General features: G+C 40.8%; 2 protein-coding genes across 8 annotated transcripts; one reads left to right on the top strand and one right to left on the bottom strand.

Annotated features, from left to right (window-relative positions):
• Positions 1-16,568: 16,568 nt before the first annotated feature.
• On the bottom strand, positions 16,569-55,609 carry SLC22A10 (solute carrier family 22 member 10). 7 transcript variants are annotated; one of them, XM_059145024.1, is made up of 10 exons: positions 55,072-55,609; positions 53,760-53,863; positions 26,622-26,776; positions 26,351-26,519; positions 25,025-25,148; positions 23,206-23,321; positions 21,555-21,769; positions 20,026-20,134; positions 19,036-19,239; positions 16,571-17,706 (listed from the first exon to the last, which is right to left on the bottom strand). In XM_059145024.1, exons 1-10 carry the CDS (start codon positions 55,471-55,473, stop codon positions 17,646-17,648), a joined length of 1,659 nt encoding a protein of 552 aa, XP_059001007.1. In that variant the 5' UTR covers positions 55,474-55,609; the 3' UTR covers positions 16,571-17,645. The 7 variants fall into 7 exon arrangements, with proteins under 7 accessions (XP_059001028.1, XP_059001040.1, XP_059001007.1 ...); XM_059145034.1 differs by having other exon boundaries at positions 26,631-26,776; XM_059145050.1 differs by lacking the exon at positions 23,206-23,321 and having other exon boundaries at positions 21,555-21,639.
• On the top strand, positions 37,116-39,449 carry LOC131814329 (uncharacterized). The gene is made up of 2 exons (XM_059145091.1): positions 37,116-37,129; positions 37,500-39,449. Exon 2 carries the CDS (start codon positions 37,509-37,511, stop codon positions 38,460-38,462), a length of 954 nt encoding a protein of 317 aa, XP_059001074.1. The 5' UTR covers positions 37,116-37,129; positions 37,500-37,508; the 3' UTR covers positions 38,463-39,449.
• Positions 55,610-58,343: the final 2,734 nt, after the last annotated feature.

Here is a 58,343-nt window from a genome sequence, read left to right as displayed (position 1 = left end):
ACGCAATGGGCTATGGAGGAACTGAACAGAAAATACAGGAACAGTCATGCTTCTTGGTATTTACCCAAATAAAATGGAAACTTACGTCCACTCAAAATCCCGCACAGGGATGTGTGCATCCCTGCAGCAGCTATCTCCATCACTGCCAAAATCTGGCTGCAACTGTGATGTCCGTTCGGGGGGTGAAGGGGTAAATAAACTGTGGTCTACCCAGACAAGGGGTTATCACCCTAAAAAAGAAGAAAAGAAAAAAAATGAGCTATCAAGTCAGGAAAAGACATGGATGAGCCGCCAATGTAAATTATTAAATCAAAGAATCCAATCTGAAAAGGCTACATTCTGTTCCTCAAAGGCCATTACGCCATCTTGGAGAATTCGCCAGTGTCTTTTCTTTCTGCTCTTCGTGTGACATAACGCTAGCCTCTTGCCCCAGCCTCACGTTCGATGATTCTGTTTTGCTACCATTTTGATCAACCTTTGAGGCAATTGGTGGGTTTAACACTTCAGCAACTGTACCTTCCAAGTCATGCGTTCTCTTTACTGACATATCCTCTGAGGTCATTGTTCCCATGTCTGTCTTTCGTTCTCAAAGGTATTTTGTGAACATATTTAATAGCTGCTTTGGAGTATTTTTTTCTGCTAAGTCTAAAATCTGGGAAAACTCAGAAACCATAACGATTACTTCATTTTAGAACGTTTTCATCACCTCCCGAAAGAAACCGTTCTATTGACTTAACATGCAATCCTGGTTACCTGCCCCCGAACTCTGGCAACAATGATACAATTTCTACCTGGATGCGTGTGTCTCTTTTTGAAAGAAATCAATCTCCTTTGGGCCACTGATTTCGATGCAGTGTTTGTCCTTAATTTGGGAAGATGCTCAGCCATGGTTACTTTCAAGTTTCCGCTGGTCCTTTCCCTCCTTCTTCTCTCCTGATATTCCCATTACAAGATTATTACAGTTTGCTGCTGTCTCACAATTACCGATTCTGTTAAATTTTAAAATTCTATTTTCACTTTGCATTTAAGTTTGGAAGTTTTCCAAAAACTAGCTGTCAAGCTTACAGATACTTTTTTTTTATCCAATTAACTAACATATCACATATTATTACTTTCGGGGATAGAGGTCAGTGACTCATCAGTTGCATATAACCCCCAATGCTCATTCCATCACGTGCCCTCCTTAATGCCCATCCCCCAGTTACCCCCTCCCCCCACCTACTTCCCCTCCAGCAACCCCTAGTTTGTTTCCTGGAGTTAAGCGTCTCTTATGGTTTACCTTCCTCTCTGATTTCATCTTATTTTATTCTTCTCTTCGCCATGAGGCTGCTGTTGAGCCCATCAAAGGCATCCATCTTTTCCATTACAGAGTTTCTGATTTCCAGCATTTCCATTCCACTGCTTCTTAGAGTTTCTAGTTCTCTGCTGGTATTATCTAACTGTTCTAACATATTGCCCACTTTTTCCATTAGAGCCCTTAGCATGTTAATCTCAGTTATTTTATTTATTTTTTCAGTGTTCCAGAATTCATTGTTTATGCACCACACCCAGTGCTCCATGCAATACGTGCCCTCCTTAATACACACCACCAGGCTCACACATATCCCTACCCCTCTCCCCTCCAAAACCCTCAGTTTGTTTCTCAGAGTCCACAGTCTCTCATGCTTTGTCTCAGTCATTTTAAGTTCCTGGTCTGTTAATTCCAAAAATCTATGCCTTATCTGAGACCATCTGTTGTTCGCTTTGTGTCTGATGCATCGGGTGGTCAGATGGAGACAAACAGGCTTTTAGTGTGAGGTTTAAAGTCAATCTGGCTAGATGACAGGCTGTATTTAATTTAATTTAATGTCTTCTGTATCTGTATATGCCAGAGGCTTCAATCTCCTCTAGCGTACTTGGTTTTATTTAGCTTTGTTCTTCTCTCTTATTGCATTTGGTCTTCTTACATGGAATCTCCTAGAAATCCCTTATATAGAATCTGGGTCATGCAGCTCTTTCCCTGGTAATCCACTGTTTTTTTGTCCCAGAGCCCTGTCAATGTGATGGTTGAATACTGGGGAGGGAGAACATTATATAATATGAATATCTTTCTTTATTTATTTTTCTTTGGGAGATGAGGGTAAGAGTCCGTGTGCTGTGATGTTCAAATGAGAGGAGAGAGGTCAGCAGGAGAAGCAGACACCATGTCAAACAGGAAGCCCAATGTGGGACTCGATCCTGGGATTCCAAGATCATGACCTGAACCGAAGGCAGTCGCTTAACCAACTTTTTGTTCTTTTTAAAACAAGTTTGACTCTTCACAAACATCTGTAACTGAGGCACAGAATAAGCCATTGCAACCCCACATTGACCGATTATTGGATACAGGCAGTGCCCCCTGGGATGTAACATTGAACCATATACCTTCCTCTGGCCGAGAGCAATTCCAAGGGCTAAATCCTGCCATGAGCCACCATCTGTCAAAACTCCCAGTGGTTAGGTGTATCTAGGGGTGTACAGGAACTACTCACACAGTCCACCTCTCATGCTGGGTCAATGCATATGATTTATGTAATAAATTCAATCACCATGGAATAACTTCTTTCAGGGAAAACTTACAAGAGGAAATTAGTCTGTGAACTACAGATCCCATCATTGCAGCTAATCTAAGATCTACAAGTATTATTTATTCTCTCTCTCCCTCCCTCTCTGCTATAACATATTCTAGGTACCCCTCACAGTCCTGGTCTACGAGTCATACCAGGAGCAGTGGCCTACTCTTTGGGGGGTCAGACTTTCTACACACCATGCTCTTTCCAGGGGCTGGCAAATTCCCATGTCTCTTTACCATTGGAGTTGGACAGGGAGGTACCACAAGATGGTCCCCCCTCATCCTGCCAGTGGAACAACTCTGGAGGAAAAGAATATGTAGATATACTAGAAAGATCAGCTGTACCTCCTGCTGACATCGAGGGTTTATTAATCCAGTCCAATTGGTGACTCCTTTCCTTGAATTCTGGCCTCTCAGCCCAGGAAAAGGACATGACAGTGGGGTAGGCATAATTAAATATATGATGCTCTTCCTGTGTTTCCTGGTAGAGAGGTTCCCATTCTGGATACCAGGACTTCTATGCTCATATACATAGCCTGATTTGCAGGGACAAAGGGAACAAAATCCCCAAGTGGAGTACTAGGAGTTTGGTAAATGGGGCTATTTCAACTTGTACCATTTTGTTCTCAGAACTATTTATTCTACCAATGGGGAATGAAGAACTATAGAGTGGCCATTGATTAAGAGTATGTAATTTAATTTGGAAATAATTTCCAGTTTTTGCATACTATCGTCTCCTAGCTGGCTCCCCAGTGCCCTTTAAATTTAACAAAGCCATCCCATCACTCTATGATGCTGGCAGCTTCCATGTGGTAGAGTGTGAATTTCAACCAGGCGATCAGGGATGTGGTGGTCATGAACCCATTGACAGGCCTTTTTTTCACACCCCATGTCTTCTTCGGCTCGATGAAGTGTAATGAATATGTTTATGTTGGTGAATCAGTGCTCCTCTGTGCCTTTGAACAGTTATTCTAGCTGAGTCGTAAAGGCAAGAAAGAGAAATACTTAGTCTGGGTTGATTCCAGTTAAGACGAATCACTCCCCTTTGGTCTTGAGAGAGATCTAATATGACCAGTTCAGTGTCCATGTTCTAGTTGGTCGCCTGGAGAAATGACATGGTGTTGTTGATCCAACATTGACATATTAATCGACTCAACATTTTGACACTGAGCTGTGGCAGTAGCTAATTCAGACATGTGAGTGGGAGCCTGTCTTGTTGGCTTAATGTATAGCTTCTATCCCTACTGTTCCTTGTCCTGGGTATTGCTACAGATTTTGGTACTGTCATATGGAGTTTTACCTCTTGGTAACAAATACCTAAAAACATAGAAGTAAGTGGCCTTAAAATTTGGTAATGCGGAGAAGCTAGAAATGTTTTAAAGTGCATGATAGAAAATGTCTAGATTGCCCTGAAGAAACTGTTGTTAGAAATATGCATGTTAATGGTAATTCTTTTGAGTGATCAGGAAGAAAAAAAGAGAGCTTTAGAGAAAGTTTTTTGTTTTTTATTTTTTTATCTTAGAGAAGGCGTACACCATCTTGAGTAGAATATCTGTAGACACGTGACTATTAAAGATGGCTGTAGTGAGGTTTCAGATGGACAGAACATGTTACTGGAAATTGGAGGAGGGAAAAAAAACCCTTGTTTTTTCAAATAAATTTGGTTGCATTGTGTTCTAGTGTTTTGTGAAAAGTAGAATTAGTAAGTGATGAACTTGAATATTTAACTGAAGAGGTTTCTTTTTTTTTTTAAGATTTTATTTATGTATTTGACAGAGAAAGATCACAAGTAGGAAGTGAGGCAGGCAGAGAGAGAGGGGGAAGCAGGCTCCCCTCTGAGCAGAGAGCCCTATGCAGGGCTCAATCCCAGGGCCCTGGAATCATGATCTGAGCGAAGGGAGAGGCCCAACCCACTGAGCCACCCAGGCGCCCCAAATTGAGGAGATTTCTAAGCAAAGCATTGAAAGTATGACCTGGCTTCTCCTTGCTTCTCATAGTAAGATGGAAGAGGAGAGAGATACATAGAAGTAGTAAGCAAACCAGAACTTGAATATTTTGAAAATTCTTAGCGTAAACATATTGCAAAAAAATGAGAAAGAATGTTCTGGAGAAAACATCCGAAATGTGGCTGGGCCATCACTTGCTAAAGTGATTTCAGGTGATTTCATTATGCCAGCAGAAACACTGCCAGCCTGGACTGAAGACAAGTGAAAGAGGGAGAGAAAAAAAGGAAAGTGGTTACACTTTTGGGATTCTACAGGGTAGGTCAATGAAACTACCTGGTTGTGAACATGCATTATCCTTAAATGAAAGGGAAGAATGCCCTGAACTCAGTTCAGGGTGGTGGGTGTGTGGTGGTGGGTGGGTGTGTCTTCTGCTTGCTAATGCCCACAGAGGGTGAATTACCCCCGCAGGGAATAGACTTTGAGTGTATTTCACAACTCTAAGTAGAGCCAACTGTTAGGTAAATTAGCTATGATTTTTCTCAAGGCCTTGTTGCATTAGTTCATGGCTGGGACATGGGAGTAGCGACCGGCATCCAAGTGTGGGCCTGCTGTATAAAGGTACCAGGCAGGGCCCTTAGCGTTGGGGAAGGCATGGCTCCTCGCAAAGGCAAGTGAAGACTGGGTCTGTGGTCCCTCTATTGCTGTATACCTGGCTGCCGTCACACCTCACTCCCCACCCCAGCCCTATGGGGTATCATGGGCCCCACTTCTGAGGCATGGTGGTATAAGATCTAATGTCCCGAGCTGTGCATAGCTTGAACACCTGGTGCTGGTATCTAAAACACCTAAGGAAGTTATCATGCTCCCCACTAAATGTAAACCTCACATCCCTTTGTCATGGTTGTCACTGCAAAGGCTCCACATCAACAGAAGACACTAGATGAAGCCCAACTCCTTCTCCCTAAGATTGGTATGGTCCAATGGGTTTCTCATCTTTTTGAACATAGCAACCCAGATGATCTGGACTATATACCTAATTCTAAAGAGGCCCCAAATCGACCCCAAATCCAGAGAATTCTTCTAATAGGGACCCCTGTAAGCCCCTTCTTACAGTGACTCCCCCCAATTACAAGTCTGGACTTATTTACTTCATGAGGCCTCCTATGCTATTCAGGAGTCCTGGAGGGAACATACATGGTGTTCTGCCAGGAAGGAGACACACAGATTCCCAGAGTTTACAGGGCACACAGAGACAGCCCACAACCCCAATGCCAGCCCTTGGGTTCCAGGCCTTGCAACGCTCCTTGCAGAATACCCTTCCCACTTCCTGGTCCCAAAGCCCCATGCTAACCCTACTGGGAAGCAACGCTTAAGATGATTCTAAACAGGAGAGTGCCTTATATGAACAGCTCTGCCAGTTAGGGTTTCTAATGACCTTATATCTGGATGGCCCTGGTGCAAACTCCTCTCCCTAAAACAAGCAGTTACCTCGCTACAGAGCCCAGATTTGGTGGCCCAAGTTCTCAAGGTCCCCTCTGTCCCCCAAAACTTCCCTTCCCCAACTGCAGCTTAGCAGTGTCCCCTAGAGCATTACCCTGAGGGACTCAGTGGCTCCCTGGAACTTGTCCCACCTTCTAGGGACAAACATCCATTTACAGTCCTGGTGGTCCTGTTAGACATAGAAGCTCAGTCAGGATAACTCCAAATAACCCTTCTCAACTCCTCGAGGAAACTTCCCACAGTCTACAAGACGTGGCGGGTAAAACTGTAAAGGGAGTGAATATTAGTCTTGACGTGTCTAGTGGCACTGTATTTCTAGAACAGTTGCCGGTGGTGGTGGCCGCCTAGCTCTCTTTCTTCCTAGGAGAGGTATGAAGACCCTCACTCAGTGACATGTCTGGGAATAAATCCAAATTCCTGGTTTTCCTCTTGGAAGCTGCCCATGAGAACCCATCCAGTTGCCTCCTCTAGAGAAAATGTTAAATACACCAAAATGTTGGCTTAAACAAAGTACAGAAGGCCTTTGGACCTTCATTAGAGACCTGGGATCATCAGGCCTACCATCTCACCCTTTAAGAGTTCCAGACAATGTTAAAACCGACCACCAATGAATGGAGACTAACAATCGACTATACGAACTTAAATGCACAGGCTCCTGCCCTTGAGGCCCCATTCCCAGTATTGTAGACATAACAGATGGTATGCAAAGGCTCAGGACCTCTCTCTGCTTCCTGGCTGTTGCCAACATGTCTTATTGGGTTCCCCTGACCAAAGACTCTTGGCCTCAATTTGCATTCACTTTTGAGGCCGCCCAATATACATTTCCTCGGCTGCCCACAGGGATCTGAGTAGCCCCCCCCCCGACTTGCACATAGTTTCTGCAGACAAGATCCAAATCCACTCAAACTAACCCGCTGCCCCCTTCACCATCATATAGATGACATTCCATCATGGGGGCCTCTGAGGATGCCACACAGGGATACTTACTTCTGGTGACACAACATTTATAGCAGAGAGAATGCATCATTGCCCATTGTAAGAGCCAAGGCCTGGCCACTCCTGTCGGGTTTCTGGGCAGAGGGTGACCAGCTGAGAGCCACGGAGTCCCTCTTTCTGGAACACAACGATCCCAAACCATCAAGCCTCCTGCTTCAGCAGGCACAACACGTGTGAGGTCTCCTCACCCTTGGGGGCAACACATGTCATACATATCCATTCTACTGAGGCCCACTGATGCTGTTGCAAGCAAATCAGCCTCTTTCCATCAGGAAGAACCTTCCTCAGGTGACTTAGAGCAGGCCCTGCCTTTAGTCCATCTGAGCTCAGACTTTTGTGTAGAATTACTGTCAACACCTGATTATAACCGGTGGCATTCCTGGTCTAAACTTGGCTCCATCTGGTTGCCCATGGGTTTCGGACCAACCATCTGCCCTAGACAGCAGCCTTGTACACACAATGTGAACACCAAATCTTGGCAGACTACAGGGCCCTTTTAAAAAGGCAATAATGAGCTCACAGTGTCTACTGCTTCCCACAAAGTGTTATCCTGCTTTGGTCAGAGATTCAACCCAGCAGAGGCTTGACATCGCCCCGGAGGCCCCTCTCGGTCCTTCAGGAAGGGCTAAACCTCATGTTAAGGGCCTTTCCAAATTATAAGAGGATGTGGCTTCCCCCATGCTGAGCCCCTTGCACACTGGTACTGAGGTGCAGCTAGCAGCACCCCCAATGCCAGCCTCTCTGGTGGTCCAGGGAGCCCACTGGAGCCAACTGTCTAAAATGGAAAGGGAGGGGTGTCTGGATGGCTCAGTCGGTTAAGCATCTGCCTTCCACTCAGGTCATGATCTCAGGGTCTGGGGATCGAGCTCTCTATTCATCGGGGAGTCTGCTTCTCCCTGTCACTCCCCCTGAGTGCTTTCCCTCTATCTCTCAAGTAAATAAATGAAATCTTTAAAAAAAAAAAAATAAATGGAAAGGGAATTGTATTTCTCACTGATAACAGCAGCATCCTTGTATGCGAGGCAGCCTGCTGGGACACTGCAACGTATCATCCTGCTACTGGCCTGTCCCTGGTCAGGAGGGCTCTCCTGGCTCCGTCCCACAAGCAGAATCGGTAAGGATGTGCCTGGCCACACAAATGAGACTTCCAAGGACGCTCATTTTTACCGACTTCTGGGAAGTAGCCGAGGGGCTCATCGTCTGGCCTAGACAATGGCAAAAGGGTACTTTCATGATTCAGAGAAAGCCGACCTGGGGTGCCTCCACTTGGAGAGAAACAGCCAACTTACACATGCTGGTTATGGTCATTCGTGCCTGCACACACACGCACACACACATCGGCAGACACCAGAAACATTATAACTACACTGCAGATCCTTATCCAAAAGACATGTATGTCTCAAGACCCCACACGAATGACTTCCCAGAGTACCAGACGTTGCCCCAGACACGACTATTCCTTCCAAGATGCCGTACCCACTAGTGCTGAGTGGGCCCATATTACATCAGGCCGCTGGGGAGTGACAGCCCTCACTGACTGGGTGTACAGACACGGCCATGGGGAGCCCTCACCCAGGCTCTAGCCAAATTGGTGATAGATAACTACCTCCTTTGTTCCCAAACAAAACCCTGAAAGTCTCCCAGGGGGAGACTTGGGCCCCAGGGTGACAGACCCCTCTAGGGCTGACAAATGTGTTTCATCGGGCCACTGCTGCCCCCTGCTGGTGCTATTAGGTATGTATGCATCCACCATCCCCTGTAGCTTACCTGGACTCTGGCCGGTAGCTCTCTCCAGCCAGCTCTCTCCCATCACAGGATCTCCCTCTTAACCAGATGTATGTTCATCCCCTTCGACCCACCAGACATTATGGATTCAGATCGAGGTGCCCATTTCACCTCCCAAGTGTTCAATCATGAGCTGCAGAACATGGGATCTCATGGAATTTCTACCTAGATTATGCCCCCCCCCCCCATGGCCAGACCGAGAGAAACATAATGGTCTACTCAGAGACATGGTCCTCAAGCTTTTATTGTATTTTACTTTTTAAAAGATTTTGTTTATTTATTTGAGATAGAGAGAGAGAGCATGAGCACGGAGAGGGCAGAGGAAGAGGGAGAAGCAGACTCCCCACTGATCAGGGAGCCTGATGCAGGGCTCAATCCCAGGACCCTGAGATCAGGACCTGAGCCAGTCAGACACTTAATTGACTCAAGCATAGGTTAAGTCAGACACTTAACCTCAAGCTTTTAAACAATAAGTTGTTTCTCCAAATGGGCAGAAATTTTACCCCACTCTCTAATGCTAATTCCTGGCCCTAGAGTCTCCAAACACTCACCCCACAGTAACTACCAAGTCTCCTCGAAATAAGACCCACCCATGGGCCTTATTACCAAAACCCTACTGTTTTGGTCTGCACTGACCAATGTAGCCCTAGCTCAGGGAAACTCAAAGCACACCACCCACACCCCCTAATAAGGGCATGGGCCCCAAGTCTTGTTGCTCTTTCTGTCTGCACCTGCCTTGCTCTCCCCAAGTTGCCCTTCAAGGTATGACCTCAAGTCGTAAACTTCTCTATGTTAGTTTCTCCTGTGGTCTTTTACTGAACCACAGGGTACCACCCAGTGTCCTGTGCTCCACTCACCAAATGCTAATTTAACAAAATTGTAAGAGGGCTACAGGAAAATGCAGAGCATGTTAATGGGAATTGGGTGAAGAGGAGCCTTGTTACGTAGCATTAGACAAGACTTACAGAACTACAGAGGTGGAGTTAAGGAGCTATGCCTGATGGCCCCATCTGTGTCTGTGTCTCATGTACATGATAAGATTGGCTACTTTGAACGGTTGCTACCATAAAAAATGAGGACTTTGGGAATGCTGAAAGGAATAAAAATGTGGCTCAGAAAGAGAGGGCTGACAGAACCTTCTTTAAGTGACTGTCTGTGGCCGTATCCAGGAAGAAGCTCTAAAACTACAATTAAGACAGAGAATTTACCATAATTTCTAGCATCTCTTCATTGTTTTCTGATGTCACCATCCATTCCCCCAAATTGTTTTTCTTTTTATAAGAATCCTTTCAAGAATGACACCTGGGTGTCTCAGTTGGTGAAGTTGGTGTCTCAGTTGGTGAAGCGTCTGCTTTCGACTAAGGTCATGATCCCAGAGTCCTGGGATTGAGTCCCGAGTCGGGCTCCCTACTCAGTGGGGAGACTGCATCTCCCTCTGCTTCTGCTGTTCCCCATGCTTATGCTCTCTCTCTCAAATAAATAAATAAAATCTTAAAAAAAAAAAAAGAATGACTACAAAACACAAAGTAAATGAAATGTGTTCACTGGTAACCCTATTGCAAAAGGAGCATCGTGGGAAAACATGGCGGGGAGTCTACAGGATAATTCTACTGCTCCATATCAAACTGGAAGGAAACTGACCCAACTCTCTCTCCACAGCATTACTTTGTGTTATTTCAATCCTTGACGGTGTCTAAGGGCTTCTTTAATAGGCCAATCTGTAATCCATTCTGGAGAATGCTTTGTGTGAGAAGCATTTTGACGAGAAGAATATTGTGATGTGCTGTCGGGGAAAGTGTTCTGTATTTGTTAGGTCTGGTGGGTTTATGGTATTAAGTCTTCTATGTCCCTGCTGATAGTCAGCCTTAGTGTTCTCTCTGTTTCATAAAGTGGGTTATGGAAAGTTCCAATTATTATTGTTGCATTTTCCACATCTGCCTTCGCTTCTGTTGATTTTTGCTTCATGTGTTTTAGGGTTCATGCTGATTAATATTCATGCTTATTATATCTTTCTAATGAATTGACCTGTTTATCATCCTTAAATGTCCCTCTTTTTCCTTTGTTGTTGTCTTTTTCTTTTTTTAAGATTTTATTTATTTGACAGGGAGAGACACAGCGAGAGAGGGAACACAAAAAGGAGGAGCAGGAGAGGGAGGAGTAGACTCTCTGCTGAGCAAAGAGCCTGATGCGGCGGTGCTCGATCCTAGAACCCTAGGATCATGACCTGAGCCAAAGGCAGACACTTAACAACTGAGCCACAGAAGCGTCCTGCCTTAGTTGTTATCTTAAAGTCTATTTTTGTGATATTTGTACAAGCACACTAGCTGTCTTGTGGCTGCTGTTTGAATGGTATGTCTTTTTTATAACCTGTTACTTCCCATTAATCTGTATCATTGAATCAAAAGTATATTTTCTGAAGACAGCATGCAGCTGGGTATTGCTTTTATCCACTTTGATTGGATTGTAGATGTTATTGATATGGTTGGCATCACATCGATTGTTTTGCTTTTTTTTTTTTTTCCTTTATGCGTCCTAACTATTTTGTTCCTCTGGTCTTCTTTCAAAATCACCTTTTGTTTCAAGTGACTATTTCTAGGGTATCATTAAGTTCATTTAAGGATTTTTAACTGTTTTTTTTTTTCCTCAGCGGTCGCTCTAGAGCTGAGAGCACATGTCATAACTTATCAGAAACAATTTTATGTTTGGATTCCAATATGACATAGAAACTTCACTCTGTTGTAGCTCTATTTCTTCCCTTAACCATTTTTGTGCTATTATTATTAGGCACACTAATGTGGGGTTTTAAAAGATTTTATTTATTTATTTATTTATTTATTTGACAGACAGAGATCACAAGTAGGCAGAGAGGCAGGCGGGGGTGGGGTGGGGGGTAAGAGGCTCTCTGCTGAGCAGAGATTCTGATGCGGGGCTTGATCCCAGGACCCCGGGATCACTACCTGAGCCGAAGGCAAAGGCTTAACCCACTGAGTCACCCAGGTGCCCCACACTAATGTGTTTTTGTAAGATTTTATTTATGTATTTATGGGGGGGAAGGGGCAGTGGAGGGAGTAAGAGAATCTCAAGCAGGGTCCACGCCCAGCGCAGAGCCCCGAGCAGGGCTCGATCTCACAACCATGAGATTATGACCTGCACCAAAATCAAGAGTTGGACACCTGAGTGAGCCACCCATAGTAATATGTTAATAGGATATACTTTTCACAGTCTAAAATAGTCACCCCTTGCCTTCTTTCTTGTTTTTAAGATGCATTCGGTTAAAGAGAGCAGTCCATGCAGTCCGTCTTCCCCAGGATCAGAACCCTCTCCCTTTCTTAAGGAAAGCTCTGTACCAACACCGCCCAGCAAACAGGCAATATCTGTTTCATTTTGGTGGTGTACATATGAATGCCTCTTTAAAACTGTCTTCTGTGGAGAGCCATGAAATAGATGCAAGGAGTCACGTATGCGGAGGTGCCCGGGGATTGAGGAAGCGAGACTGATTGGCTGGCTGCAAGCATGGGTGAGCCCGTGCTCGCCGCGTGATCAGGGAGAGGGGCGTGGACTAGATCGGTGATTGGCCGAGGTAAAGGATATAAAGCGGAGAGACTGTCGGGACAGAGGGAGAACTAATAAAGAAGCTTGCCACCCATCACGTTTGCGGGTTGTTCTTGCCGGCGAGAGCGACAGTCTTCTGTCCATAAATAAGTTCCATAGTTAAGAATTTTTAAATAAAAGAATGGGACAGGAGGGAGAACACGAAGCAGAATGACTCATGAGAGTTTTGTAACAAAAGAAAGATGATGGGAGTCAAGTCGTTGAGCAGATATGAGGAAGCGAGACCCCTTGTGAACATGAAGGGGTTGGCTTTGGGCAGGAGAAGGCCATGCTGAGCAACAGGAGAAAGGCAGAGTTTGGGGGTAAAGGTCAGAGTAAGAAGTGAGGTTCTCCTCTGCCACTTTCCCCTCACTGACGTAAGTAGCTGGGTTCTCAGCGGCGAGTACACACACATGAGAGGCAGTGTTCTAAGTTGGAGGAGAGACGACTGGATATGGAACCTGGACCTCCTCTAAAGCCAGACTGTACACTTACCTAGAAAGATAGCAAGATGGCCAGTGAGTCAAAAGGATTCATTTGGCATTTCCACTTTCACATTTCCTGAGAAAGTGAGCAACCACATTCATTGACTTGAGTCCCAAGCACAGCATGGAGAAAAGTTACTTCACACAACATGGCCAAGTCAGTTTCAAAAGGGGGCACGCAGCAGTTTCAAAAGGCACAGACAGAATGGGATCGGCATCCTACTCGGTATCCTACGGTTCCTACCCCTGACTCTGTGGAGTTTCCAGTCCAACAGAGCAGAACCTCATGTGGGTGAGGCCAGTGTAGTCAGAATTTTTTCATGGTGGGAGGTGAAATTCGGGGAGCCTTTGGGTGATCCCTGTCCTTAGCTCTGGTGTCCCCAAAAGGATACCTCGGCAGGCACAACAGCTTGCTTGAAGGAAGGATCTAAGGAGAGGAGGGCCGGAGGCACGAGGGGTCAGAGTTGGGGATACTGTTGGGCTTCCACAAATTGAAGTGAGGAGACCTTGAGGAGCGAAGTGAGCAGTGCCTGCAAAGAAATAAGAAACTAGGATCCGGGGTGCCTGGGTGGTGTCTGCCTTCGGCTCAGGTCATGATCCCAGGGTAGGCAGAGAGTATCACAAGTAGGCAGAGAGGCAGGCAGAGAGAGAGGAGGAAGCAGGCTTACTGCCGAGCAGAGAGCCCAATGGGGCACTTGATCCCAGGACCCTGGGATCATGACCTGAGCCGAAGGCAGAGGCTTTAACCCACTGAGCCACCTAGGCACCCCTGAAGAGTATGGACATTTTAATATGTATTTTTCTAATCCATGAACATGAAATGTCTTTCCATTTCTTTGTGTCATCTTGAATTTCTTTCATCAGTGTTTTATAGTTTTCAGAGTACAGATCTGTTGCCTCTTTAGTTAGGTTTATTCCTCAATATTTTATTCTTGGTGCATTTGTAAATGTGATGGATTTCTTAATTTTACTCTCTGTTTCATTATTAGTGTATAGGAATTGAACAGATTTCTGTACATCGATTTCGTATCCTATGACTTTATTGAATTCATTTATCAGTTCTAGTAGTTTTTTTGGCAGTCTTTGGGGTTTTCTATATATCGTATCATACCATCCACAAATAGTGACATTTTGACTTCTTCCTGGCCAATTCAAATGTCTTTTATTTCTTTTTGTTGTCTAATTGATGTGGCTAGAACTTCTAGGACGATGTTGAATAAAAGTTGTAAGAGTGGACATCCTTGTCTTGTTCCTGACCTTAGGAGAAAAGTTCTCATTTTTTACCATTGAGTGTGATGTTGGCTGTATGTTTTTCATATAAGGCTTTTAGTAGGTTGAGGTATGTTCCCTCTAGACCTGCTTTGCAGAGGGGTTTTATATGAATGGATGTTGTACTTTGTCAAACACTTTTTCTGCATCTATTGAAATGTTCATATGGTTTCTATTCTTTCTCTTATTGATTTGCAAATATTGAATCACCCTTGAATCCTGGGAATAAACCCCACTTGATCGTGATGTATGATTTTTTTTTAATGCATTGTTGGATTTGATTTGATTTGCTACTATTTAATCTCTATATTCATCAGATTAAATCCCTGGCAGTCGTTTCTTCCTCTTCTTTCTTTTGGGGGTGAGTTCCTCCATCTTGTCATTCTGTCTGGGTCACTCTGTGTGTTAGGAAAGCCTATTGTATTCCCGCTCCTGAGAGTGATGGTTGCATTAAGAAGAGGTCAGATACATTCTTGGGCCTCGTGTTTCAGGAAGTGTTTCAGAGTATGCAATCTGAGGTTGCGTTTTGCCTGCTTCTTCCCTTGAGTCAGTCCCCTGCAGAGTTTCTCTTTGCCTGTAGGGGGAGTGTTTAAAACTTGTCCTCCGCATGGCAAATTCTAACTAGGTGTGTTTTGGTCGGCTTGTTAAAGGAAGCTAGATCCTATCTCCCCTAAATCTGAAGCTTGGCAGCAGCACTCTATGATCAGTAGACTTGGTGTGTGCATGTGCTGGTTTTTTAGGGGAGGGGGCTCCTGCGATGGTTCTCAGCCTGACTTGCCCTAGTAAAGATGGATCTGCGGGGCTCAGGGCTTGGTGTAAGAAGCTACGGTCTCCACTAGGGGCGCTGTGCTGCTCGCTGAAGTCTGTGTTGGTGGTGGGGTCGGGGGAGATTGGCCTCACCCTATTCTCATCCCAGGAGCAGGGAATTCCCATTTGCTGCTGTTCAGGAAGTCCTCACAGAAGAACCAACAGTCTCCCCTCTTGTGTCCCCAGCTTCCATCAGATCCCTGCCTCCATCGCGTCTGTCGGCCCACCAGGTGGCACAGTTCTCCTGCGCTTTATGTCAGGTGTCACGCTGGGTTTCAAAGCTCCCGAGTCTGGGGCCCCGGTGTGGTGCAGACTGGCACTGATCCTCTGGGAGAGGGCCACACTGTCGGCGGTGCCAGCTTGTCCCAGAAAAGTGGTCAAACAACAATGTGGGGCTAGGGGTTTATGGTAAAGGGCAGCCAAAAGCTGGTTTCTAGGTTAGCTGCCTTCAGCAGGTGCCTCTGCTGCTATTCTAATTACGGGGCCCCTCCAGGGCTCCTGTCTTTTTTTTTTTTTTTTTCCCCCTCTGAGACGCAGTGCTACCTCTCCCAAATGCACTCCAAGGAGGGAAACTGTTCCTACCCTGGGGCCCCGGGGGATCCTCAGAGAACGCTGTCCACTCCCTGGTCTCTACCGTCCTTCCTCCCTGGAGCACAGCTGCGCGGCCAGGCAGGACCCAAGCAACATCTTGAACTTCGGATTTTGAGTTCCTCTGCTTCTAAAGATTTGTGGTAGTCAGCCCCTCTCCTTTTCCCAGTCAGTGGTTTTGGGGAAGAGTTTTTCTTGTGCAATCCCCTGCGTGCTCTCTCTCTCTCTCTCTCCTCTCAAACTCCTCTCCATGATGAGGGCTCCCTCCCCTATGCAGAAAAGCACACTTCTTTTTTCCCCCAAATCAACTCTCAGCAGTTCCTACCGTCGGATGTGGCTGTTTTTCCCCCCTCTCGCTGGGCAGTTTGTTCTCTCAGTATTCACATCAGTTTCTCGGGGTGTTCAGAATGTGTTTGAGGGATGAGGCAAGCATAGGATCTCCATACTACTCTGCCATCTGAACTTGAAACCCAAACCTATATTCATCAGAGATATTGGCTTGTTTGTATTTCTTTCTCTCTCTTTTGTGGTGTCTTTATCTGATTTTGGTATCAAGGTGATACTGGGTTCATAGAATGAATTTGCAAGTTTTCTTCCCTCTTCTATTTTTTTGAAACAGTTTGAGAATGGTATTAAGTCTTCTTTAAATGTTTGGTACAATTTACCTGTGAAGCAATCTGGTCCTGGACTCGTGTTTTTTGAGGAGTTTTATGGTTACTGATTCAATTTCATTGCTGGTAATCTGTCTGTTCAAATTTTCTATTTCTTCCTGCTTCAGTTTGGGTACATAATATGCTTCTAGGAATTTATCCATTTCTTCTAGGTTGTTGAATTTGTTGGCATGTAGGTTTTCATAATATTCCGTTCCAATTATTTGTATTTCTCTCTTTTTCTGTCTGCTTTTCTGCCTACTTGTGATCTCTGTCTGTCAAATGAATAAATAAAATCTTTAAAAATAAATAAATAAATAAATGAATAAATATGTCATGTCCTATTTTACAACCTTTTATTTTATAAATCTCTTGACTGATTTTTAAAAAGTAAAAGAAGTAAAAGTCAAGAAGTCAAGATTTTTAAAAGTAAAAGAAGTAAAGTCAAGAAGTAAAAGCATTTTTGAAAACGTTTTTACTGCTTTTGTGTTTTTTACTTTTCATAATCTTGCTTATGGTCTTTCCTTTCCACTCAAAGAATCCCCTTTAATATTTCTTGCCAGGCTGGTTTAGTGGTCATGAGGTCCTTTAGTTTTTGTTTGCCTGGGACACTTTTTATCACTCTCTCTATTCTGATTGATAGCCTTGCTGGATACAGTAGTCTTGGCTGCATATTTTTCCCTTTCAGTGCTTTGAATATATCATGCCACTCTCTTCTGATCTGCAAAGTTTCTGATGAAAAATCTGCTGATAGTCTGATGGGATTTCCCTTCTAGATAACTATCTTTTTGTTTAGCTGCTTTAATTTTTTTTTCTTTATCACTACTTTTTGCCATTTCAATTACTATGTGTGTTGGTGTGGACCTCCTGGGTTGAATTTGGGGTTGGGGGGGTAGGACTTTCTGTGCCTCCTGGATCTGGATATCTGTTTCTTTCAGATTTGAGAAGTTTTTAGCGATTATTTTTTCCAATAAGTTTTCTGTCCCCTTTTCTTTTTTCCCCCATGTTTTTATTTAAATTCCAGTTAGTTAACATACAGTGTGATATTAATTTCTGATTTGGGGTGTACAATATAGTGATTCAACACTTACATACAACACACAGGGCTCATCACAGCAAGTGCTCTCCTTAATCCCCATCACCCATGTGATCCCTTTTCTCTCAGCCAGCTACATCTTAATTCCATGGTTTTCCTTTGTTTCTGAATATGTATTAGTAATTTACCAATAAATTTGAAACTTTCAACCACTTTCCAAAAATATTAGATTATTCACAGAATTACGTGTTCCCAAAAATTATTTAACTGCAAATTAATGTAAGTGAGATTTGTTTTCCAGTATATTTTTCTTGGAAGTTTGTAGATATAAAAGAACATTCTTGTGTTTTATTTTTATTTCATAGTATTTCTTTTCCTCACCAGTCAGCTCATGGAAACACCTTAAAATTTTGTCACTTTTACGAAGGAATTTATTTCATTTACCTTTCTTGAGAATTCTTTGCTAGAAAAGCAAAACAGAAACAATCAGTCAACCAATCAACCATTCAACAAGCAAAAACAAATATTAAAAAAAAAACAAAGATAAAAATAAGTTTGTGTGCTTTCCATGCACAAGTACAAACAAGTCCTCCAACTATCAGCTTTTTATAACCCAACAAAATTCATGGCATATTGATATTAATGTTGGAAAAGTCTCTGCTGCCTGTGCAGATCCAAGAAATTCCTGCAGTAAGACCCAAGAAGACAGTTTTAAAAGTTGCTACCCTCACTTGGTCTTTTCAGATTTCCCACCAGTCACCCCTTTGGAAAGTCAAGAAGTAGACTGACAATCTTAAGAGAATTCCCTCATTTGTCTGGATTGAATTGTGTTTCCCCATCCCCAAATTCATACATTGAAGTTTTAACTCTCAGTATCTCAGAATGTGAAATTATCACATTCAGATATAGTTGTTGAAGATATAATTAGTAAAGAGGAGGTCATACTGGAGTAGGTTGGGCCCCTGATCACTATGACTGGTATCACAAAAGGGAAAATTTCAACACAGAGACCTGCCTGGAAGAATGCCATGTGAATACTGGAGTTATGTTGCCACAAGCCAAAGATACCAGAAACTTGGAAGAGAGGCTTGGAACAGTCCCTAAGGACTTCAGAAGGAATGTGGCCCTGCTGACACTTGAGCTCAGACTCCCAGCCTCCAGAACTTTGAGGAAATAAATTTCTGCTATTAAGTCACTCAGTTTGTGGAACTTGAGTATGGAGACCCCAGGAAACGAATATACCCTTTATCTCATTTAAAATATTTTGCTGGTTTTTATTTTCTCTATCCTCAATCTTTCCATTACTCATGGCAGCAAAATTGTCTGAATACCAAGATGCCTAAACAAGATTTCTTTCCTCTATTATCTTTCCAAAAAAAGTTTTAACTCTATGTGATCTTCCTAACATGATTCCTTTATTGGCCATGATATTTCTTTCCCCTTCATATCCAAGTGTCCTGTGGATCTCAGAATCATGAGATACCATCATGAATGTGTGTCTCTTATGAAGCTAGGTAATATGTGCCATCACAACAGAGCTAATTTTCATCTCTTCACCACTGAAACTACTGATGAGATCTGGGCAGAGGGGATTTCTGCAATCTAGATTGGAACTCACAGGGGTTAGAAGTGACCCTGCCACTAATGAAAGGCAGTGGCCTGAGACGAAAGTATCCCAGGCAAAGCAGAACCTTCTCAGTGATCTGAAGGACTCATGTGGTGTTTTGCCTTCCTCACCCAAAGACCTAAGGCATACAGTTCCTCCCAGGAGGTGGCTAGAAGATTTACTCACTTATTTTTCACATCGTGGAGGGTGTCAAGCAGAGGCAGATTTCTTGTTTCCGGTAGGATGAGGACAGCAAGACCAGCAATAATGGGCGAGACTCCGTAGATGATCCAGGGCAAAATGGAAAGATACTCCATTAGCATCATCAAGAGGGGAGCCAGCGTTGCCCCACACCTACTAGCCACTGTTTCTAATCCGAAAGCTCGTGCCCTGCAGGTTAAACAACAATACATAATAATCTGATAAAAATCTGCACAAGCAACCTAAGATACCTTATTCTGACTTCATAAAAGATGGAAGATGCTAGAACACAATTGTTAAATATATGGGGTTTGGTGACAAACACTTGTTTTTTAGATTTGCTCTATGATTTCCCAGTTGTCTTTGTTAGGCTCAAATTCATAAATTGATTTTATAATTTTACACAAATATTATATATTGCACCTACCCTGATGAGTTGTCTGGAAGATTAATGAGATGATGCATTAAAGTACTGCTCACCACCAGCACTGGGTGTTACACACAAACAATGAATCAAGGAACACGACATCAAAAACTACTGTATGGTGACTAACATAATATAAATAAATAAATAAATAAAAAGGCACTACTCAGCACAAAGCATGACACAAAGTCAGTTCTCAATAAACTTTGGCTAAAATGTTATCATATTACTGTTAAAATTACAAATGATTGCTTTTATAATAAACAGGTCTTTTTTGAGAGAGAGAGAGTGTGTGGAAGGGGATGAGCAGAGGGAGGGAGGGAGAGATTCTCAAGCAGTCTCCATGCTTAGCACGGAGCCCTATGCAGGGCTCTATCTCAAGACATTGAGATCATGACCCAAGCCAAAATCAAGAGTTGGACACTTAACCAACTGAGCCACCCAGGTACCCCTATAATAAATAGGCCTTATTATGTTTATTCTTGCAATAAATGCCTATTAACTGAGAATGTCCTCTTTCATGCCCTGGCAGAATGTCCATAAACTCATACCTGAGGACTGTGGGGATGAGCTCCAACATGTGGACACCAAAACTAGTGACAGAAGCAGCAGCACAGCTGATTCCCACACTTGCCAAAGCCACACGCAGGGTCTGCATTTCTGGAGACAGAAAGGCCAGTGAGACTAAGAAATCTGGGCTGAAGGAATCAGCATCCACCAAATTTAGCTAGGGGGGAAAAAAAACTTTGTATGGTGTGGGTTTGTTTAAGCTATACTATAGACAATTTTATAGTGCCAGAAGAGCGGGGTGGTTGATAAACTGAGAAATGTAGAGTTGTCAATGTAGGTGCTAAAAAACACATGAAATTACCTGGGTTAGTTGCAGCAAATCTCTCTTCACACCTGAAAATCTTTAGATTTTCTAAAGAAGGAGATGAAGAGTTTAATCTGGCAGAGATTTGCTTTTAATAATTCTGCCCAGTATTACAGCCCTATTGCAGAAAGTGGGACAGTCCTGTGGACAATTACTGGGTCTAAGATTTAGCTCTAAACTTGATAATTTTACAGTTGTCTAAACTTTAAAATAAAAGTGCAGAATTTAAAGTGACAAGTCATCCCGGTTTTCCTGGGAATTAGGGGGTTTTAGCAATAGGGATTTTCATTGATAAAACCAGGAAGATCCCAGGTTCTTATGAAACCAAGAATGGAAATTTCTATTTGGGAAAAAAATGTCAGAATTTGGGAACCAATAAAGAGAAGTTTCAAATAATATGAAAAGAAATCTAATTATAGCTTTACACTATTAGAAAAGACTCTATTGTAAGGGAGTAAGCCTGTACCACTAATGATATTCTGAGGAGTAGAGTCCACAATCTGTAATGCTGTAGGGTACATTCCTGCACTGGGATATAGCTGAACCATAATGCCCAGTAACAATCTCCTGGTCATTACATCCCATCATTCTATTAGCATACAAAGTCATCTAACTGGAATGGACTAGACTTCTAATCTGCTTAATTCCCTGTTCCTATTGTACACTCCTTCACTACTTGGAAAAAAGGGGAAATTTTTCATTTCCTGGAAGTCAAGAAGACTCCTATAAGCAAGGGCTATTGTCGTGGTGACCTAAGACCATACACACACATGTGGATACAGAGCAATCAGGAAACTGACTCATCTTCAAAGCTGGTGACAAGAGCCCAACCAGAACAAGTGACCACATTGTGTCCTCACCTGAGATATAATTGCAAAACCTAGGCCCTTCATGCTTGTTATTAAAAATGTGAAAGGCCAAAAGGCAAGTGATCAATTGCTATCCTGAAGAAACTGTCAGGAATAAAAACACCAGTTTCTAGATACTTCCAGGATGTGACAAAAAGAAATATATATCTGAGCTGCCCATTATGGACCTTTGACTCTTTTCCCAACAAATTCTTAGCAGGATTTGCCTTAAACCCTCAGGTCAGTTTGGGGGAATACTTAGCTCTTTACTCCTTGCTTCAGACAAGTGTGACCAGTACAATCCCTAGAGGATGGGGGAAAAGACATCTCTTTCCCCTACAGTCCAGCCTTCTCTCACCTTGGGGCACAAACGTGTTGACCAAAACAGAAAGTCCCACCAGGAACATGAAAAGTGTCTGGGTTGTTCGACGGCCCATATGATTCTGTACTAAAAGAGGAAGACATCGGATAATGGCAGTGAGGACCCCAAAGATCGCCTGGAACAGGAAAATATTGCTCCCAAGGTGCTGTAGATTGATCATGATGCCATAAAAGGGTATTGTGATTGCAAATCTGTAATGAACAAAGGAGGAAAGACACATGCCGTAAGATTTAAAGCCTACGGTGTTGCAGTTGATGTCTACTTTAACCCAGACAGCTAGTGATTGGTGTTAAAGAGTAAAGACCTAGTCTGATTTGTATAATACATTATTTTAAGGATAATTTTAAAGTTACCATAAATAATTGTCTGGCAATATATATAGACAATACTCCTTCTGTTGTTATTTCGTCTTTGTAAGCAAAGAGTTGGCAATGACTGGGAAACTTAACCTGTCCCAATCACCAAACTGGATGATACAAAGATTAAAATCTAGGGAGAAGAATTTCTTTTTTGGGGCACCGGGGTGGCTCAGTGGGTTAAAGCCTCTGCCTTCGGCTCTGGTCATGATCCCAAGGTTCTGGGCTCAAGCCCCACATCGGGCTGTCTGCTCAGCAGGGAGCCTGCTTCCTCCTCTCTCTCTCTGCCTGCCTCTCAGCCTACTTGTGATCTCTATCTGTCAAATAAATAAATAAAATCTTTAAAAAAAAAAAAAGAATTTCTTTTTTGAGTGTCGTCAGGATGCTGTGAGTCTTTCTTCTCCTTCAACCCCAATACTGTGAAGAACTCAACTAGTTCTTGCTCAAATTGGTCAACTAGTGACGGAAGCTGCGAAGAGATTACCTGTGTCCCCCCTTTATCTGAGGGGCACCTGAGGTCTGCCACAGTTTTAGGGAATTTAAGGCTTATATATGATTTTCTAGGGCTAAGAGAAAATGCCAGAATTTAAGAAAACATGCACCAGCTGTACCATAGGAAATATAATCACAGGTTCCCACCAGGGATCTACAAATTATCATGTGAAAGTCAAGACTAAACAACACACCTCTATGGTAATGGGGAGCAGGACTGTTGGTAAGTTTTATGTGGCATGCAAGCAAACAGTGAGGAGGGAATGAGAGCTGACCCAGTGTCATGGTGGTTCTCACTGTAGGGGATCTATGAGGGGACTCTCTGGGGAATTAGAATTTCTATCTTGATCTAGGTGCTGCTTATATTTTTCCCCGTTGGTATGTTTATCAAGCTGTATATCTTCACAATCTCTTCATGTTACTGCTAGTAAGATTTTATTACACTGAATGTCAACTAACTAGAATTTAAATAAAAATTTGGGAAAATTGTAAGAAAAAGTGAAGGAAACTAAATGTCAAAATCTGTATTGTGGTGGAAGCCCCAGCATCGATCTCCCAGGATGAGAATGGAGCAATATGATGCAATTAATTCCTCATCATATGGTGAGTTTCCTTATAACCTTTTGCCCGTCTCCCAGCGCAGCAGTATCCAGTCTGTTTTCCTCACCTTGTGTCTTCAAATCAGCACACCCTGCACCCACAACACTGCTAGAATCTTTGAAATAAACAGATTCGTGTCTCCCCCTTTTTAAGGTTGTCATGCACTCTGTGAAACCCACCTCACAAATAGTAGGATACAGGTTCTCTTACACAGGATGGGGGTGTGGAACAAATCCCAAATGGTAACTTTGGTTTGTGCTGCCTCCAGCTCGTCCTGCATGCTGGATCTCAAACCCTTTAATAGCAACAAACATGTTTCATTTGCCAACATGGTGTCAGGCATTGTGGTGAGCACCGGTACCCAACAGGACAGGAGAGATACACTCCCTTTCTTTCCAGCATAACTTATTGTACATGCAATCACAGGTGTGAACGGGCTATGAAAGATGTAGAGCATTAAAGAAAACTCAAGGATATTAAACACCAAAATGATATTAATTTCACAGGCAGAATTTAGTGATTCATCAGTTGCATAGAACACCCAATGCTCATCACATCAATTGCCTTCCTTAATGCGTTTCATCCAGTTACCCCTACCCCGCACTCACCTCCCTCCAGCAGCCCTCAGTTTGTTTCCTAGGGTTCAGAGTCTCTTACGGTTTGCCTCCCTCTCAGTCCTCATCTCATTTTAGTTTCCCTTCTCTTCCCCTCTGTTCATCTGTTTTGTTTCTTAAATTCCACATATGAGTGAAATCATATGGTCTTTGTCTTTCTCTGATGGACTTATTTCATTTAGCATAATACCTTCTAGGTCCATCCACATCCTTGTAAATAGCAAATTTCAATAAAAACAAATACATAGATCAATGAAACAGAAGAGAGAGCCCAGAAATGGAACCTTAACTCTGAGGTCAAACAACCTTTAACAAAACAGGAAAGAATATCCAATGGAAAAAAGACAGTCTCTTCAATAAATGGTGCTGGGAACATTAAACTGCCACGTGCAGAAGAATGAAACTGGACCATTCTCTTACATCCTACACAAAAATAAACTTAAAATGGATGAAAGACCTAAATGTGAGACAGGAATCCATCAAAATCCTAGAGGAGAACACAGGCAGCAATCTCTTTGACCTTGGCAGCAAAAATGATATTAAAGGAGGGCATTTGTTGTGTTGAGCACGGGTGTCACATGAATCAGTAAATTGCACTCCTGAAACCAAAGTTACACTATATTTTAACTAACCAGAATTTAAATAAAAATTTGAAAAAAGAAAGTAAATGAGGCCACGGAGAGGTGCAGGTCATCCACAGGAGTTATAGGTTATAGATTTAGATCAAGAAGTGAACTAAAGGGGGGTGCCTCGGTGGCTCAGTGGGTTAAACCTCTGCCTTCGGCTCAGGTCCAGATCCCAGGGTCCTGGGATGGAGCCCCGCATCGGGCTCTCTGCTCAGCAGGGAGCCTGCTTCCCTTCCTCTCTCTCTGCCTGTCTCTCTACCTACTTGTGATCTCTGCCTGTCAAATAAATAAATAAAATCTTAAAAAAAAAAAAAAGAAGAAGAAGAAGAGGTGAACTAAAGGAAGAGATGGGTTGCACAGTGATCAAAGCAGCTTCTGTGTAAGGTGGCCATGAAAGACTAGGGAACCGAGCTTGCCTTCTTGGCTGCCCCTTTTAGGAAAACAGTTTGTCTATCTCAATAAGAAGAAGGTGGAGGGGCACCTGGGTGGCTCAGTGGGTTAAGCTTCTGCCTTCAGCTCGGGTCATGATCTCAGGGTCCTGGAATGGAGCCCCGCATCAGGCTCTCTGCTCAGCGGGGAGCCTGCTTCCCTTCCTCTCTCTCTGCCTGCCTCTCTGCCTACTTGTGATCTCTGTCAAATAAATAAATAAAATCTTTAAAAAGAAGAAGAAGAAGAAGAAGGGGCTGGGGGAGGGGGAGGGGGAGGAGTCTGCTTAGTCTTCCTCCTAACCCGGTAACCACCTTCCGTTTCCTACTCACCTCCATTGTCAGGGCATCTCCAGCATTCTGCATTCCATTTGTGTATGCAACTTTTCTTAGTGCCTCCAAGCCCTCCTCTGGTTTATTGTTGATAATAAGCCACCGAGCAGATTCCACCAGCCACCTGAAGGAAGAAGAGCACACAAATGCAGTCAAGTCTCTCTTGCTTACTTGTCATATGATTATTGACTATGGATGCTTTTAGCCTTCCATCTAATATCCACCACTTCTTGGGTTAGGAATAGAAACTCAAGTTTCAATTCACAAATACTAGGAAAATGTAAGAAAGACCAGTCCATTGCAGTACATCTTTATGGCCAGAAACATAGACTCTGGAGGCAACTCGCCTGTCTACTTACTCAGCAGATTTTCAAAGAAGCATAGGAAGCTTAAGCTTGAGAGTTCCTCATGCATAATTTGGTTCTACCAAATTTGTGCTCATAATATACAGTCTTTAAAAAAAAATAAGTCCCTAAATAATGTAAATGTAAAACCCAACAAAGAAGTACTCCTCCCACTACCAGCTATGTTGATAACTTATTATGTAAGTCAGTCACTTATTTACATCTGCCTCAGTTTTCTCATCAATAAAATGGGGGCAGTAGTACCATCTTCCTTATAGGATAATTATGAGGATATAATGGTATAACGGATAAGTCTGGCATGGATTACACTCTCCTCTGTCTCTGAACTCCTCTCATTGTATGAAATCTATAGTGTGTCTCCATGACGAACTAAACCTGACTCTCCTTTAGATGGTTTTAAGTACAGGAATGAGGTTACCCATAAATAAGTGTTTGTTAAAATTATTTAAGGGAGAAGGGAGTTAACATTTGATGTCAATCATTCAATCTGCATGCCAAACTTTAGTATTGAAGAAACCATGCTGCTCTTTTTTGAATAAATTTGCTGCCTCTTCCTTTTATTCAACTTCACCTACAAAAATGAAAATCTGAAAACTACCATAACTTGATTCACTCCAAAGCCAAAAAAAAAAAAAAAAAGAATTAAAAGAATTTATTTCTGAAATATTTGAGTCTATAGTTTATATTAAGGAAAATAATACTGGAATAACTCTATGACCACTACACTGGGTAGGACTGAAAGCAAAACAAAACCAAAAATACCTAGGACTCCCAGACAGAAAGGTCCTTATTACTTCCTGTTCTGCTTATGAAACTGCACAGACTGAACAGATGAAAGGCATGGGTTTTAGGTTCAGACAATAAGAAAGGGTCTGGGAAATAAGAAAATCAATATATTGCAATTCAGTCCTCATTTTTGTCCCAGGTTCCCATAAGGCAAAACGAGAAAGAAGGATCATACCTGGAGGAGAAAAAGAAGACAAGGAAAGGTACAGACACCACCAGCTGCAGAGTGCGCCACTCTCGAAAGACAAATGCCAGTCCTCCCAAGAGTATGTGTCCCACACTGAAGGCACAGGATATCACTGTTATTACCATTACTCTAGATGGAGGCCTTATCCACTCTGTGACTGAAAGAAAACCCAGTTGGGATATTAATATCAGATAAAGGTGAAAGTTCAAGGTCAAATTCAAGGCTTGGATAATGGAGAAGAACAAAATTGTTGACTTACTGAGCATACCATCATTTGCCAGGATGATGATGGAAGAACAACCAGACAAGAAGCGGAGTAAGCAGTAAATGTGAAAGTTGGAAACAAAAGCTGCACTGGTCCCAACGATGGTAAGCTGTAGGAGACACCACCTGAGAATCAACTTTCTCCCAAACCTAAGAAACAGAGTCAGATTAGATTATGGGAGCAATGAGAATTTGTGCAGAAAAACACACACACACACAAAAAAAAAAAAATTAAGAAAACCAAAAGCATACTCTGAAATTTAGAGAATATTTTAATGAGTGATTCTTTGTACCTGAGAGTTTGACAAATGAAGAGCTAAAACAACAGAAATCTCAAAAATAATAACTGTGTTCATAATGTAGACAAACAGTAACAAAACTTTATTATCCAATCACCAGGAGGCCTTTCATACCAAGTGATAACATATAAAAAAGAAAAAATACTGGAAATTGTAGTATACTATGAGCATCCATTGTACTATCATATGTATTTAGCATAGTAGGGAGTCTGTAAATCGTCTAGAACGCAGGAGAGCTGTGTACTTGGGTCTCTAGGACCATACAGGTTAAGGTTAAACTGATACGGAACTGATGGTTACATCAGTGGAACAATCAAAGTTGCTTAACGGTTGTGTAAGAGGGACTCTGTTAAAGCTGGATATATAGGCCTCAAGCAACATGCCTTATCTAGAACAGAATGTAAGAGTGCCACAGCTCAAAGAAAGAAAATTAGAGAAATTTCTCAGAGGAAAGAATTACATGAGATGTAGACTGAGGGGAGAAACGTGAAAGACAAAGAAAAGGAAACTCTGTGGATCACTAGGCATCAGGAAAATGGAGTCATAGTTGGAACAAGTGGGACTAAATAAAATCTGCTCGTCTACATGCTCAGTAAGAAAAATACATGGACAAAGTTTAAGATTGGGAAATCCTCTGCAATATTTGAAAAAGAATTCCAAAAATATTCAAGTAATTCCCCCCAAAAGGCAAAAGGTGTGAAACATAGGAATGAAAACAACAAATGATCCCACATCACAATCATTATCGTCACCCAAGAAATAAGACAGAAAACAAAAAATAAATAAATAAAATGGTAGACTGAAACAAAACCATAACAACAATCACAACCAAATGTATTGCTAATAGCCCAGTCTATCAAATAATAGACATTACCAGAATAGGTTAAATATATATATATATATATATATATATATATATATATATACACACACACACTGTCAATAATCGTACTTAAAATACTGTAGGGTGAAAGTACGTGATAGAAAAAGATATACAATTCATATAGCAAAAGGAAGAACACTGCAGTCTTTATATTAATATCAAATAAAATGAATTTCAAAACAGAATACATTTGCAGAAATAATGCTGAAAATGTCAAGTGTATATACACTCAAAAAATTACAAAACACATGAATTAAAATTGACAAAATCTGAAATATAATTCACAATGATAGTTGGAGACAGTTTTCAATATATGTATTGTGGGAAGATATATATAATACAAAAGTTGCCATTTTAATCTTTTGCAGATGTACAATTCAGTGGTTAATTACAGTCATCATATTTCACGATCATGACTATTGCCATTTTCATCACCCTAGACAAAAAACTTTATAAACATTAAGCAACAACTCCTCATTCTTCCCTTCCCTCTCTTCCTTCTAGTAATCTCTAATCTACCTTCTGTCTCCACTAATTTGCCTAGTCTAGATATTTTTATGAAATGTAGGCAATGCTTACATTTGTCCTTCTGTGCCTGTCTTAGTTCAGTTAGCATGACTGTTTTGAGGTTTGTTTGTGTTGTACCATATGCCATTCTTTTTTCTGGATGAATAATATTACATATATATATATATATATATATATATATACACACACACATATATATGTGTATGTATATATATATACATGTATATGTGTGTATACACACACACACATTTATATATATACATATATATATAATATTTGTTTATCCATTAATCTGTTGATGGATACTTGAATTGTTTCACCTTTGGCTATAGAAGTAATGCTGTCGTGAACATCAGTGTACAACTACCTGTTGAAGTCCCTGTTTTCAATTTTTTATAGTATACACCTAGGAAGGGAATTGCTGGTTCATATGGCAATTCTGCTTAGATTTTTGAACTGTCTTCCACAATGGCTTCACTACTTTCTGTTCTCAACATCAGTGCCCAAGGGTTTCAATTTCTCCACATATCTATTCAAGATCTTTGCTGATTTTTATTATTTATCATCTTGTTGTTGAGTTGTAGGTGTTCTTTATGTATTCTGGATATTAAGCCCCTTTCAGATATATGATTTGCAAATATTTTCACTGATTTGTAGGTTGTCTTCTAACTCTCTTGATAATGACAATGTTAATTTTTATGAAATCCAATCTACTTATTTTTCTTTTGTTGTTTGTGCTCTTGTTTACAAGGTTGTAAACATTTATTTCTATGCTTTAAGAATTTTATAGATCATTGATTCATTTAGAGCTAATTTTTGCATAGAACATCAGGTAGGGGTAAACCTCATTCTATTTTTTTACTAACATATAATGTATTATTTGTTTTGGAGGTAGCGGTCTGTGATTCATCAGTCTTACACAACTCACAGCGCTCACCATAGCACACACCCTCTCCAGTGTCCATCACCCAGCTACCCCATCCCTCCCTTATCCACTCCAGCAACCCTCAGTTTGTTTCCTGAGATTAAGAGTCTCTTATGTTTTGTCTCCCTCTCTGGTTTCATCTTGTTTCACTTTTCCTTCCCTTCCCCTAATAGCCTCTGTCTTGTTTCTCAAATTCCTCAAATCAGTGAGACCATATGATTTGTCTTTCTCTGATTGACTTATTTTGCTTAGCATAATACGCTCTAGTTCCATCCACGGCATTGCAAATGGCAAGATTTCATGGGTTTTGATGGCTGCATTATATTCCATTATATATATATACCACATCTTCTTCATCCATTCATCTGTTGATGGACAGCTGAGCCCTTTCCATAGTTTGGCTACCGGGAACATTCCTGCTATAAACATTGAGGTGCATATGTCCCTTTGGATCACTACATTTATATCTTTGTGGTAAATACCTACTAGTGCAATAGCTGGGTCATAGGGTAGCTCTATTTTCAACTTTTTAAGGAACTCCATACTGTTTTCCAGAGTGATCGGACCAACTTGCATTCCCACCAACAGTGTAGGAGGGCTCCCCTTTCTCCACATCCTCACCAACATCTATTGTTTCCCGACTTTTTAATTTTAGCCATTTTGACTGGTGTGAGTTGGTATCCCTCTGTAAACTTCATTCTATTTTATGTGAAAATTCAGTTCAATGCCATTTGCTGAAGAACATGTTCTTTTCTACACTGAATGGCCTTGACACCCTTGTTCAAAAGTCAGTTGGCTATAAATGTATGAGTTTACTTCTGGACTCTCAGCTCTACTACAGTGATTTATATGTCTATCCATATGCCAAAACCATAGTAATCATTTACTGTAACTCGGTAGTAATTCTGAAGCCAGGAAACACAAGTCCTCTGAATTTATTCTTCTTTTTCAACACCATTTGACTATTTGGATCCCCATGCAATTTCATCTGAATCTGAAGTTCAGCTTTTTCATTTTTGCAAAAAACAATACTGGATTTTGATAGGGATTTCATAAAAACTATAGATTGCATTAAGTACTACTGACTTATTCCTAATATTACATCTTCCTACCTCATTAACATGGGATGTTTCCATTTATTTAGTTCTCTAATTTCTTCTTTTTTCTTTTTCTTTTCTTTTTAGAGGGAGAATCTTAAGCATGCTCCACCCTGCTGAAGCACAGACCCCAATGCAGGGCTCAACCTCACTACCCTGAGATCATGACCTTAGCCAAAATCGAGTCAGATGCTTAACTGACTGAGCCACCCAGGTGACCTGACCTATCTTCATTTTTAAAAAATTATTTTCCCCTTTTGCTGTTCAGCTTGGGAGCTTCCCATTACCCTGTCTTCCAGATCACTGATATGTTCTTCTGCATCCACTAATCTACTGTTGATTTCCTCTCCTGTGTTTTTTATTTCAGTTGTATTCTTCAACTCTAATTCTTTTTTAAATTTAAACGACATATCAGATAAAGGACTAGTGTCCAGAATCTATAAAGAACTTAGCAAACTCAACACCCAAAGAACAAATAATCCAATCAAGAAATGGGCAGAGGACATGAACAGACATTTCTGCAAAGAAGACATCCAGATGGCCAACAGACACATGAAAAAGTGCTCCATATCACTCGGCATCAGGGAAATACAAATCAAAACCACAATGAGATATCACCTCACACCAGTCAGAATGGCTAAAATTAACAAGTCAGGAAATGACAGATGCTGGCGAGGATGCGGAGAAAGGGGAACCCTCCTACACTGTTGGTGGGAATGCAAGCTGGTGCAGCCACTCTGGAAAACAGCATGGAGGTTCCTCAAAATGTTGAAAATAGAACTGCCCTATGACCCAGCAATTGCACTATTGGGTATTTACCCTAAAGATACAAACGTAGTGATCCAAAGGGGCACGTGCACCCGAATGTTTATAGCAGCAATGTCCACAATAGCCAAACTATGGAAAGAACCTAGATGTCTATCAACAGATGAACGGATCAAGAAGATGTGGTATATATACACAATGGAATACTATGCAGCCATCAAAAGAAATGAAATCTTGCCATTTGCGACAACATGGATGGAACTAGAGCGTATCATGCTTAGCGAAATAAGTCAAGCAGAGAAAGACAACTATCATATGATCTCCCTGATATGAGGAAGTGGTGATGCAACATGGGGGCTTAAGTGGGTACGAGAAGAATAAATGAAACAAGATGGGATTGGGAGGGAGACAAACCATAAGTGACTCTTAATCTCACAAAACAAACTGAGGGTTGCTGGGGGGAGGGGGTTTGGGAGAAGGGGGTGGGATTATGGACATTGGGGAGGGTATGTGCTTTGGTGAGTGCTGTGAAGTGTGTAAACCTGGTGATTCACAGACCTGTACCCCTGGGGATAAAAATATATGTTTATAAAAAATAATAAATAAATAAATAAATAAAAATTTAAATTCAGTTAACCAGCTTATAGTACACCATTAGTTTTAGATGTAGTGTTCAATAATTTATCAGTTTTGTGTAACACCTAGTGCTCATCGTATCAGGTGCCCTCCTTAATGCCCATCACCCAATTACCCCATTCCCCCACCCACCTCCACTCCAGCAACCCCCAGTTTGTTTCCAAGAGCTAAGAGTCTCCCACGGTTTTTCTCCCTCCCTGATGACTTCCCATTCTGTTTTCCTCCCTTCCCCTATTGTCCTCTACCCTGTTTCTTATATTCCACATATACATGGAACTGTAGTAATTGTCTTTCTCTGGTTGACTTATTTTGCTCAGCATAATACCCTCCACACTGGTCCTTTTTTGTATTTTCTATCTCTTTATTGGAAGTATCAATGAGTTCTTCCACTCTTCTCTCCAGTCTGTATCTTTACTATCATTACTTTAAATTCTTTATCAAGCATATTGCTTATCTCCATTTAATTTTGTTCTTTTTCTGATGTTTTTTTTTCTTTTAGAGCATATTTTTCTGTCTCCCTATTTTGCTTGACTTTCTCTGTTTGTTTTTATAAATCTGGCAGAAGAGTGACTTCTCCTAAACTTGAAGGAACAACCTTGTGTATGATTGTCCCCAGTGTAGATTGTGTGTGGCGGGTGACTTTTGCTGGCTTCCTGGACCTGTGGCTGATATGCGCTGGGGGTCCTGGGGCTTTCCATGTAGCTGTCAAAACAGCTAAAGCTAAAGCAGATGCAAGCCAACTAAAACAAATCAGGTGGTTCTGGAGTGTTCTGGGGCACTTTGCCCCCTTGTCCCCTCAGCATAAAGACTAGGGTTGTAGTGAACATTAACCAGGAGTGTCCCAGTGTACACTGCCCTGTGACTGCCTTGGTGGGATGCCTGGAGCTGGTGTGGGCTAGGGATCCAGGTTTCACTAAGGTGGCATGCCAGTTAGGGCACCCAGGCTGTGCTCTGATCTGGGCTTTCATGTTAGAGGGGAAGTGTGGACAGAGTCCATTAGCTCCACACACCTGGAGAGCATTCGAAGAGCTCCCCTCCACCCTGTTTGGCAAAATTCTAGGCTAGCTCTTTGATATGCTAGTTGCTTTTTTTAATTAGAAAAATATGATTTTATTTAAAATTTTTATTAAATTTTTAAATTTAATTTTATTTTTTCAGTGTTCAAAGATTCGTTTTTTATGCACCACACCCAGTGCCCCATGTAAATGTGCCCTCCTTAATACCCACAACCAGGCTCCCCCATCCCCAACCCTCTCCCCTCCAAAACCCTCTGTTTGTTTCTCAGAGTCCACAATCTCTCATGCTTTGTCTCCCCCTCCAATTTCCCCCAATTCACTTTTCCTCTCCATCTCCTAATGTTCTCCGTGTTATTCCTTATGCTCCACAAGTAAGTAAGAAACCATATGATAATTGACTTTCTCTGCTTGACTTATTTCACTCAGCATATTTGCTTTTTTAAACCATGGCTTTAAGGAAGAAGGAGAAGGAGGGGTAGGATAAAAGAAAAAAGAAAAGAAGGGAAAAAACCAAAAACCAAAAATCTACAGCTTTTTTTCTGTGTCCCAGCTCGACCAGGGCTGGTGTGAGGTTGTGGACCCAGGGATCTCTGAGGCAGCAATCCAGTTATGGCATTCAGGCCCTGCACTGGTCTGGGCTTTTAAAATAGACAGGGAGCATCAGCCAGTCCCTCTGACCTGGAGAGTGTTCCTGCAGCTCCTCCTCCATCTGGCTGGTGAAATTCTAGTGCTGTCTTTACTTATGCTAGCTGCACTTTTTTTTTCTCAATTCTTTTCTTTAAATTCCAGTATGTTACCGTACAGTGTGATATTAGTTGCTTTTTTTTTTTTCTGTGCCCAAGGACAGAGGAAGCTGTTCCCAGTCCTTCAGCACTATCCCTCATAGCGTGGGGATGGAGGTTCCCTTGGTCACCATGTTGCTATCTCTCTGGATGTTCTCTTTGCTGTTCTGTCTTCTGTTGTGCAGAAGATGTTCAGTGGCCTTCAGTTCAGTTCATCCTCAGGAGGGCTGTTCTACATTTAGGTGCTCTTTGGTGTGTTCCATGGGGGTTGACTCCAGGGTCTTCCTATGTCACCTTTATGACTTCACACATACACCCCCATTCCACACACACACACACACACACACACACACACACACTTTTATAAACTTTCATGCTGTTGTTTAGTGCCACATTGTTTCAACTTGAAGAAATCCCTTCAGCACTTCTTGTTAGGCAGTTCTAGTGGTGATGCATTCCCTCAGTGATTGTTTATCTAGGAAAGTCTTTATTTCTCTTTCATTCTTTTTTTTTTCAGGTTTTATTTGTTTTTCATCTCATCTTATTCATTCATTCATTCATTTTTAGCCTTTTAAATTCCAGTATACTTACTTGTGTTACTTATACTTGTTACGTGAGTTTCAGGTATACAATATAGTGATTCATCAATTCTACACATTAGTCAGGGTTCATTAGGACAAGTGTACTCCTTGATCCCCATAACGGATTTCTCCCAAGCCCCTGCCCACCTCCATTCTGGTAACCATCAGTTTGTTCTCTGTAGATAAGGGTCTGTTTCTTATATCTTATATCTTATTTCTTATATCTCTTTTCTTATATCTCTTTTTTCCCTTTGTTCCTTTGTTTTGTGTCCTAAATTCCACATATGAATGAAATCATATGGTACAAAGAGACAGTTTTGCCAGATAAAGTGTCCTTGGTTGGCAGGGTTTTTTTTTAAAGATTTTATTTATTTATTTGACAGACAGAGATCACAAGTAGGCAGAGGGGTAGGAAGAGAGAGAAGGAAGCAGGCTCCATGCTGAGCAGAGAGCCCGATGTAGGGCTCCATCCCAGGACCCCGGGATCATGACGCAAGCCAAAGACAGAGGCTTTAACCCACTGAGCCACTAAGGTGCCCTGGTTGGCAGGTTTTTCTTTCAATATTTTGAATATATAATTCCACTCTCTGTTGGACTGTAGGGTTTCTGAGAAGTCTACTGATTGTCCTCTGGCAATTCCCTTGTTTTTGACAAATCACTTTCTTCTTGCTGCTTTACAAACTCTCTCTTTAACTTGTGATTATTTGATTATTCAGTTCTACTGGACTTGCCATTGACCCTTTTTGGGTTCTACCTATTTGGGAACTTTGGGGATTCATAAATCAAGATGTCCATTTCTTCCTCTAGATTTGAGGAGTTCTTAGCCATTATTTCTTTAAATAAGCATTCTTCTGTCCTTTTCTCTCTCTCTTCTCCTTCTAGGACAACCATAAGGCACACATTGTCTCACTGGATTTTGTCCCATAAGTCTCATATGCTTTCTGAACTCTTTTTCAACTTTTTTTTCTTTCTGTTCCTCTAACTGGATAATTTCAAAAGACCTCTCCTGAAGTTCACTTATTTTTCCTTCTGCATGATCGAGTCTGATGTTGAAGCTCTCTGTTGAATTTTTCACTTCAGTCACTGGATTCTTCAGTTCCAGGATTTCTATTTGGTTCTTTTTTAATGTTTTTTCTTTTGTTTCTTTATTACACTTCTCATTTTGTCCGTGTACTGTTTTCCTAATTTCATTTAGTTGTCCATCAGTGCTCTCTTGTATTTCTCTGAGCTTCTTTAAGATAATTATTTTGAATTCTTTCTCAAAAAGTTGAAGGATTTCGATTTCTTTAGGGACAGTTATTGGGGCTTTATTAGTTTCTTTTGATGGTATCATGTATCCCTGATTCTTCATGATTGTATAGCCTTGCATTGGTTTCTCTTCATTGAAGGAGCAGACACTTCTTGACTTTATAGATTGGTTTTGAGTCCCCAGACTGTTGGGACTGCCTCTGAAATCATGGTTGGGTGAGGCTGGAGCTGGGTGATGTGGCTGCTGTGGGGTCCATGATGATACCCATTTAGTGGGCCTTTTACTGGCGGTATAAGTTGGTGTGGCTCCTGCCAGGCCCCTGGACTGGCAAGACTGCCCTGATCCTTGGTGTGCAGTGTCACAGGACCACTTCAAGACCTGCGGTAAGGTCTGAGTCCAGTAGGTCTGTAATCAAGGTCACCAATGAGCATGGCACTTCCTGGATCACTTAGTGGATGTGGCTTGTGGCAAAGTCACAGAAAAATTGGGTTGGAACTGGATCTGCAAGGGTCAGGTTCCTTTCTGGTCCACAGCTAAGACCACAATCAGTGGGCCTGTTACTAGAATGCTTCTCAAGTCTGCTCTTCTCAATCTTAACCTCTACTGAGTTTTGAAAATCTGACCTGAATCCTAAGGTTCCAACAAAGGCGTTTTTGTCTTTGGATGATGGCTAAATCATTGTTGCGATATGGGGATAAACCTAGGGACCTCCTATTCTGTCCTCTTGCTGACATCATTACACTTCTTTTCCCTCTTTTAATGTAGGTATTTATAGCTATGAATGTCCCACTGAGCACTGTCTTCACTACATCCCATAAATTTTGGTATGTTGACATTTTTATTAAATTGATCTGAGTATTTTCTAAACCCCTTTGTGATTTCTTCTTTGACACATTAGTTGTCTTTAAGTGTGCTGTTTAATTTCTATGAATTTGAATTTTCCAGTTTTGCTTCTGCTATTGACTTCTGGTTTCACTCTCTTATAATCAGAGAAGATATTTTATATAATTTTGATCTTTTGAAGTCTATTGATTCCTGGTTTTGCACCTTATAATGCAGTCTAGTCGAAATAATGTTCTGTGTACCCTTGAAAAGTGTGTATATTCTGCTATTGTCAGGTAGAGAGTTCTGCATGTCGGTCGGCCATGCTAGTTTCTGCTCAAGTCCTCTAACTCCTTACTGTTCTTCTGTCTAGATGTTACTCCATTATTAAAACTGAGGCATTGACTATGGAAAACCATATGGAGGTTTCTCAAAACATTGAAAATAGAGCTACCTGATTGTGGGGAGCCATCCAGCAGATGCAAGGAGTCACGTAGACGGGAGTGCCTGAAAGATTGAGGAACTGAGAATGATTGGTTTAGGAGGATGTGGGTGCGCTCGTGGCTGACGCACACAGCACCAGGAGCCAAGAGATAAACGCATGATCACCGCTAGAGAACAATAGAGTCCTGTATGGTTACATAAGGGTCCACAAGGACACTGCGTGCACGGCGTTATGATTGGCCAAATAGGGGGGCGAGAACGGGTGAACTTCGTAGATAAATACTGCTGTAAGTGCTTGGTGTGGCGTGGCCTCCATTAGCATTAGTACATTAGCATTAGTAATAAAAGAAGTTTGCCACTCACCTCGTCTGCGGGTCGTTCTTGCGGGCCGAGAACGACATCTGGTGCCGAAACCCGGGATCCCTATCTCCAGACGCAGAACGAGGATCGAGGTAAGAGCAACGATAAGGTAAAGAGTGCACCTATTTCTGTCTATTGACAGGGAAGTTCCCTGAAGACAATAAGACGTTAGGAGTTTGTGAAGTTCTTCAGGGACGATAAGAAGTTCCCCGTAGACGATAAGACGTTAGGAGTTTGTGAAGTTCTACGGAGACAATAAGGGAAGTTTCCTCGGTATGGGGAACAATTTTGCTGTTTTTATTAGCTAACTTTTGATTCAGTTCTTTCATCAAACGCTCATAATCAGCTATTTCTATATTCATCAGTGTGATTTGCTAGGCATCCTTACTAACCAGTTCTAATTCTTGCATGGTTTTCTGAAGCATCTTGTTGTGCCATTCTATTAATCTGTAAGTTATTTTGGGTGTCCTGTAATTTGATTTTTAGTTGATCTGAATGGGGAACGATCTTGCTCGCTTGGAGGACTCCTTAAAAGATGTCCTCAAGACGAACGGTACCCCCTTAAAGGCAAAAACAGCGAGGGCTTTTTTAAAAGAAGTAAAAGAGATTGCCCCCTGGTTTATAGAAGAAGGGCTCCTAAATGTGCCACAATGGGAAAACCTGGGTGAGGACTTAAAACGCTGCCCCTCTACATCCCCAGGGACTCTAGCTGTGTGGTCCCTGGTGAAGGTATGTTTACAATCCCCCCGAGAGCCCCTGCAGCGAGCAGTACTACAGGGAGGGAAAGTCCTTGAGCAAATGAAGGGAGAGTCCCGTAAGGGCTCCTCCCGAGATTCTGAATCCGAAAGCGAAAGCTCAGAAGGGATGTCCGAACGCGAGTTACAGGAGATAGGAAAGATAGAGGCAAGTAACAAGAAAAGGGAATCTCCCGGTCTCCAGACAGACTTGGAGACCGCGAGGCAGCAACTTGAGGAAAAGAAGGCGGAATTGCAAAAGGTGTTAGGAGAGTTAAGAATGCAGGGAGAAGTAATGGCGCAGCTGAAGACAGGGGCGGAAGCTACAGTTGTGGCGCAGTCGAAATTAAAAACGGAAGTTACACCGCTTCCGCATTCCAGCCCCACAGCGCTACCCCATGAGTGGCCCCCGCCTTATAGGCCCAGCTGCGCCAAGACATGCTATTGTTCGGGCTGTACCGCGGAAAATTGGAGAGAGGTCCTTGGCCCGGGAAAAGGCTTTTTTCCAGTGTTAGAAGATCAGAATCAGCAGAGGTACCACCAGCCACTAGATTTCAAATTGGTAAATCAGCTTAAGGAGGCAGTCAGCGCCTATGGACCCCAGGCAGCTTTCACTGTCTCCCTTGTGGAGTCGCTGGGAACACTTTACCTCACTCCTGAGGATTGGGCCAACCTGGCCAGAGCGGTTTTAAGATCACGTAAGCTCTCGATTTGAAACAAATGTTACTTAAGCACATAAGTTACTCACCAATGCCCGTCTGTGTTAGAGCTCCCTTTCTCTTCATAGTTTTTAATGCTTCTACTATTAACAAGTCATCTAGTCTCTCTTGTGAGTCCCAGAATTGTCTGCTATCAGAATGTTGGAATGCCACGGTGGGAGACTCGGCAGTAATAGCCAAGATACCGACGTATATCCCGATGCCAGTACAGGTGAACCCCGACAACCTGCCGGTGCTGCTTCGACATAAATGAGACTTTGACTGCAGCAACACTCAACAATGTCACCGGGAGGGTAGCTGAAGCCCTTGCAACACAAAATTAGATTAATGGACTGTTAGGTGTATACAAAACCCACGCGGACATTGTCCTTGTTTTCTCACTTCCCTTCCCTGACGCACGCATGGTATGTTGTAGGAACAATTATAGGAGTGCTAGTGGTAATTGTTCTTTTCATGTGCCTCTTGCCTTGTGCGGTTAAAATTATACTCGCAGAAGTTTATAAGTTAAGAGCCATCATACGTAACCATCAGCTAATCAACCGCGGTGGGCTCAAAATGTCACCTTGAACGCCACCCAAGTATCCAAGTATCTCTTGGCTCCGTCGGCGATTTGGTTAGTATGTTATAACAATCAGTCTCATTCCTCAAAAACTGGGCAGGCATAGGAGCCCTGATTATGTTGATGATTCTGGCTCAAGTGCTCCTACTAAGATGCATCTGTAGAGTTGCACGACGGCAGCAACGGCAGCAACAAGTTTTGGTTCAAGCTATGATGGCTCTGGAGGCTAGCACCTCCCCCCCCAAATATGGCTTAGTACGCTGGATCGGTAGCCAAAGACGGGTAAGACTGATCCCTCACCATAGCAACCTAAGACAGGGGCTCCTCAGCTAGGGGGAGTACCCGATGACGGGTAAGCATGTGTGCTGAGGATTGGCAACCTAAGACAGGCACGATCCCTGCCATATAAACAATAAAAAAGGGGGAGCTGTGGGGAGCCATCCAGCAGATGCAAGGAGTCACGTAGACGGGAGTGCCTGAAAGATTGAGGAACTGAGAATGATTGGTTTAGGAGGATGTGGGTGCGCTCGTGGCTGACGCACACAGCACCAGGAGCCAAGAGATAAATGCATGATCACCGCTAGAGAACAATAGAGCCCTGTATGGTTACATAAGGGTCCACAAGGACACTGCGTGCACGGCGTTATGATTGGCCAAATAGGGGGGCGAGAACGGGTGAACTTCGTGGATAAATACTGCTGTAAGTGCTTGGTGCGGCGCGGCCGCCATTAGCATTAGTACATTAGCATTAGTAATAAAAGAAGTTTGCCACTCACCTCGTCTGCGGGTCGTTCTTGCGGGCCGAGAGCGACACCTGATGACCTAGCAATTGCACTACTGGGCATTTATTCCAAAGATACAAATGTAGTGATCCGAAGGGGTAACCGCACCCCAATGTTTATAGCAGCAATGTCCACAATAGCCAAACTATGGGAAGAGCCCAGATGTCCATCGGCAGATGTATGGATAAAGATGTGGTATATATGTACAATGGAATATTACACAGCCATAAAAAATGAAATCTTGCCCTTTACAACAACATGGGTGGAACTGGAGGGTTTATGCTAAGTGAAATAACTCAATCACAGAAAGACAATTATCATATGATCTCACTGATATGTGGAATTTGAGAAACAAGGCAGAGGATCATAGGGGAAGAGAAGAGAAAATGAAACAAGATGAAGCCAGAGAGGAAGACAAACGGTAAAAGACTCTTAATCATAGGAAACAAATTGAGTGTTGTTGGTGGGGAGTGGGGAAACGGTATGTGGTAGTTAGGTGATGGACACTGGGGAAAGTATGTCTTGTGGTGAGCTCTGTGTGTTGTGTAAGATTGATGAATCACAGACCTGTAACCCTCAAAAAATAATACATTATATGTTAATAATTTTGTTAATTTGAAAAAAAACCAGGAAGAATGATAAAGAATAGAAGAGAAAAAATAAAGACTTCCAAGATTAGAAATGAAAGTGGAAATATTACTAAAAATCTTTAAAGTAAAAGAAAATTATATTTAACAGCAATAAACCAAATAAATACAATTAGTCTGAACAAATAATTTGCAAACTAATCCACATTTTATTTGCCCAAACTTTCTTAATTTTTGACAAAGGTATCAAGACAAGTACCTGGAAAGGAAAAAAAGTTTCAACACAAGATGCTGGAAAAAGAGTGAAAGAAAAACAAACAAACAACAACAACAAAACCCTCAACCTTCTACCTGATATCATACACAAGTAAAAGTTAAAGTATAAGAAATAAAGTATAGGAAAATATTATGTAACCCTGTGATAAACAAATTTTTTAAATAAGACAAAAAATGACTAAGAATAAAAGAAAAAATAATAGACTAGACTATATTATAACTAAATACAACTGCTCTTCCAAACAAATCATTTTTTTTCTTAAATATTTTATTTATTTATTTGACAGAGAGAAATCACAAGTAGATAGAGAGGCAGCCAGAGAGAGAGAGAGAGGGAAGCAGGCTCCCTGCTGAGCAGAGAGCCTGATGCGGGACTCGATCCCAGGACCCTGAGATCATGATGTGAGCCGAAGGCAGCAACTTAACCCACTGAGCCACTCAGGCACCCCAAAGAAATCATTTTTTAAAAAAGAAAAATCTATAAGCCAGATTGAGAAAAAATATTTCCCTAAATACCTCTGATAGACTTTATCAAAATATATTGATAGCTTCTATAGATCAATAAAAAGATAACAAACCAAAAGAGCAAAACACTTATGACTTCACAAAGTAAGACAAAATAATAACCAACAAGCACATTTAAAAGAGATTGCCTTTGCTAGATATTGGAAAGTAGCAAATTCAAACAATGAAATACCACTTTACAGCCACTAGTATTAATAAACACTGAAATCTCATTATCAAATATTCTTAAAGAAACAGAATAACTAAAATTTCATAATTTTTCAGTGTAAGTTACAAATGAAGCAACCACTTTGGAAATCAGGTATTTTTATAAAGTTAAAAATAGACTGTAAAGCAACAATTCTGCTCTTAGACATTTATCCAAGAAAAATGAACACTTATGTCCTGAAAGAGAATGCTTTTAGCTGAAGTTCAGAAGTTAAAAAGAAAAGAAAAGAAAGAACTGAAATGAAATCCAACCAAATGTAGGAATCTCAATTTTTTAGTTCAGCTAAGGAAGCCAAACACACAAAAAATACTGTTTTATGAGGTCTTAGAACAGATAAAATTCTATGCTGATATAAATTAGCATAGTGTTTAGGGATGCGAATTGCCTAAAAAATGTTCAACTGTTCCATCTGGGTTGATAGAAATTTCCATATTTCCATCATGGCTGGTTGAACTGGTGGTTACACTTGTTTATGCATTTGTCAAAACTCATCAAGCAGCATTCATAAAAATTGCATTCATTTTAAAGTCTGCATAATTTGTAATAAATAAATAAATAGTGGACAAACAAATAAAAAATAAAGTAAAAAAACAACAACAACAACAACCACCAATGTGAGGCATTGAAGATTTCAACTACTACTAGACAATTAGTTTGCTCTTCAATTATGCCAATGATTGAAACATATGTTAGAGAACATTTTTCTTTCATGCATATGTGGTTATGATTGTTACAGCTTCTTGATGAACTGACTCTTGTATCAATATATAACATCCTTGTCTCTTGTAACAATTTTTTATTTAGTCTATTTTGTCTTTTATTATAGCCAACCCAGCTCTCTTTTGATTACTGTTTTTTTTTCCTTTGTTCCAGAATTCATTGTTTATGCACCACACCCAGTGCTCCATGCAATACATGCCCTCCAAGGAACATCTCTTTGCATTCTTACATTTTGAATCTATTTGTGTCTACAGATCTAAAACGAGTCTCTCGTACACGGCATATGGTTGCACCATGTTTTATTATGGCTGGATCATGTTTTGTTTATGCATTGTACTAATCTCTGCCTTTTGTTAGAAGGATTGTATCTATTCATATTTAAATTAGTTTTTGACAAGGAACTACTTCTGCTATTTTGCTGTTTTCTGTATGTCTTTTATCTTTTTCATTATTCATTTCTTCCATTACTGCCTTCATTTATGTTTACTTGATTTTTTCTATGTACCATTTCAAGTCTCTTTCTTTTTTAAAGATTTTATTTATTTATTTATTTGTCAGAGAGAGAGAGAGCAAATGGAGGCAGAGGCAGAGAGAGAAGTAGGCTCCTCGCTGAGCAAGAACCCCCGATGCAGGACTCCATCCCAAGACCCCAGGACCATGACCCAAGCCGAAGGCAGTGGCTTAACCAACTGAGCCACCCAGGTGTCCCCTCAAGTCTCTTTTGTTTCCTTTTGTGTCTATTATGAGATATGTTCTTTGTGGTTACCATGGAATGACATTTAACATCCCAAATTTTAAAAATATGGTTTGAATTGATGCCAACTTCAATAGCAGGCAAAATTCTAAATGATATTTGACATGCCTAAAATATATAAAACTAAAGAACCTACACATAAGCCCTACAATCTAATTGATGAAGTTGTTTCCCAAGAAAGATACAGGTTAACAATTCTGATGCTGATGCACATGTGGAATTGAACAAATGACTATGTGGATGGTGGTTGGTAGAACACAGATTTTTCACTTTGGGGGAGGGAATTCACAGATAAGCAAGGGAAGGAGACTAGAATGGTCATTATAGTGATAGATTAGAGTTGGAAACATTAGTATGAACTCATGTGTATCTTAATATACATACAGATGATTACACATAGAAGTATTTATGCACATTTATATATATGGGTTAGAATACACACTTGCAGGTCCTTGTTCTTTCACCTAAGAGGACTTAGAAACAATGGCACTCCAGATCAAAAACCAGACCTAGTACCCATATATTATTTAATTTTTTTGCTTTTCTGTTTTAACATACGAAACCTGTACATAATTAATGTTTACAACTTGAGTTTGGAATTAAGTATAGACTGTGAAATCATCATTACAACCTATGCCATACATATTAACTGCAAAAGGTTTCTTTCACCATTTTATATTTTATTTTTTATAAGAACACTTAACATAACAAAAACATAAATAAGAGGAAGTAAAAGGGTAGAGATTTTATTTTTTTTTCTAGTCTAATTTTTTTTTAATATTAAAAATGTTAAATGCACATTTAAAAGTGTTAGGTAGTAGGTACTAGCACAGGCCCAAGAACACTTCATCCAGATTTAACAAGTGGAAACATTTTGCCCATTTGTTAATTTCTTTTTTTCTCTAGAAACCAAATAGTACAAAATTCAACTTAAGCATTGTCATCCTTCCGTCCGTATTTCCTCCCTCCCAGACATCCCATGATATTGAAGTTGGTGCTTTTCTTTCCTATCTATGTCCCTACACTTTTGCTTTATAGGTATGCATACATTATATGTGGTTTTTTTTTTAATTTTTTATTTTTTATAAACATATATTTTTATCCCCAGGGGTACAGGTCTGTGAATCACCAGGTTTACACACTTCACAGCACTCACCAAATCACATACCCTCCCCAATGTCCATAATCCCACCCCCTTCTCCCAAACCCCCTCCCCCCGGCAACCCTCAGTTTGTTTTGTGAGATTAAGAGTCACTTATGGTTTGTCTCCCTCCCAATCCCAGCTTGTTTCATTTATTCTTCTTCTACCCACTTAAGCCTCCATGTTGCATCACCACTTCCTCATATCAGGGAGATCATATGATAGTTGTCTTTCTCTGCTTGACTTATTTCGCTAAGCATGATACGCTCTAGTTCCATCCATGTTGTTGCAAATGGCAAGATTTCATTTCTTTTGATGGCTGCATAGTATTCCATTGTGTATATATACCACATCTTCTTGATCCATTCATCTGTTGATGGACATCTAGGTTCTTTCCATAGTTTGGCTATTGTGGACATTGCTGCTATAAACATTCGGGTGCATGTGTCCCTTTGGATCACTACATTTGTATCTTTAGGGTAAATACCCAATAGTGCAATTGCTGGGTCATAGGGCAGTTCTATTTTCAACATTTTGAGGAACCTCCATGCTGTTTTCCAGAGTGGCTGCACCAGCTTGCATTCCCACCAACAGTGTAGGAGGGTTCCCCTTTCTCCGCATCCTCGCCAGCATCTGTCATTTCCTGACTTGTTGATTTTAGCCATTCTGACTGGTGTGAGGTGATATCTCATTGTGGTTTTGATTTGTATTTCCCTGATGCCGAGTGATATGGAGCACTTTTTCATGTGTCTGTTCGCCATCTGGATGTCTTCTTTGCAGAAATGTCTGTTCATGTCTTCTGCCCATTTCTTGATTGGATTATTTGTTCTTTGGGTGTTGAGTTTGCTAAGTTCTTTATAGATTCTGGACACTAGTCCTTTATCTGATATGTCGTTTGCAAATATCTTCTCCCATTCTGTCAGTTGTCTTTTGATTTTGTTAACTGTTTCCTTTGCTGTGCAAAAGCTTTTGATCTTGATGAAATCCCAGTAGTTCATTTTTTCCCTTGCTTCCCTTGCCTTTTACGTTGTTCCTAGGAAGATGTTGCTGCGGCAGAGGTCGAAGAGGTTGCTGCCCGTGTTCTCATCAAGGATTTTGATGGATTCCTTTCGTACATTGAGATCCTTCATCCATTTTGAGTCTATTTTTGTGTGTGGTGTAAGGAAATGGTCCAATTTCATTTTTCTGCATGTGGCTGTCCAATTTTCCCAGCACCATTTATTGAAAAGGCTGTCTTTTTTCCATTGGACATTCTTTCCTGCTTTGTCGAAGATTAGTTGACCATAGATTTGAGGGTCTATTTCTGGGCTCTCTATTCTGTTCCATTGATCTATGTGTCTGTTTTTGTGCCAGTACCATGCTGTCTTGATGATGACAGCTTTGTAATAGAGCTTGAAGTCCGGAATTGTGATGCCACCAACGTTGGCTTTCTTTTTCAATATCCCTTTGGCTATTCGAGGTCTTTTCTGGTTCCATATAAATTTTAGAATTATTTGTTCCATTTCTTTGAAAAAGATGGATGGTACTTTGATAGGAATTGCATTAAATGTGTAGATTGCTTTAGGTAGCATAGACATTTTCACAATATTTATTCTTCCAATCCAGGAGCATGGAACATTTTTCCATTTCTTTGTGTCTTCCTCAATTTCTTTCATGAGTACTTTATAGTTTTCTGAGTATAGATTCTGTGTCTCTTTGGTTAGGTTTATTCCTAGGTATCTTATGGTTTTGGATGCAATTGTAAATGGGATTGACTCCTTAATATCTCTTTCTTCTGTCTTGCTGTTGGTGTAGAGAAATGCAACTGATTTCTGTGCATTGATTTTATATCCTGACACTTTACTGAATTCCTGTATAAGTTCTAGCAGTTTTGGAGTGGAGTCTTTTGGGTTTTCCACATATAGTATCATATCATCTGCGAAGAGTGATAATTTGACTTCTTCTTTGCCGATTTGGATGCCTTTAATTTCCTTTTGTTGTCTGATTGCTGAGGCTAGGACCTCTAGTACGATGTTGAATAGCAGTGGTGATAATGGACATCCCTGCCGTGTTCCTGACCTTAGCGGAAAAGCTTTCAGTTTTTCTCCATTGAGAATGATATTTGCGGTGGGTTTTTCATAGATGGCTTTGATGATATTGAGGTATGTGCCCTCTATCCCTACACTTTGAAGAGTTTTGATCAGGAAGGGATGTTGTACTTTGTCAAATGCTTTTTCAGCATCTATTGAGAGTATCATATGGTTCTTGTTCTTTCTTTTATTGATGTGTTGTATCACATTGACTGATTTGCGGATGTTGAACCAACCTTGCAGCCCTGGAATAAATCCCACTTGGTCGTGGTGAATAATCTTTTTAATGTACTGTTGAATCCTATTGGCTAGTATTTTGTTGAGTATTTTCGCATCTGTGTTCATCAAGGATATCAGTCTATAGCTCTCTTTTTTGGTGGGATCCTTGTCTGGTTTTGGGATCAAGGTGATGCTGGCCTCATAAAATGAGTTTGGAAGTTTTCCTTCCATTTCTATTTTTTGGAACAGTTTCAGGAGAATAGGAATTAGTTCTTCTTTAAATGTTTGGTAGAATTCCCCCGGGAAGCCGTCTGGCCCTGGGCTTTTGTTTGTTTGGAGATTTTTAATGACTGTTTCAATCTCCTTACTGGTTATGGGTCTGTTCAGGCTTTCTATTTCTTCCTGGTTCAGTTGTGGTAGTTTATATGTTTCTAGGAATGCATCCATTTCTTCCAGATTGTCAAATTTATTGCCGTAGAGTTGCTCATAGTATGTTCTTATAATAGTTTGTATTTCTTTGGTGTTAGTTGTGATCTCTCCTCTTTCATTCATGATTTTATTTATTTGGGTCCTTTCTCTTTTCTTTTTGATAAGTCGGGCCAGGGGTTTATCAATTTTATTAATTCTTTCAAAGAACCAGCTCCTAGTTTCGTTGATTTGTTCTATTGTTTTTTTGGTTTCTATTTCATTGATTTCTGCTCTGATCTTTATGATTTCTCTTCTCCTGCTGGGCTTAGGGTTTCTTTCTTGTTCTTTCTCCAGCTCCTTTAGGTGTAGGGTTAGGTTGTGTACCTGAGACCTTTCTTGTTTCTTGAGAAAGGCTTGTACCGCTATATATTTTCCTCTCAGGACTGCCTTTGTTGTGTCCCACAGATTTTGAACCGTTGTATTTTCATTATCATTTGTTTCCATGATTTTTTTCAATTCTTCTTTAATTTCCCGGTTGACCCATTCATTCTTTAGAAGGATGCTGTTTAGTCTCCATGTATCTGGGTTCTTTCCAAACTTCCTTTTGTGGTTGAGTTCTAGCTTTAGAGCATTGTGGTCTGAAAATATGCAGGGAATGATCCCAATCTTTTGATACCGGTTGAGTCCTGATTTAGGACCGAGGATGTGATCTATTCTGGAGAAAGTTCCATGTGCACTAGAGAAGAATGTGTATTCTGTTGCTTTGGGATGAAATGTTCTGAATATATCTGTGATGTCCATCTGGTCCAGTGTGTCGTTTAAGGCCTTTATTTCCTTGCTGATCTTTTGCTTGGATGACCTGTCCATTTCAGTGAGGGGAGTGTTAAAGTCCCCTACTATTATTGTATTGTTGTTGATGTGTTTCTTTGATTTTGTTATTAATTGGTTTATATAGTTGGCTGCTCCCACATTGGGGGCATAGATATTTAAAATTGTTAAATCTTCTTGTTGGACAGACCCTTTGAGTATGATATAGTGTCCTTCCTCATCTCTTATTATAGTCTTTGGCTTAAAATCTAATTGATCTGATATAAGGATTGCCACTCCTGCTTTCTTCTGATGTCCATTAGCATGGTAAATTCTTTTCCACCCCCTCACTTTAAATCTGGAGGTGTCTTCGGGCTTAAAATGTGTTTCTTGGAGGCAACATATAGATGGGTTTTGTTTTTTTATCCATTCTGATACCCTGTGTCTTTTGACAGGGGCATTTAGCCCATTCACATTCAGGGTAACTATTGAGAGATATGAATTTAGTGCCATTGTATTGCCTGTAAGGTGACTGTTACTGTATATGGTCTCTGTTCCTTTCTGATCTACCACTTGTAGGCTCTCTCTTTGCTTAGAGGACCCCTTTCAAGATTTCCTGTAGAGCTGGTTTGGTATTTGCAAATTCTTTCAGTTGTTGTTTGTCCTGGAAGCTTTTAATCTCTCCTTCTATTTTCAATGATAGCCTAGCTGGATATAGTATTCTGGGCTGCATGTTTTTCTCGTTTAGTGCTCTGAAAATATCATGCCAGCTCTTTCTGGCCTGCCAGGTCTCTGTGGATAAGTCAGCTGCCAATCTAATATTTTTACCATTGTATGTTACAGACTTCTTTTCCCGGGCTGCTTTCAGGATTTTCTCTTTGTCATTGAGACTTGTAAATTTTACTATTAGGTGATGGGGTGTGGGCCTATTCTTATTGATTTTGAGGGGCATTCTCTGAACCTCCTGAATTTTGATGCTCATTCCCTTTGCCATATTGGGGAAATTCTCCCCAATAATTCTCTCCAGTATACCTTCTGCTCCCCTCTCACTTTCTTCTTCTTCTGGAATCCCAATTATTCTAATGTTGTTTCGTCTTATGGTGTCACTTATCTCTCGAATTCTCCCCTCGTGGTCCAGTAGCTGTTTGTCCCTCTTTTGCTCAGCTTCTTTATTCTCTGTCATTTGGTCTTCTATATCACTAATTCTTTCTTCTGCCTCATTTATCCTAGCAGTTAGAGCCTCCATTTTTGATTGCACCTCATTAATAGCTTTTTTGATTTCACCTTGGTTAGATTTTAGTTCTTTTATTTCTCCAGAAAGGGCTTTTATATCTCTCGAGAGGGTTTCTCTAATATCTTCCATGCCTTTTTCGAGCCAGGCTAGAACCTTGAGAATTGTCATTCTGAACTCTAGATCTGACATATTACCGGTCTGTATTGATTAGGTCCCTAGCCTTCGGTACTGCCTCTTGTTCTTTTTTTTGTGTTGAATTTTTACGTCTTGTCATTTTGTCCAGATAAGAGTAAATGAAGGGGCAAGTAAAATACTAAAAGGGTGGCAACAACCCCAGGAAAATATGCTTTAACCAAATTAGAAGAGATCCAAAATCGTGAGTGGGGAGAAAGGGGATAAAAAGAGGTTCAAAAAGGAAGAAAGAAAAAAGAAAAAAAAAGAAAAGAAAAGAAAAGAAAAGAATATTTTTAAAAAAACAAAACAACTAAGAAAAATGTAAAAAATATATATATATATTAGATAAACTAGTAAAAAATCGTTAAAAAAGAAAAAGGTAACAGTTAAAAAAAAAAATTTTACCCGAAGGCGAGAAAAAAAAAAAAAATGAAAAAGAAAAAATTAAATTAACTGCAAGACTAAAAAAAATCACAGGAAAAAAGCCATGAGTTCCGTGCTTGGCTTTATCCTCCTCTGGAATTCTGCTGCTCTCCTTGGTATTGAAACCGCACTCCTTGGTAGGTGAACTTGGTCTCGGCTGGATTTCTTGTTGATCTTCTGGGGGAGGGGCCTGTTGTAGTGATTCTCAAGTGTCTTTGCCCCAGGCGGAATTACACCGCCCTTACCCGGGGCCGGGGTGAGTAATCCGCTCGGGTTTGCTTTCAGGAGCTTTTGTTCCCTGAGCGCTTTCCGTAGAGTTCCAGAGGACGGGAATACAAATGGCGGCCTCCTGGTCTCTGGCCCGGAGGAGCCGAGAGCCCAGGGCCCCACTCCTCAGTGCGCCCTCAGAGAACAGCGCCCAGTTACTCCCATCTGCCTGACCTCCGGCCGCGCTCCGAGCTCACCGAGCCTGCGACCGGTTCAAGGTAACACGGAGCTGCGAGCTTACTGTCGGCTCTGTCTCTGTAGCCGGCTTTCCCGTTCCAATACCCGCAAGCTCTGCGACACTCAGACACCCCCGATCCTTCTGTGACCCTGCGGGACCTGAGGCCACGCTGACCCCGCGTGGGCTTCGCCCCGGTTTAGCCTCTGGAGTGATGTCCCTCAGCGGAACAGACTTTTAAAAGTCCTGATTTTGTGCGCGGTTGCTCTGCCGCTTGCCGGGAGCCGGCCCCTCCCCCCAGGGTCTATCTTCCCGTCGCTTTGGATTCACTTCTCCGCCGGTCCTACCTTTCAGAAAGTGGTTGTTTTTCTGTTTCCAGAATTGCTGTTCTTCTTCTCTTCGATCTGCCGATGGATTTTCAGGTGTTTGCAATCTTTAGATAAGCTATCTAGCTGATCTCCGGCTAGCTGAAGCAGTCTCAGCTTGCTACTTCTCCGCCATCTTGACTCCTCCCCAGGGTAGAGATTTTATATGTGAATGAACTTAAGGTTTGTTTTTATTTCATTCATTTATTTTATACCTATAAAATAAACTGTTATATCTATATTTTTTGTAAGCCTCATAGTAGCCACAAACGAAAAACTACATTAGATTCACAAAGGATAAAGGGAAGAGAACCAAAGTATGCCACTAAGGAAAATGATCTTTCAAAAGGAAGACAGCAAAAGAGGAAGAAAAGAATAAGGGACGTACAAAACAGCCATGAAATAATGAATAAGATGGAATTAATGAGACTTATCTATCAATAATTACTCTAAATACAAATGGACTGAATTCCCCAATTTAAAAAAGAGAGACAAAGAGGGTTATTATATAAGGGGTCAATTCATCAACAAGATATATCAATCATAAGTAAATATGCACCTAACATAAGAGCACTCAAATATATTAAGCAAATTCTAACAGGTCTGAAGGTAGAAGCAAAAAAAACCACAAAAATTGTAGCTCCGTTCTCAGCAATAAATAAATCATCCAGACTGCAAATCAATAAGGGAACATTGGACTTCAACTGTATTTTAGAAAAAATGATCATTATAAACACACATAGAACATTCACCCAACAACAGCAAAATACACATTTTCGTCAAGTGCACATGAAACATTCTCCAAGACAGATTATATGTTAGGTCAAGAAAATTTAAGAAAATTAAAATTATATCAAGCATCTTTTGCAACCACAAGGGGATAAAACTAGAAATACAGGGGGAAAGTTGGAAAATTTGCAAATATATGGAAATTAAACAACTGGAAAACCAATGAGTCAAAGAAGAAATCAAATGAGAAATAAATAAAATCTTGAAACAAATAAAAATGGTAACACAACATACCAAAATCTGTGAAATAAATAAAAGCTATATATGACAGCCTGTAGCTAACATTCTACTCAGTAAAGGGCTGAAAGATTCTCTTCTAAGTTCAGGAAAAGATAAGGGTGCCCACTTATAGCACTTCTATTCAGCATAGCACCGGAAGTCCTAGCAAGAGCAATTAGGCAAGAAAAAATAAATAAAAGACATAAGATTGGAAACAAAGAATTAAATTGCCTCTGTTGCAGGTGATACAATCTTATATAGTGAAAATCCTAAATACTCAACCAAAAAATTGTTAAAGCTAATCTAAAAATTCAGTACTATGGTCAACTAATATTTGATAAAGGATCCAATAATACAAAATGGAAACAAGATGTTCTCTTCAATAATGTACTGGCTAAAATGGAAAATTACACGCAGAAATGTAATTTGACCCCCATCTATCGCACTTACAAAAATTAACTCAAAATGGATTAAAGACTTAAAAATTAGACCTGAGCTTAACCAACTGAGACACCCAGGTGCCCCAAGAAAAAAAATTTTAACCATCGAGTTAAACATCATGGAAATCCAACAGAGTTTTTAAAAGCATGGTCCTCTTGAAAGAGAAACAGTAATGACAGTAATATGAATGGTGACAGCAACACTATGACAGATTATTGAATGAAATGAATTAACTTGAATAAATGCTGTGAATTGTCTTCTCTATTCAAAAAAAAAAAAAAAGAATTAGACCTGAAACCATTAAACTCCTAGTTAAAAGAGGAAAAAAAAAAAAAGAGAGAGAGAGAGAAATCTTCTTGACATTGGTCTTCACACAAGTTTTTGGATATAATAACCATTCAAACTGCTGTAAGGTTATATTTCTTTGTAGTTTTGATTTCCATTTCCCTGATGGTCAGAAATATTAAACACCATTTCATAAGCCTGTTGCCCATTTCTGTGTCTTCTTTGGAGAAATATCTGTTTAGTTTCTTTGCCTATTTTCTTACATTTTTATTAATTTTTTTAATTTCTTCTCAGTGTTCCAGAATTCATTGTTTAGGCCACCACACCCAGTGCTCCATGCAATACGTGCCCTCCACAATACCTACCACCAGGCTCACCCAAGCTCCCCTCCAAAACCCTCAGTTTGTTCCTCAGAGCCCACAGTCTCTCATGGTTTATCTCCCCCTCCAATTTCCCCTAACTCCCTTCTCCTCTCCATATTTTTTAATCTAGTTATTCATTTTGTTTTTGGTTTTGCTCTTGATTATATTGGTTTCCTTTATATTCTGAATATTAATCCTTTATCAAATATATGGATTGCAAATATTTTTCCCATTCTGTAGATTTTCTTTTCATGTTGTTGATTGTTTCCATTGTCGTTCAGAAGCTTCTTAGTCTGATGTAATCTCACTTGTCTATTTTTGCTTTCATTGCCTATACTTTTGGTGCCAAGACCATGGTTCAGAAGCTTTTTATTTATGTTCAATTCAAAATCTGTAGCTTAGCTATAAGGCTCGGTCTTCTTCACCAAATTTTCTACTCTCCTATCCTGTCATATCCACCTTCTTCTCCCCCATCCCCATAGACACATACACATATACTACCCTATATGAATTAATATAAACTACCCTATATAAGCTCATATAAACTCATCAATCAGCATTTTATGATGAATCATCAAAAAGGACTCTGTCAAAACATTAGTCAATATCAACACTTTGACCCTGATATCTTTTATGAATTACATTTAGGGTGATATACTCAGAGATCTCAATTTTCACTTGAAAGATTAAATTAAGTTTTTCTAATAGACAATAAGGGATACTCTAAATCTCCATTTCCTCCAAGGAAGACCTGAGTCTATGCATTCCATGGTTGGCTGCCACTTCACGATGGGCACTGCCAGGTGCAGGACACCCCAAACTTCTCACAACACAAATCATGACATGCAAAGTCTTTAGACTAATTACTTCATATGGTTGCAAAAATTTATCTCTAAAAAGCCTGAATACCCCCCCTTTATTTTTTAACAAAAATCAAGCAGCCAGATTTAGCCACAATTATTTCTTAATGTAACTTCAATGCCACCTCATTATGTTTTATATCAATGTCTATTAATTACAGTTGGACAACAATGCCATGATGATCAGTCTGAAAACTTATAAGCACTTAACTCCCTGGGTCCAGTAGGGAATTAACAGAGAAGCCCTGCTGAAGCTTCCAATGCTGTTCTCCGTATCCATGTCTTTAGACAAGCTGAACCCCCTGTCTTAGAGTACCTTTCTCTCCCTGCCCATAGGTAACTCCTTCTCATCTTTGTAAATGAAGTATTATGGTATCTTCTGATAAATACTGTTCTAAAATGCCCATAGGTTTTATGGAGATGTCACTGTTGTACCCTGTACAAAGATATGTACGACAACAAAATGGCATTTATCATACAGACTCTAATTCTCCACTTCCATCTCTAGCTCCTAAGGAACCAAGGCAACCCATAACAGCATAAATTGCATTTTGGAACCCAATAAAGACTTCTTTATGAAAGAGTTAATCATTAGCTGGTGAAAACACCATAGAATAAGAGCAGTGAGATCTGGAGACACTCACCTGTCTGAGAGATGACCACCTATGAGGCCTCCCACCAGCATTCCAGCCATGAATAGGGATTGAACAACTGATTTCTGTGACTGATAATTACATACTAGGTCCCACTGGAAGAGAAGGAAGTCAGCACCGAGTAGTTTCACAGCAGCTTACAATCCCGCAGTGTGCACTTGCTGCAACAGCCGTCAGTGGACATGCTCCCCAGGCTTCCTTTCCTACATCTACTTACATGTATCACCCAAGTCTCAATTTAAGCATGACTTTCTCCAGAAATCCTCAACTAAATCTTCTGGGGTATTATTGGGGCCCATCTTGATATGTGCTTAGCATTCCGTACCTCAGTGGTTCTCAATCTTTGCTACACACTGAAAACATTGAGGAGATTTTCTAAAATACTGTTGCCTGCATTTCCTACCTTAAGTGAAAAACTCTGATTTTTTTCTCTGAGAAGGAGCCAGGGCATGGAGATTTTTTTTTTTTTTAATTAATACAGTTACTTCCAATTTGCGGCTAGGCTGAGAACAAGTGACCAGATAATAACTTTTCACACACTATATCAAGTACTTACTTGTCTAATCATTAGTATTCAGACTGCATTTAGTGGAATCCATGTCTAGTTGGTTGATTTCACTGACCTCAAATTCAACGTCAGTGTTTGGCAGTTAAGAAAGCAAATATCATATGATCTCAGTAATATGTGGAATTTAAGAAACAAAACAGGTGACCATATGGGAAAGGAGAAAAGAAAAAATGAGAGAGGGAAACAAGGCATAAGTGTTACTTAACTATAAAGAACAAACAGGGTTGACGGAGGGAGATGGGAGGGAGGTGGGCTTGATGGATGATGGGTATTAGGGAGGGCACTTGTGATGAACACTGTGTTGTATGTAAGGAGGAATCAATGAATTCTACCCCAAAAACCAATATTGCACTCTATGTTAAGTAAAATTTGCTAGAAGAATGAAAGAGAGCTGGCTACAGTACCCACACAGTAACCCAAGACTTGAACCATGTTCATCCCGTTATTCTAAACACCCAGGGCACCTGGGTGGCTCAGGTGGTTAAGCATCTGCCCTTGGCTCAGGTCATGATTCCAAAGTCCTGGAATCCAGCCCTGCTTCAAGTTTCATGCTCAGCAGGGAGCCTGCTTCACCCTCTCTCTCTGCTGCTCCCCCCACTTATTCTCTCTCTCTCTGTGTCAAATAAATAAATACAATCTTTAAAAAGAAAAGACATTCGATGAATTAATAAATAAACAAACAAATAAATAAAAACCCAGACCGTATACTTAAAAGAGTTAAACGGGGCCTCTTACCTCAGTCACGATGGTGGAGGGGAAGGAGCTTTGGTCATACACCCAGCCATCTAGACAGGTCTCTTTGTCTGGCTCAGTCATGTTGGTGACACTTCCATTCAGATGAAGAAGCTGCCACTGGGGATGGATAAAGCGATGACATTTCTCTGGCCTCAAGTCTGAGTCCAGTGGGATGAAGATTCTCAGGAGGGTCTCAGGGCTAAGGATCCCACTATCGTTATCAGAAACTGTGTCATTGTCAAGGGTGTGCACCCAACAGCGATGACCAGGAATGACGGTAGTGAAGTTCTCCAGAAACATTTGACATGCTGTCATCACCAAAAAGGGAACAATTAAAACCATCTGAAGGATCTGGAATTTCCCCAGGCCACCAACTTGATCCAAGAGCTCCTGAAAGGCCATTGAGTGTGAACAGGTGATCCTCAAGAGAAGACTTTAAAGAGATAAATTCAAAGGGAGAAAACTGTTTCCTTTTATTAATTCACACTAAGCCAGTGCCAGTTTCTTATCAATCATTCCTACAACAGAGCCAAGGAAAGAGTATTGCTAGTCCTCCCGGAATCAGGAGATGTTAATTTTTTAGTAAAGTCACAGAGAAAATTATTTACCAGAGGCATTTCTGCTGGCAAAGATACCTGTTTAAAATTTTAATCTCTAAATGTGCTTGTCCTCAATGATCTTCTGAGTGAGAGTTGGACTTTGGCATGGACACAACTCTCTAAATAAGCTAAAATAAGCTTGTCAATGCATCCTCAGCCATTTCCAAAATACAGAGTTTGAGAGACAAAAAGTGAATGGCTGTGTGATTTTTCTGTGGAAAGAACAAAAAGCAAGTGTTTTCTTGCTTGGTACTGAATTTAGGTTAAAATAGTTAAGGTATACAATCCTTTGTTTTCTTGAGGGTTTTTGTTTTTTTTTTTTAAGATTTTCTTTATTTATTTGACAGAGAGAGAGAGAGACAGTGAGAGAGGAAACAGAAGCAGAGGGAGTGGAAGTGAGAGAAGCAGGCCTCCCACCAAGCAGGAAGCCCAATCCGGGGCTCAATCCTAGGACCCTGGGATCATGACCCAAGCCGAAGGCAGATGCTTAATGACTGAGAGACCCAGGTGCCCTACAATCCTTTGTTTTTATAGATTTTATTTATTTATTTATTTATTTATTTATTTGACAGACAGTGATCACAGGTAGGCAGAGAGGCAGACAGAGAGAGAGAGAAGAAAGCAGGCTCCCCGCTGAGCAGAGAGTCCAATGCAGGGCTCGATCCCAGGGTCCTGGGATCATGACCTGAGCTGAAGGCAGAGGCTTAACCCACTGAGCCACCCAGGTGCCCCAATCCTTTGTTTTTAATTAGAACAAAGTGGCATGTGGTGCAATTACCTTTCCGTGACTGATATTGTACTTCTGTTTAAATTACACCAGGAACTCATGTTACTAGATTCCTTACCATGTAAATACAGGAGGAAGGACGTGGTAAGTCCGTGCAAGGGTTTATTTATTTGCTTATGTAATATATTTGAGGATCTGTTCTGTGCTCGTGTTTAGAATCCTTAATTGGTGATTAAGGATTTTTTCTTTTTAAAAAGATTTTATTTATTTATTTGACAGAGAGAGACATAGAGAGAGAGGGAACACAAGCAGGAGAAGGGGGAGAGGGAGATGCAGGCTTCCTGCTGAGCAGGGAGCCCAATGCAGGGGTCAATCCCGGGACCCTGGGATTATGACCTGAGCCAAAGGCAGACGCTTAACGGACTGAGCCACCCAGGCGCCCCATGGTGATTTTGTCCTTATGAATGAGGCCTCTTTATCTCTGATAGTGTTCCTGGTCTGCAAGCACATGTTTTCTCATACTTATATAGCCATTCCAAGTTTTTTTTACCTATAGTTTGTATGTATAGTTCATATCTTAGCTACTGTAAATGCTGCAGTAAGTATAGGAATGCATACAACTTTTTGAATTGGTGTTTTTGTTTTCTTTTCTTTTTTTAATTTAAATTCAATCAGCCAGCATATAGTACATCATTATTTTCAGATGTAGAGTTCAATAATTCATCAGTTGCATATAACACCCAGTGCTCATCACATGCCTTCCATTAATGCCCACCACCCAATTACCCTAGCGCTCCATCCATCTCCCCTCCAGCAACCCTCAGTTTGTTTCCTATAAGTAAGGGTCTCTCATGGTTTGTCTCCCTCTCTGATTTCTTTCCATTCTGTTTTCTCTCCCTTCCTCTATGATCCTCTGTGCTATTTCTTACATTCCACATATGAGTGAAACCATATGATAACTGTCTTTCTTTGACTGACTTATTTTTCTCAGCATAATACCCTCCAGTTCCATCCATGTTATTGTAAATGTTAAGTATTCATCCTTTCTGGTGGCTGAGTAATTTGATCAAATACCTAGCAGTGGAATTACTGGATCACATGGTAGTTCTATTTTAATTTTTTTTAAGATCCTCCATTGTGTTTTCCAGACTGTCTGCACCAGTTTGCCTTCCTACCAACAGTTCATGAGGGCTCCCTTTTTTCCACATCCTCATCAACACTTGTTATTTCTTGTGGGTTTTTTTAACCATTCTAACAGTGTGAAATGATATCTCATTGTGGTTTTGATTTGTATTTCCCTGACAATGAGTGATGCTGAGCAACTTTTCATATAACTGTTATCCATTTCTAAGTCATCTTTGGAGAAATGTTTATTCAGGTCTTTTGCTTATTTTTAAATTGGGTTATTTGAGGGGTCTACTATTGAGTTGTATGAGTTCCTTATATATTTTGAATATTAACCCCTTATCAGATATATGTTTTGCAAATATTTTTCCATCAATACTATATAAAACTATTCAGCAATAAAAAGAAATAAAATACTGATACAAACAAAAATATGCATGAATCTCATATATACTACACTGAGCAAAAACAAAACAAAAAGCAAAATTAGTTCCTAACAAAATTTGTACTGGAGAGGTGAGGGTTAAGGGATACTTTGACTGAAGAGTGAGCACAAAAAATTCTGGGATGATACAACTTATCTGTCTGTTGATAGGACTGTGGATTTACACTACTATGTGAATTTATACAAATACATTGAATTTTGAATTTGATCTCAGGGTCAAGAGTTCAAGCTCCACACCCAGTGTGGAGCCTTCTGAAATAAATAAATAAATAAAACTATCTTCTCCCATTATTGCCCTGTATATTCTTTAGCTTCTAGCTTTTGAATGTCTTGTAAGTGCATAAATATTACTTAACTTTTACTATAATTGTGTGCT

This window comes from Mustela lutreola, chromosome 1 (genome assembly GCF_030435805.1).
Source record: "Mustela lutreola isolate mMusLut2 chromosome 1, mMusLut2.pri, whole genome shotgun sequence".
In the NCBI taxonomy this organism is placed as follows: domain Eukaryota; kingdom Metazoa; phylum Chordata; class Mammalia; order Carnivora; family Mustelidae; genus Mustela; species Mustela lutreola.
This window is presented reverse-complemented; position numbering and strand designations above follow the sequence as displayed.

Bases quoted from the DNA above. Each gene is read 5' to 3' on its own strand.
- LOC131814329 (XM_059145091.1), top strand. From the start codon at position 37,509: ATGGGGAACGATCTTGCTCGCTTGGAGGACTCCTTAAAAGATGTCCTC.
- SLC22A10 (XM_059145024.1), bottom strand. From the start codon at position 55,473: ATGGCCTTTCAGGAGCTCTTGGATCAAGTTGGTGGCCTGGGGAAATTC. The intron at 26,520-26,621 runs GTAAGTCAACAA...GTTTTCTTTCAG, and splicing joins GGCAAATGATGGTATGCTCA to TCACAGAGTGGATAAGGCCT. The intron at 23,322-25,024 runs GTGAGTAGGAAA...TTGCTATTAAAG, and splicing joins GAGATGCCCTGACAATGGAG to GGTTTGAGATCCAGCATGCA.